Source organism: Somniosus microcephalus, unplaced genomic scaffold, assembly GCF_052327205.1.
Source record: "Somniosus microcephalus isolate GS21.2 unplaced genomic scaffold, FLI_Smic_1.0 scaffold265, whole genome shotgun sequence".
Lineage (NCBI taxonomy): Eukaryota > Metazoa > Chordata > Chondrichthyes > Squaliformes > Somniosidae > Somniosus > Somniosus microcephalus.
The window spans coordinates 286,182-358,270 of NW_028225452.1; the positions used below are offsets into that span (position 1 = coordinate 286,182).

General features: G+C 48.2%; 1 protein-coding gene across 1 annotated transcript; it reads right to left on the minus strand.

Annotated features, from left to right (window-relative positions):
• Positions 1-13,186: 13,186 nt before the first annotated feature.
• Positions 13,187-25,295, minus strand: LOC147081965 (uncharacterized). Its single transcript, XM_085980566.1, has 3 exons — positions 25,206-25,295; positions 21,869-21,940; positions 13,187-14,875 (listed from the first exon to the last, which is right to left on the minus strand). Exon 3 carries the CDS (start codon positions 14,594-14,596, stop codon positions 13,187-13,189), a length of 1,410 nt encoding a protein of 469 aa, XP_085836692.1. The 5' UTR covers positions 14,597-14,875; positions 21,869-21,940; positions 25,206-25,295.
• Between the last annotated feature and the right edge of the window lie 46,794 nt (positions 25,296-72,089).

The following is a 72,089-nucleotide window of genomic DNA, read 5'->3' on the forward strand; positions in this document are numbered from 1 at the left end:
GCCTTCTTAACCGCCTGCTGCACCTGCATGCTTACCTTCAGCGACTGGTGCACAAGGACACCCAGGTCTCGTTGCACTTCCCCTTCTCCCAATCTATTGCCATTCAGATAATAATCTGCCTTCCTGTTTTTGACACCAAAGTGGATAACCCTGCATTTATCCACGTTATATTGCATCTGCCATGCTTCTGCCCAATCACCCAACCTGTCCAAATCATACTGGAGTTTCTCGGCATCCTCCTCACAGCACACATGCCCACCTAGCTTTGTGTCGTCTGCAATCTTGGAGATATTACATCTAGTTCCCTCGTCCAGATCATTAATATACATTGTGAATAGCTGGGGTCCAAGGACCGATCCCTGTGGTACCCCACTAGTCACTGCCTGCCACTCGGAAAAAGACCCGTTTATTCCAACTCTTTGCTTTCTGTCTGCCAACCAGTTCTCTATCCAAGTCAATACCTTGCCCCCAATCCCATGTGCCTTAACTTTACACGCTAATCTCTTATGCGGGACCTTATCGAAAGCCTTTTGAAAGTCCAAATACACCACATCCACTGGTTCTCCCTTATCTATTTTACCAGTTACATCTGCCGGCTCAGATGGGATTCCAGCAGAAATCCTTAAAAAAGGTGGCCCTGAGCTCCTGACACAAATACATGCCTTCCTCCTAAAAATATGGCAGCAGGAAGAAATTCCACAAGAGCTCAGAGACGCTTTGATTGTTACTATCTTTAAAAAGGGGGAAAAGTCGGTGTGTGGTAACTACCGAGGTATCTCCCTTCTTTCTTCCACAGGAAAAGTGCTTGCCCGTGTCCTTGCTAACAGACTTTTGCCGTTATCTGAGGAGGTGCTTCCGGAGTCGCAGTGTGGTTTCCGACCATCCAGAGGAACAGCTGATATGATCTTCACAGCACGTCAATTACAGGAGAAATGCCGTGAACAAAAGCAACCACTGTTCATAGCTTTCATAGACTTAACTAAAGCTTTTGACACCGTCCACCGCCAGACTTTATGGCATATCTTGGCTAAGCTTGGTTGCCCCGACAAATTCATCTTAGTCCTGAGGCTGCTACATGACAACATGTCCGCAGCAGTTCTCAGCAGCAGCGGTTCTATTTCAGAGCCCTTTACAGTTGACACTGGAGTAAAACAGGGCTGCATCATTGCTCCAACGCTTTTTGCAGTGTTAATCTCAGTTATCCTCCATCTCATCGGCAATGATCTGCCCACCGGAATTCAAATCCTTTACTGTACTGATGGCCGAATTTTCAATCTCAACAGGCTTAAGGCCAAGAGCAAAGTCTCCATCACTACCATTATGGAGTTACAGTATGCAGATGATAACACCATCGCAGCTCTTTCTGAGCATGATCTACAAAACACCTTGAATGCTTTTTCCAGAGCCTACAAACTTCTGGGCCTCACCAGGAACATAAAGAAAACCCAGGTGCTCCACCAGCCATCACCTAATCAGCCTGCAACTCCTCCCTCTATAAAGATTGATAATAACACCCTTGAAAATGTCAACACCTTTCCATATCTTGGTAGCCATTTATCCTCCAAAGCTGACATTGATTCTGAAATCCATCACCGCCTGAGTTGTGCAAGTGCAGCCTTTTCTAAACTGAGGAGAGTCTTTGAAAATCAGGACCTCCAAGTCCAAACTAAAATTCTTGTATACAAAGCCATCATCCTTCCCACCCTTTTATATGGAGCTGAAACCTGGACTACGTACAGTCGACATCTCAAAGCCTTAGAGCAATACCACCAATGCTCTCTACGCAAAATCTTGAGGGTCAGCTGGGAAGGACAAGCGTACCAACTGGAGTATACTTGAAGAGGCCAATATCTACAGCATCACTACGATCATGCAGCATCAACTCCGTTGGATTGGACAATGAAAGCGGCCTGCAGCCCACCGAGGTCCCGCCCCCCTCCCTCCCTCCCATCCTCTGAATGTGAGATCCCGCTATTTAAAGGCCCCCATTTCTACCTCTTGCTTTATACTCCAGAAAGTCTCCCCTCTCTTTATATCGGTGTGTCTCCCTCCTGCTTTGGCAGGGAGAGACGGTTTGTGGGAATGGTGTTTGAGATATGGCAAGGATATCAGCTCTCCCTCCTTTGTGCTCTGAAACAAGTCTATTCCGTGTAACAGGAAGGGCATCAGAGGCAATAAGTGGAGGAATCTTCAGGGGGATCAAGTGCTGGGACCATCGGAGCATTAATTGGAGGGTGCATCATGGGCAATAGGCTCCCTCTGTATTATCCCATCAAACACTCCTAGGGCAGGTACAGCACGGGTTAGATACAGAGTAAAGCTCCCTCTACACTGTCCCATCAATCACTCCCAGGGCAGGTACAGCACGGTTTAGATACAGAGTAAAGCTCCCTCTCAAACACTCCTAGGGCAGGTACAGCACGGGTTAGATACAGAGTAAAGCTCCCTCTGCACTGTCCCATCAAACACCCCCAGGTCAGGTACAGCACGGGTTAGATACAGGGTAAATCTCCCTCTACACTGTCCCATCAAACACTCCCAGGGCAGGCACAGCACGGGTTAGATGCAGAGTAATGCTCCCTCTACACTGTCCCATCAAACACTCCCAGGGCAGGTACAGCATGGGTTAGATACAGAGTAAAGCTCCCTCTACACTGTCCCATCAAACACTCCCAGGGCAGGTACAGTACGTGTTAGATACAGAGTAAAGCTCCCTCTAAACTGTCCCATCAAACACTCCCAGGGCAGGTACAGCACATGTTAGATACAGAGTAAAGCTCCCTCTACACTGTCCCATCAAACACCCCCAGGGCAGGTACAACATGGGTTAGGTACAGAGTAATGCTCCCTCTACACTGTCCCATGAAACACTCCCAGGGCAGGTACAGCATGGGTTAGATACAGAGTAAAGTTCCCTCTACACTGTCCCATCAAACACTCCCAGGGCAGGTACAGCACGGATTAGGTACAGAATAAAGTTCCCTCTGCACTGTCCCCATCAAACCATCCCAGGGCAGGTACAGCGCAGGTTATATACAGAGTAAAGCTCCCTCTACACTGTCCCATCAAACACTGCCAGGGCAGGTAACGCGTGGGTTAGATACAGAGTAAAGCTCCCAATGCTGGGAACTCAACATCCAGGGGTATTCAATATTCAGGAAAGATAGGCAAAAAGGAAAGGGAGGTGAGGAAGAATTGCTGGTTAAAGAAGGGATTAACACAATTGTATGGAAGGATATTGGCTCTGATGATGTGGAATCTGTATGGGTAGAACTGAGAAATACCAAGTGGCAGATAACATTAGTGGGCGTGGTATATATTAAAAGGGAAATTAGAGAAGCGTGCAATAAGGGCACAGCAGTCATCATGGGTGACTTTAATCTACGTATAGATTGGACTAACCAAATTAGTAACAATACTGTGGAGGAGGAATTCCTGGGGTGCTTACAGGATGGTTTCCTGAATATGTTGAGGAACCAAACAGAGATCAGGTGATCTTAGACTGGGTATTATGTAATGAGAAAGGATTAATTAGCAATCTTGTTGTACGGGGCCCCTTGGGTCGGAGCGATCATAATACGATAGAATTCTTCATTAAGATGGAGAATGAAGTAGTTGACTCAGAGACTAGGGTCCTGAATTTAAATAAAGGAAACTATGAGGGTCTGAGGTGCGAGTTGAGTTGGGTAGGATTGATTGGAGAATGTCACTCAAAGGGTTGACGGTGGATAGGCAATGGCAAACATTCAAAGACCGCATGGATGAACTACAGAATTTGTTCATCCCAGTTTGGCATAAAAATAAAACAAAAAAGGTGACTCAACTGTGGCTACGAAGGGAATTTAGAGATAGCATAAGATCCAAGGAGAGCACATATAAATTGGCCAGAAAAAGCAGTAAACCTGAGGATTGGGAGCAGTTTAGGATTCAACAAAGGAGGACAAATGGATTAATTAAGAAAGGGAAAATAGAATATGAGAGTAAGCTTGCAGGGAACATAAAAACTGACTGTAAAAGCTTTGTGAAGAGAAAAAGATTGGTGAAGTCAAGCATAGGTCCCTTGCAGTCAGAATCAGGGGAATTTATAATGGGAAACAAAGAAATGGCAGACCAATTAAATACATAGTTTGGTTCTGTCTTCACAAAGTAGGACACAAATAACATCCCAGAGATGTCGGGGAACATAGAGTTTGATGAAAGGGAGAAACTGAAAGAAATCAGTATTTGTCGGGAAATGGTGTTAGGGAAATTGATGGGATTGAAGGCGGATAAATCCCCAGGGCCTGATAATCTACATCCTAGGGTACTTAAGGAAGTGGCCCTAGAAATAGTAGATGCATTGCTTATCATCTTCCAACATTTGATGGAATCTGGAACAGAACCCATGGATTGGAGGGTAGTTAATATTACCCCACTATTCAAAAAAGGTGGTAGAGAGAAAATGGGGAATTACAGACCGGTAAGCCTGACATCGGTACTGGGGAAAATGCTAGAGTCCATTATAAAAGATGTAATAGCAGAGCACTTGGAAAACAGTGACAGGATCGGACAAAGTTAACATGGATTTACAAAAGGTAAATCGTGCTTGACTAATCTACTGGAATTTTTTGAGGATGCAACTGATAAAATAGATAAGGGAGAACCAGTGGATGTGGTTTATTTGGACTTGCAGAAGGCTTTCGATAAGGTCCCGCATAAGAGATTAGCGTGTAAAGTTAAGGCACATGGGATTGGGGGCAAGGTATTGACTTTGATAGAAAACTGGTTGGCAGACAGAAAGCAAAGAGTTGGAATAAACGGGTCTTTTTCTGAATGGCAGGCAGTGACTAGTGGGGTACCGCAGGGATCGGTCCTTGGACCCCAACTATTCACAATATATATTAATGATCTAGACAAGGGAACTAGATGTAATATCTCCAAATTTGCAGACGACACAAAGCTGGGTGGGCGTGTGTGCTGTGAGGAGGATGCTGAGAAACTCCAGGATGATTTGGACAGGTTGGGTGATTGGGCAGAAGCATGGCAGATGCAATATAACGTGGATAAATGTGACCTTATCCACTTTGGTGGCAAAAACAGGAAGGCAGATTATTATCTGAATGGCAATAGTTGGGAGAAGGGGAAGTGCAACGAGACCTGGGTGTCCTTGTGCACCAGTCGCTGAAGGTAAGCATGCAGGTGCAGCAGGCGGTTAAGAAGCAAAATGGCATGTTGGCCTTTGTAGCGAAAGGGTTTGAGTACAGGAACAAGGATGTCTTGCTGCAGTTGTACAGGTCCTTGGTGAGACCACTCCTTGAGTATTGTGTGCAGTTTTGGTCGCCTTATCTGAAGAAGGATGTTCTTGCCATGGAAGGATTTCAGCGAAGATTCACCAGGTTGATACCTGGGATGGCAGAAATGATGCATGAGGAGTGATTGGGATTATTGGGCTTGTACTCACTGGAGTTTAGAAGAATGAGAGGGGATCTCATTGAAACTTATAAAATTCTGACAGGACTGGACAACTAGATGCAGGAACTATGTTTCCGATGGTCGGGGAGTCCAAAACCAGGGGTCACAGTCTAAAGATAAGGGGTAAGCCATTTAGACAGAGTTAAGGAGGAATTTCTTCACCCAGAGAGTGGTGAACCTGTGGAATTCTCTACCACAGAAGGCAGTAGAGGCCAATTCATTAAATATATTCAAGGAGTTGGATATATTTCTTAAGGCTAAAGGGATCAAGGGATATGGGGAGAAGGCAGGGACCGGGTACTGAATTTGGATGATCAGCCATGATCGCATTGAATGGCGGAACAGGCTCGAGGGGCCGAATGGCCTACTCCTGCTCCTATCTTCTGTGTTTCTATGTTTCTATAGTTGTTAAGATCTGGAACGCACCATCTGAAAGGATGCTGGAATCAAGTTCCACAGCAACTTTCAAACGGTAATTGTACATGTACTTGAAGAGGACTAATTAGCAGAATTCTGGGGATAAAGCTGGGTGTGGGACTAAACTGGACAGCTCTTTCAAAGAGCCGGCACAGACACGATGGGTCGAATCACCTCCTTCTGTGCTGTTAGATTCTATGATCAGTGTGAAGACGTTGGTGTCTCTTAAGGCTCTTCAAGCTTTTAAAGCTCTTCCCAGTCAGAACATTTCACAGATCTCTTGTCAGTGTGAACAAGCTGGTGTGCCAGCAGGTTGGAGGACCGAGTGAATCCCTTCCCACACACAGTGCAGGTGAACAGTCTCTCCCCAGTGTGAAATCGTTGGTGTCCATTCAGCTCCCGGGAGCTTTTAAAGCTTTTCCCACAGTCAGAACATTTAAAGGGTCTCTCGTCAGTGTGAACTCACTGATGTGCCAGCAGGTTGGAGGACCGAGCGAATCCCTTCCCACAGACAGAGCAGGTGAATGGTCTCTCCCCAGTGTGAGCTCGCTGGTGTCCCTTCAGCTCCCCAGAGCTTTTAAAGCTCATCCCACAGTGGGAACATTTAAATGGTCTCTTATCAGTGTGAGCAAGCTGGTGTCTCAGCAGGGTGGATGAACCAGTGAATCCCTTCCCACACATGGAGCAGGTGAACAGCCTCTCCCCAGTGTGAACTCTCTGGTGTATCTGGAGCTTGGATGAGTCTGCAAATCCCTTCCCACACACGGAGCAGGAGAACGGTTTCTCCCCAGTGTGAACTTGCTGGTGTGTATGGAGGCTGGATGACTGAGTGAATCCCTTCCCACATTCAGTACACGTGAACGGCCTCTCCCCAGTATGAACTCACTGGTGTATCTGGAGCTTGGATAACTCTGCGAATCCCTTCCCACACACGGAGCAGGTGAACGGCCTCTCCCCGATGTGAGTGCGCCGATGAGTTTCCAGCTTGGATGGATAATTGAATCTCTTCCCACAATCCCCACATTTCCACTGTTTTTCCGTGGTGCGGGTGTCCTTGTGTTTATCCAGAACACGTGTATGGTTTCTCCCCGCTGTGAATGGTGCGATGTTTTTTCAGGCTGTGTAACTGGTTAAACCTCTTTCCACAGTCAGTGCACTGGAACACTCTCACTCGGGTGTGTGTTTTCCAGTCACACGGATATTTGAAATCTTTTCCCACAGACAGAACAGACAAACATTTGTCCTTCCATATTCAAAGGTCAGTGATATTCAGGTCCTGATGAATGGAGTGACTCTGTCAGATCTTGATGTGATGTTTGGTTTGAGTTTCCCGTCTGTAAATCCTGCCCTTCTCACACCCTGTAAAAGGAGTTTACAAAAGCCATCACTGTGAATACAGGATAGAAATTCAGAACAGACAATTCTAGTTTCTGTGGAACATTCTTTCCTCTCGTTTCCCCAAAGCTGTAAATCCCCATCCCACACACTCTCCCTCCTCCCTGTGCTGAAATCCAAACCCATCGCACCATCTCCAACATTTCTTTCCTCCACTCCCAGTTTTCTCCCTCACTCTACTTTGGTTGGGTTCAGTTCTACACCCGCTGTGTGCAGAGCGAGAATAAAATCAATGAGTCAATGATTGTCTCTCCTGGTCACAGGGACCCTGAAGCCCCGCCCACTCCTTGTTCCTGTACCAAGATGGCCACGCATGCACCGTGCTGCCAGTGGAACCGGTCTGTCTTTCCTGCACCAAGATGGCGGCATGTAACCCGGGCCTGTCACCGGGAAAAAGCCTCACAACTGTCGTCCGGTGGAACAGAGACCAGGCCGCTGGATCTCATTTGGGCCTGAGGCCGTTCTCCAGCTTTATAAACCCTGCGGCGCGGACTACCCACAGTTTATTAATCTCCCGACCCCACTCCCGCCAACCAGCAGCTCCGCCCGGTGACCGTGCGGGGCTTTCTTTGTGAGGGACTCGTGACCCAGGCCCAGGGCCTGATTGACGGGAGCTTCCGACCAATAGGGAGCAAACGGGGCGGGGCTGGAGGAGCGAGCTGGCGGCGGGTCCTCCAACCAATCGGGGAGCCTGAGGGGCGGGACTTGCGCCGGCTGATTGTCTGATCCGCAGGGCAGCGAGTTTCTCCAGTCCCTTGTTCAGGGGAGGCTGTGGGCCTTTATTCCCCTCATTGGACACAAGGCTCTTTGGCTCACAACACACGGGCTCAGATTGCAATACAGACTTTTTAAATTCATGAATCAAAGGGACAGGGTCTCTCATTCTGCTGTGCGACAGTCCCTGGGACAGACTGTATCTCCCCCTCTCCTCCACACAGGGATTTGTGCTGGTTAAAGGGACCACAATTCTCCTTGTTCTGCGAGTTTGTAATTAACTTTATCCCCTATTAAAGACTCCAGGAGTTTACCAATAACTCCTCGAGTCTTGGTTATGATCTTCCAGAATTCCTTAGATTCTAGAATGGTCCCCGGGGATCGGAAGGTATCAAATGTAACCCCGCCATTCAAGAAAGGAGGGCGAGAGAAAACAAGGACCCCTGGGCCAGTTAGTCTGACATCAGTGGTATGTGCAAAAAGATTCACAAGAATGACACCAGAACTGAGAGGATATACCAATCAGGAAAGGCTGAACAGGCTGGGGGCTCATTTCTCTGGAAAAGAGAAGGCTGAAGGGTGACCAGATAGAAGTCATTAAGATTATGAAAGGGTTTGATAGGGTAGACGTGGAGAAAATGTTTCTACTTGTCGGGGGAGACCAGAACTCGCAGTCATAGATATCAGATATAAGAGAGAGAAATAGCACCAGAGTAAAGAAAAGTTCAGAAATAGGAGGAATCAGACGGGGCAATAGCAAGGCAGACTTAGATGGGTTTGGAGCGTATGTGTGTAAATGCACATAGCCTGGTAAATAAGGTTGGTGAGCTGCAGGCACAAGGTGCCACAGGGGACTATGATATAGGGGCAATAACAGAGACCAGACTCAAAGAAGGGGAGGATTGGGATCTTAATATTCCTCGCTACTAGGTATTCAGGAAAGATAGGAAAGGAAAAAGAGATGGGGTGGCAGTATTGATCAAATAAACTATTACAGCATTGGAGAGGGCTGATGTAGTCGAGGGAGCAAAGATTGGTTTGAATTCAGGAACAATAGAGGAGCTATTACACTACTGGGTGTTTACTGTAGGCCACCAAATAGTGGGAAGGAGATAGAGGAGCAGATTTGCAGGCAAATTACAGAAAGATGCAAGAACATAGAAACATAGAAGATAGGAGCAGGAGTAGGCCATTCGGCCCCTTGAGCCTGCTCCGCCATTCAATGCGATCATGGCTGATCATCCAATTTCAGTACCCTGTCCCTGCTTTCTCCCCATACCCCTTGATCCCTTTAGCCTTAAGAAATATATCCAACTCCTTCTTGAATATATTTAATGAATTGGCCTCTACTGCCTTCTGTGGTAGAGAATTCCACAGGTTCACCACTCTCTGGGTGAAGAAATTCCTCCTCATTTCAGTCCTAAATGGCCTACCCCTTATTCTTAGACTGTGACCCCTGTTTCTGGACTCCCCGACCATCAGGAACATCCTTCCTGCATCTAGTCTGTCCAGTCCTGTCAGAATTTTATAAGTTTCAATAAGATCCCCTCTCATTCTTACAAACTCCAGCGAGTATAAGCCCAATCGTCCCAATCTCTCCTCATACGTCATTCCTGCCATCCCAGGTGTCAGCCTGGTGAATCTTTGCTGAATTCATTCCATGGCTTGACTAATCTACTGGAATTTTTTGAGGATGTAACTGGTAAAATAGATAAGGGAGAACCAGTGGATGTGGTGTATTTGGACTTTCAGAAGGCTTTTGATATTGTCCCGCATAAGAGATTAGCGTGTAAAGTTAAGGCACGTGGGATTGGGGGCAAGGTATTAACTTGGATAGAGAACTGGTTGGCAGACAGAAAGCAAAAAGAGTTGGAATAAACGGGTCTTTTTCCGAGTGGCAGGCAGTGACTAGTGGGGTACTGCAGGGATCGGTCCTTGGACCCCAGCTATTCACAATATATATTAATGATCCAGACAAGGGAACTAGATGTAATATCTCCAAATTTGCAGACGACACAAAGCTGGGTGGGTGTGTGTGCTGTGAGGAGGATGCCGAGAAACTCCAGTATGATTTGGATAGGTTAGGTCATTGGGCAAAAGCACGGCAGATGCAATATAACGTGGATAACTGCGAGGTTATCCACTTTGGTGGCAAAAACAGGAAGACAGATTATTATCTGAATGGCAATAGATTGGGAGAAGGGGAAGTGCAACGAGACCTGGGCGTCCATGTGCACCAGTCGCTGAAAGTAAGCATGCAGGTGCAGCAGGCGATTTTAAGGAGGCAAATGGTATGTTGGCCTTCGTAGCGAGAGGGTTCGAGTACAGGAACAAGGATGTCTTGCTGCAGTTGTACAGGGCCTTGGTGAGACCACATCCTGAGTATTGTGTGCAGTTTTGATCACCTTATCTGAGGAAGGATGTTCTTGCCATGGAGGGAGTGCAGCGAAGATTCACCAGACTGATACCTGGGATGGCAGGAATGACGTATGGGGAGAGATTGGGTCGATTGGACTTGTACTCGCTGGAGTTTAGAAGAATGAGAGGGGATCTCATTGAAACTTATAAAATTCTAACAGGACTAGACAGACTCGATGCAGGAAGGATGTTCCCGATGGCCGGGGAGTCCAGAACCAGGGGTCACAGTCTAAGGATTAGGGGTAAGCCATTTAGGACGGAGATGAGGAGGAATTTCTTCACCCAGAGAGTGGTGAAACTGTGGAATTCTCTACTACAGAAGGCAGTGGAGGCCAATTCATTAAATATATTCAAGAAGGAGTTAGATATATTTTTTAAGGCTAAAGTGATCAAGGGATATGGGGGAAAGGCAGGGACGGGGTACTGAATTTGGATGATCAGCCATGATCTCATTAAATGGCAGAGCAGGCTCGAGGGGCCGAATGACCTACTCCTGCTCCTATTTTCTATATTTCTATTACTCTATTACCTCAATGCTAATGAATCGGGGGGAAACTCTCCACTGGCTGGAGTCAGACCGAGCACAAAGGAAGATGCTCTTGGTGGTTGGAGGTCAATCATCACAGCCCGAGGACATCGCTGCAGGAGTTCCTCAGGGCAGTGTCCTCGGCCCAACCCTCTTCAACTGCTTCATCAATGACCTTCCCTCCAACATAAGGTCAGAAGTAGGAATGTTCGCTGGTGACTGCACAGTATTCAGTTCCATTTGCAACTCCTCAGATAATGAAACCGTCCATGCCCGCATGCAACAAGACCTGGACGACATTCAGGCTTGGGCTGATAAGTGGCAGGTAACATTTGCACTACACAAGTGCCAGGCAATGACTATCTCCAACAAGCGAGCATCTAATCACCGCCCCTTGACATTCAATGGCATTCCCATCACCGAATCCCCCACCATCAACATCCTGGGGGTCACCATTGACCAGAAACTTAACTGGACCAGCCACATAAATACTGTGGTTACAAGAGCAGGTCACAGGCTAGGTATTCTGCGGCGAGTGTCTCACCTCCTGACTCCCCAAAGCCTTTCCACCCTCTACAAGGCACAAGTCAGGAGTGTGATGGAATACTCTCCACTTGTCTGGATGAGTGCAGCTCCAGCAACACTCAAGAAGCTTGACACCACCCAAGACAAAGCAGCCCGCTTGATTGGCATCCCATCCACCACCTTAAACATTCACTCCCTCCACCACCGGTGCACCGTGGCTGCAGTGTGTACCATCTACAAGATGGACAGCAGCAACTCGCCAAGGCTTCTTCGGCAGCACCTCCCAAACCGACAACCTCTTCTACCTGGAAGAACAAGGACAGCAAGCACATGGGAACACCTGATAGAATACATATATCCCTGAAGGCAGCAGGACAGGCAGAAAAGGTGGTTAAAAAGGCTTATGGGATACTTGCCTTCATTAGCCGAGGCATAGAATATAAGAGCAGGGAGGTGATGATGGAGCTGTACAAAACGCTAGTTAGGCCACAGCTGGAATACTGTGTGCAGTTCTGCTCGCCACACTATAGGAAGGATGTGATTGCATTGGAGAGGGTGCAGAGGAGATTCACCAGGATGTTACCTGGGCTGGAGCACTTCAGCTATGAAGAGAGACTGGACAGGCTGGGGTTGTTTTCCTGAGAGCAGAGAAGGCTGAGGGGGGACCTGATTGAGGTGTACAAAATTATGAGGGGCATAGATAGGGTAGATAGAAAGGAACTTTTCCCCTTAGTAGAGGGGTCAATAACCAAGGTAGGGGCAGGAGGTTTAGAGGGGATTTGAGGAAAAACTTTTCACCCAGAGGGTGGTTGGAATCTGGAACTCACTGCCTGAAAGGGTGGTAGAGGCAGGAACCGTCACAACATTCAAGAAGTATTTAGATGAGCACTTGAACCGCCATAGCATACAAGGCTACAGACAAAGTGCTGGAAAATGGGATTAGAATAGACAGGGCTTGATGGCCGGTGTAGACACGATGGGCCGAAGGGCCTCTTTCTGTGCTGTATAACTCTATGACTCTATGACCACCAACTCCAAGTCAAACACCATTCTAACTTGGAAGTATATTGCCATTCCTTCATCGTCGCTGGTCAAAGTCCTGGAACTCCCTCCCTGACAGCACTGTGGGAGTACCTTCACCACACGGACTGCAGCGGTTCAAGAAGGTGGCTCACCACCACCTTCTAAAGGGCAATTAGGGATGGGCAATAAATGCTGGCCTTCCCAGCGACGCCCACATCCCATGAACGAATTTTAAAAAAACTTCATCCCATAACACGCGTACAAGGGCTCAGTAATGTTTAATTCATCAGAAAAAGACAAAGTACAACAACATACTGGTCAGCTTAACAGAGTCTCATCATATTTATGAGGCCACAAACTTAAAATAGTCACTAATAAATCCAGTAATGAATTCAGGAGAAGTGTCTTTACCCAGAGAATGGTGAGAATGGGGAACTCGCTACCACAGGGAGTGGTTGAGGTGAACAGCACAGATGGATTTATGGGGAAGCCACACAAGGGAGAAAGGAATGGGAGGAGATGTTGATCGGGTTAATTGAAGTAGGGTGGGTGTGGGGCATAAACACTAGTATGGACCAGTTGGGCTGAATGGCCTGTTTCTGTGCTGTACATTCTATGTAACACCATCAACAATCAATCGAAGGGAATCATCAGCACAACAGATTGAAAGATTAAACAGCAGTCCAAGAATTTATAAAACATTCATCCATTCCATGTTCATGTCACCCCAGCTGTCTTCAGGGCCCTGTGCAACAGAACAGTGTGAACTCGCTGGTGTCTCTTCAGCTCCCCGGAGCTTTTAAAGCTCTTAGCACAGTCAGGACATTTAAATGGTCTCTCATCAGTGTGAACAAGCTGGTGTGTCAGCAGGTGGGATGACCGAGTGAATCCCTTCCCACACACGGAGCAGGTGAATGGCCTCTCCCCGGTGTGAACTCGCTGGTGTACCTTCAGATCCCCAGAGGTTTTAAAGCTCTTCCCACAGTCAGAACATCTAAATGGTCTCTCATCAGTGTGATATTGCTGGTGTGTCAGCAGGTTGGATGACCGAGTGAATCCCTTCCCACACACGGAGCAGGTGAACGCCCTCTCACTGAACGCCCTCTCACCAGTGTGAACTCGCTGGTGTTCCTTCAGATTCCCAGAGGTTTTAAAGCTCTTCCCACAGTCAGAACATTTAAATGGTCTCTCATCAGTGTGAACTCGTTGGTGTGTCAGGAGGTGGGATGACTGAGTGAATCTCTTCCCACACACGGAGCAGGTGAATGCCCGCTCACCAGTGTGAACTCGCTGGTGTTCCTTCAGAGTCCCAGAGGTTTTAAAGCTCTTCCCACAGTCAGAACATCTAAATGGTCTCTCATCAGTGTGAACTCGTTGGTGTGTCAGCAGGTTGGATGACCGAGTGAATCCCTTCCCACACACGGAGCAGGTGAATGGCCTCTCACCAGTGTGAACTCGCTGGTGTTCCTTCAGATTGCCAGAGGTTTTAAAGCTCTTCCCACAGTCACAGCATTTAAATGGTCTCTCATCGGTGTGAACCAACTGGTGTCCCTTCAGATCCCCAGAGGTTTTAAAGCTCTTCCCACAGTCAGAACATTTAAATGGTCTCTCATCAGTGTGATATTGCTGGTGTGTCAGCAGGTTGGATGACCGAGTGAATCCCTTCCCACACACGGAGCAGGTGAACGCCCTCTCACCAGTGTGAACTCGCTGATGTTGCTTCAGATCCCCAGAGGTTTTAAAGCTCTTCCCACAGGCAGAACATTTAAATAGTCTCTCACCAGTGTGAACTCGCTGGTGTGTCAGGAGGTGGGATGACGGAGTGAATCTCTTCCCACACACGGAGCAGGTGAACAGAATCTCTCCGGCTCTCTCCAGCTGGTGTCTCTTCAGATTCTGGGACGTTTTAAATCTCTTCCCACAGTCAGAACATTTAATGTGAACAAGCTGGTGTCTCAGGAGGGTGGCAGAATGAGAGAATCGCTTCAAAAGCACAGAGCAGGTCAACGGTCTCTCATTGGTGTGGACAAGCTGGTGTCTCAGCAGCACGGAGGGTGCAATTAATCCCTTCCCACACACGGAGCGGGTTAAAGGCCTCTCCCTAGTGTGATCTTGCTGGTGTATCATCGGAGCGGATGACTGAGTGAATCTCTTCTGGAACACGGGGCCAGTGAACGGGCTCTCCCCAGTGTGTAGCCACTGCTGTTGCTTCAGGTACTTGTATATTTTGAAGCTCTTCCCACACTCAGAACATTTAAAAGGTCTCTCATCAGTGTGAACTCGCTGGTGTGCCAGCAGATTGGAGGAGCGACTGAATCAGGTCCTGATGAATCGAGCGACTCTGTCTGTTCTTGACGTGATGTTTGGTCTGAGCTTCCTGTCTGTAAATGCTCCACTTCTAAAACCCTGTAAAAGGAGTGTAGAAAGGGGTAAGAGGGAGAATATTGCCTCCTGTCCCCCTTTCCCAGCCCAGGGGCAGTGAAGCTGATTTTCAGGCCCCAGCTGCTGCACAGGTTACATACGAACATACGAATTAGGAGCAGGAGTAGGCCACTCGGCCCCTCGAGCCTGCTCCGCCATTCAATAAGATCATGGCTGATCTGATTACTCCACATTCCCACCTACCCCCGATAACCTTTCACCCCCTTCCTTATCAAGAATCTATCTACCTCTGCCTTAAAAATATTCAAAGTCTCTGCTTCCACCGCCCTCTGAGGAAGAGAGTTCGAAATACTCACGACCGTCTGTAAGAAAAAATTTCTCATCTCTGTCTTAAATGGGCGACCCCTTATTTTTAAACAGTGACCCCTAGTTCTAGATTCTCCCACAAGAGGAAACATCCTCTCCACATCCACCCTGTCCAGACCCCTCAGGATCTTATATGTTTCAATCAGGTCACCTCTTACTCTTCTAAACTCCAGCGGATACAAGCCTAGCCTGTCCAACCTTTCCTCATAAGACAACCCGCCCATTCCAGGTATTAGTCTAGTAAACCTTCTCTGAACTGCTTGCAATGCATTTACATCCTTCCTTAAATAAGGAGGCCAATACTGTACACAGTACTCCAGATGTGGTCTCACCAATGCCCTGTAGAACTGAAGCATAACCTCCCTACTTTTGTATTCAGTTTCCCTCGCAATAAACAACAACATTCTATTAGCTTTCCTGATTACTTGTTGTACCTGAACACTAACCTTTTGCGATTCATGCATTAGGACACCCAGATCCCTCTGCATCTCAGAGATCTGCAATCTCTCACCATTTAGATAATATGCTTCTTTTTTATTCTTCCTGCCAAAATGGACAACTTCACATTTTCCCACATTATGCTCCATTTGCCAGATCTTTGCCCACTCACTTAACTGATCTATATCCCTTTGTAGCCTCATTATGTCCTCTTCACAATTTACTTTCCTACCTATCTTTGTGTCATCAGCTAATTTAGCAACCATGCCTTCGGTCCCTTCATCCAAGTCATTTATATAAATTGTAAAAAGCTGAGGTCCCAGCACTGATCCCTGTGGCACACCACTCGTTACATCTTGCCAACCAGAAAATGACCCATTTATGCCTACTCTCTGTTTCCTATTAGCTAGCCAATCTTCTATCCATGCCAACATGTTACTCCCTACACCATGAGCTTTTATTTTCCGCAATAACCTTTGATGTGGCACCTTATCAAATACCTTCTGGAAATCTAAGTACAGTACATCCACCAGTTCCCCTTTATCCACAGCACATGTTACTTCCTCAAAGAACTCCAATAAATTGGTTAAACATGATTTCCCTTTCACAAAACCATGTTGACTCTGCCTGATTACCTTGAACTTTTCCAAGTGCCCTGCTATAACGTCTTTAATAATAGCTTCTATCATCTTCCCTATGACAGATGTTAAGCTAACTGGCCTGTAGTTTCCTGCTTTCTGTCTCCCTCCCTTTGAATAAAGGAGTTACATTCACTATTTTCCAATCTAATGGAACCTTCCCCGAATCTAGGGAATTTTGGAAAATTAAAACCAACGCATCAACTATCTCACTTGCCACTTCTTTTAAGATCCTAGGATGAAGTCCATCAGGACCCAGGAACTTGTCAGCCCGCAGCTCCAACAATTTGCTCAGTACCACTTCCCTGGTGATTGTAATTTTCTTGAGTTCCTCCCTCCCTTCCATTTCCTGATTTACAGCTATTTCTGGGATGTTACTTGAATCCTCTATAGTGAAGACCGATGCAAAATACCTGTTCAATTCAACTGCCATCTCCTTATTTTCCATTATTAATTCCCCAGACTCACTTTCTATAGGACCAACGCTCACTTTGTTAACTCTTTTCTTTTTTAAATATCTATAGAAACTCTTACTGTCAGTGTTTATATTTCTAGCTAGCTTTCTCTGGTACGCTCATTTTTCTTTCCTTATTAATCTTTTAGTCATTCTTTGCTGTTTTTTATATTCTGTCCAATCTTCTGACCTGCCAGCCATCTTTGCACAATTATATGCTTTTTCTTTAAGTCTGATACTATCTTTAAATTTTTTAGTTAACCACGGATGGTGGGTCCTCCCCTTGGAATTTTTCTTTCTCGTTGGAATGTATCTATTCTGTGTATTCTGAAATATCCCCTTAAATGTCTGCCACTGCGACTCTATTGACCTATCCCTTAACCTAATTTGCCTGTTCACTTTAGCTAGCTCTGCTTTCATGCCCTCATAATTGCCCTTATTTAAGTTTAAAATACTAGTCTTGGACCCACTCGTCTCTCCCTCAAACTGAATGTAAAATTCAATCATATTATGATCGCTGCTACCTCGGGGTGCCTTCACTATGAAGTCATTAATTAATCCTATCTCACTGCACAACACCAGGTCTAGTATAGCCTGCTCTCTGGTTGGCTCCAGAACGTGCTGTTCTAAGAAACTATCCCAAAAAGATTCGATGCACTCCTCATCTAGGCTACCTTTGCCCATCTGATTTTTCCAGTCTATACGTAGATTAAAATCCCCCATGATTATTGCCATACCTTTCTGACAAGCTCCCATTAGTTCTTCCTTTATACTCCATCCTACCGTGTGGTTACTGTCAGGGGGCCTGTACACCACTCTCACAAGTGACTTCTTGCCTTTATCATTTCTCATCTTAACACGCAGGTGCAGCAAGCAATTAGGAAAGCAAATGGTACGTTAGTCTTTATTACAAAAGGATTGGAGTATAAGAGTAAAGTCTTACCGCAACTATATAGGGCCTTGGTGAGACCACACCTGGAGTATTGTGTACAGTCTTGGTCTCCTTACCTAAGGAAGGATATACTTGCCTTAGAGGGAGTGCAACAAAGGTTCACCAGACTGATTCCTGGGATGGGGGGATTGTCCTGTGAGGAGAGATTGAGGAGACTGGGCCTATATTCCCATGAATTTTGAAGAATGAGAGGTGATCTCATTGAAACATCTACAATTCTTACAGGGTTTGACAGGGTAGATGCTGGGAGACTGTTTCCCCTGGCTGGGGGGTCTAGAACCAGGGGTCACAGTCTCAGAATAAGTGGTCGGCCATTTAGGACTGAGATGAGGAGAAATTTCTTCACTCAGAGGGTGGTGAATCTTTGGAATTCTCTGCCCCAGAGGGCTGTGGAGGCTCAGTCATTGAGTATAATCAAGGCTGAGATCGATAGATCTTTGGGCTCATGGGGAATCAAGGGATTATGGGGATCGGGCAGGAAGGTGGAGATGAGGTAGAAGATCAGCCATGATCTTATTGAATGGCGGAGCAGGCTCGAAGGGCCGAATGGCCTGCTCCTGCTCCTATTTCTTATGTTCTTAAGAAAGCTGTTTGCTATAGCCTGCTGCCCCACGACAAATACACAGAGGATTTCAGTTACGTGGAGAGACTGGAGAAGCTGGGATTGTTCTCCTTGAAGCAGAGAAGGTGCAGCGGAGATTTAATAGAGGTGTTCAAAACATGAAGGGTTTTGATAGAGTAAATAGGAGCATGGGAACAGGAGGAGGCCATTCAGCCCCTCCAGCCTGTTCCGCCACTCAATGAGATCATGGCCGATCTGTGTCTTAACTCCACTCACCTGCCTTGGCTCCATATCCCTTTGCTCCCTTGTCGAGCAAAAATCTATCGCTCTCGGATTTAAAATGATTAATTGAGCTGGCATCGACTGCTTTCTGTGGGAGAGGGTTCCACACTTCTACCACCCTTTGTGTGAAGAAGTGTTTCCCAACTTCTCTCCTGAATGGCCTGGCTCTGATTTTAAGGTGATGTCCCCTTGTCCTCGACTGCCCCACCGGCGGAAAAAGTTTCTCTCTATCTACTCTACCAATTCCTTTCAAAATCCTAAAATCCTCAATCACTCCTTAACCTTCTAGATTCCAGGGAACACAAGCCTAGTTTATGTAATCTCTCCTCATAATCTAACCCTTGGAGCCCGGGTAACATTCTGGTCAATCTGTGCTGCACTCCTTCCAAGGTCAGTATATCCTTTCTGAGGTGCGGTGCCCAGAACTGTACACAGTTCTCCAGGGAGTTCCTGGGAGTTAATGTGCGTAGGTCCCTGAAGGTGGCGGGACATATTGAGAGAGTGGTTAACAAAGCATATGGGATCTTGGGCTTCATAAATAGAGGTATTGAGTACAAAAGTAGAGAAGTTATGCTGAACCTTTATAAAGCGCTGGTTAGGCCACAACTGGAGTATTGCGTCCAGTTCTGGTCACCACACTTTAGGAAGGATGTGAAGGCCCTTGAGAGGGTGCAGAGGAGATTTACCAGAATGGTTCTGGGGATGGGGGATCTTAGCTACAAGGACAGGTTGGAGAAGCTGGATTTGTTTTCATTAGAGTAAAGGAAGTTTAGGGGTGATTTGACAAGATTATGTCGGGTTTGGCTAGGCTAGACGGAGAAAGGCTGTGCCCATTAGTTGATGGTACAAGGACTAGGGGACACAGATTTAAGGTTTTGGGCACGAGATACGGGGGGGTGTGAGGAAAAACTTTTTACGCAGCGAGTGGTGATGACCTGGAACTCACTGCCGACGGAAGTGGTGGAAGCGGAGACACTCAATGTTTTCAAGGGGAGACTGGATAGGCACTTGAGGGAAATAAACTTGCAGGGCTATGGGGATAGAGCGGGGGAATGGGACTGACTGGATTGTATACAGAGAGCCGGCTCGGACTCGATGGGCCGAATGGCCTCCTTCTGTGCCGTTATGACTCTCTGGGGTCTAACCAGGGCTTTGTATAGCTGTAGCTTATAAGGAGAAACTGTTTCCAGTGGCAGGAGGGTCGGTAACCAGAGGACACAGATATAAGGTCATTGACAAAAGAACCAGAGGCGAGGTGAGGAGAATTTTATTGACGCAGCGAGTTGTTGTGATCTGGAATGCGCTGCCTGAAAGGGCGGTGGAAGCAGAGTCAATAATAACGTTCACTGGGGAATTGGATAAATACTTGAAGGGGAAACATTTTCAGGGCTATGGGGACAGAGCAGGGGAGTGGGACTAAATGGAGAGCTCGTTCAAAGAGCCGGCACAGGCACGATGGGCTGAATGGCCTCCTTCTGTGCTGTATGATTCTAGGAGCCACTCCTAGAGTGGAGTGGTGCCCGCAGGGATCGCTTGGCAGGAAATTGGGAGGAGGTGGTTCACACGCAGACAGCACCTGATTTCGAGACGCTGTCCTTTTAAAATTGGTCCTCCACAGGCAAGGAGGGACTCGGTCCCTTTAATGAAAATCACACTGGAAAGAAGTGTCCCTGTCCCTTTAAGAGCCCTACGCCCACCACTCCCGCCTTTTTCGTAAAGTCTTTGAAATTAATAATAAAAGTTCATGCAGAAAAAATGTGAGTGTGTGTCTGACTGTATTTTAGTGAGTATCTGTGTCTGTGTGTCTGTCTGACTGTATGTGTGTGTGTCTGTGTAGAATAGCATCATAGAATGATACAGCACAGAAGGAGGCCATTCAGCCCATCGTGCCTGTGCCGGCTCTTTGAAAGAGCGATCCAATTAATCCCACTCCCCCTGCTCTTTCCCCAAAGCCCTGTCAATGTTTTCCCTTCAAGTATTTATCTCAGTCTCTTTTGAATTATAATATCGAATCTGCTTCCACCGCCCTTTCAGGCAGTGCATTCCAGATCACAACAACTTGGTGTAAAAATCTGTTTCCTCATGTCACCTCTGGTTCTTTTGCCAATCGCCTTAAATCTGGTTTCTGTCCCTTCAGCCATTGGAAACGGTTTCTCCTTATTTACTCTCTCAAAATCCATCCTGATTTTGAACAACTCTATCAAATCTCCTCTTAATCTTCTTTGCTTAAGGAGAACAACCCCAGCTTCTCCCGTCTCTCCACGTAACTCAAGTCCCTCAGCCCTGGTCCCATTCTCGTAAATTTCTTCTGCACCCTCTCTTAGGCCTTGACATCCTTCCTAAAGTGTGGTGCCCAGTGGAAGCCTAGCCAGTGTTTTATAAAGGCTTAGCATAACCTGCTTGCTTTTGTACTCTATTCCTCTATTAATAAAGTCAAGGATCCTGTATGCTTTTTTAACAGCCTTCTCAACTTGTCCTGCCACCTTCTAAGATTTGTGTACATACACCCCGAGGCCTCTCTGTTCCTGCACCCTCTTTAAAACTGGACCATTTAGTTTATATTGCCTCTCCTCATTCTTCCTACCAAAATGAATCACTTCACACTTCTCTACATTAAATTTAATCTGCCACGTTTCTGCCCATTTCACCAGTCTGGCTACATCCTCCTGAAGTCTGTTACTATCCTCATTGTTTGCTACATTTCCGAGTTTCGTGTCATCTGTAAACTTTGAAATTTTGCCCTGGATCCCCAAGTCCAGGTCATTGATATATATCAAAAAAAGCAGTGGTCCGAATCAATGTTCACGTTAAGTTGCGCGGCCACGCAGCGGTCTGGAGGTCCCGCGCAGCCGGCTCACCGCCCTATAAATGGAATAAACGCGCATGCGTGGAAATTTGAATGGGCCGTGCAGCCCGTTAAAGGGGCCACGCACCTCAAAAAAAAGAGGGAACATTGGTCCTAATACCGACCCCTGGGGAACATCACTGTTTACCTCCCTCCAGTCTGAAAAGCAACCGTTCACCACTACTCTCTGCTTTCTGTCCCTTGGCAGAAAATTGGGAGGGGGCGAGAGCAAACAGCACCTGATTTCTCACCAAGCACTCACTGGAGCAGGGGATTAGCCCTACTTTAAATGTCAGTCTCTTACATATACATTATAAAAAGGGAGACGCAGTCCCTTTAATGAAAATCACAGTGTGCCTCTCCCTTTAAGAGAACCCCCACCACTCCCATATTTCTCAAAGTGCTTAAAATTAATAATTAAAAATGCTGGAAATTTATATTTTAAAAATTAATTCAGGGAGAAAAAGTATTTTTACTCACAAATATTTGCTCCAGAGGGTTTTTGTTTCTGCTATATCAATTTGAAAACATACTGTTTTTTAAATGTATCTTCTGCAAAACAAGATTAGTTTGAGCTGCAAAATGTGAAAGGAACATTAAAATTAAACTTTCCCAGGCTCACAGATTCTGAGCAGGCCCATTTACAAAAAGGCGGCGGGCCGATCCGTCCAATGAGCCGGTTCTAGGTCCCGCCTCCTCCTTCGCCGCGATTGGTTGGAGGACCAAAGCCCCTCGGTCGGTCCTTCAGGCTCCGCCTCCCCTCGCTCATTGGTGGAGCGCTCACGTTGGAGGAGCAAACACAGAAACATTGAAGATAGGAGCAGGAGTAGGCCATTCGGCCCCTCGAGCCTGCTCCGCAATTCAATGAGATCATGGCTGATCATCCAAATTCAGTACCCTGTCCCTGCCTGCTCCCCATATCCCTTGATCCTTTAGCCTTAAGAAATATATCCAACTCCTTCTTGAATATATTTAATGAACTGGCCTCCACCGCCCTCTGTGGTAGAGAATTCCACAGGTTCACCACTCTCTGGGTGAAGAAATTCCTCCTCATCTCAGTCCTAAATGGCTTACCCCTTATCCTTAGACTGTGACCCCTGGTTCTGGACTCCCCGGCCATCGGGAACATCCTTCCTGCATCTAGTCTGTCCAGGCCTGACAGAATTTTATAGGTTTTGATGAGATCCCCTCTCAATCTTCTAAACTCCAGTGAGTACAAGCCCAATCGACCCAATCTCTCCTCATACGTCATTCCTGCCATCTCAGGTATCAGCCTGGTGAATCTTCGCTGCACTCCCTCCATGGCAAGAACATCCTTCCTCAGATAAGGCGAACAAAACTGCACACAATACTCAAGGTGCGGTCTCACCAAGGCCCTGTACAACTGCAGCAAGACATCCTTGTTCCTGTACTCGAACCCTCTTGCTACGAAGGCCAACATACCATTTTGCCTTCTTAACCGCCTGCTGCACCTGCATGCTTACCTTCAGCAACTGGTGCACAAGAACACCCAGGTCTCTTTGCACCTCCCCTTCTCCCAATCTATTGCCATTCAAATAATAATCTGCCTTCCTGTTTTTGCCACCAAAGTCGATAACCTCACATTTATCCACATTATAGTGCATTTGCCATGTTTCTGCCCAATCACCCAACCTGTCCAAATCGTACTGGAGTTTCACGACATCCTCCTCACAGCATACCCTCCCACCCAGCTTTGTGTCGTCTGCAAATTTGGAGATACTACATCCAATTTCCTCGTCCAGATCATTAATATATATTGTGAACAGCTGGGGTCCTAGGACCGATCTTTGTGGTACCCCACTAGTCACTGCCTGCCACTCGGAAAACAACCCATTTATTCCAACTGTTTGCATTCTGTCTGCCAACCAGTTCTCTATCCAAGTCAATACCTTGTCAATAAAATTCTGCCAGGCCTGGACAGATTGATGCAGGAAGGATGTTTATGATGGCCGGGGAGTCCAGGACCAGGGGTCATAGTCTAAGGATAAGGGGTAAGCTATTTAGGACTGAAATGAGGAGGAATTTCTTCACCCAGAGAGTGGTGAACCTGTGGAATTCTCTGCCACAGAGGGCGGTGGAGGTCAGTTCATTAAATATATTCAAAAAAGAGTTGGATATATTTCTTAAGGCTAAAGGGATCAAGGGATATGGGGAGAAGGCAGGGACAGGGTACTGAATTTGGATGATCAGCCATGATCTCATTGAATGGCAGAGCAGTCTCGAAGGGCCGAATGGCCTAATCCTGCTCCTATCTTCTATGTTTCTATGTAGTACTGAGTATCGGACAGTGCAGTGCTCCCTCAGTACTGCCCCTGCGACAGTGCAGCGCTCCCTCAGTACTGCCCCTCCGACTGTGCAGCGCTCCCAGTACCACCCCTCCAACAGTGTGGCACTCCCTCAGTACTGTCTCTCCAACAGTGCGGCGTTCCCTCAGTACTGCCCCGCCTGCAGTGCAGTGCTCCCTCAGCACTGCCCCCCCAACAGTGCGGCGCTCCCTCAGCACTGCCCCTCCAACAGTGCGGCGCTCCCTCAGTGCTGCCCCTCCGACAGTGCGGCGCTCCCTCAGTACTGCCCCTCCGACAATGCGGCACTCCCACAGCATTGCTTCCCCCGACAGTGCGGCGCTCCCTCAGTACTGCCCCTCCGACAGTGCAGCGCTCCCTCAGTACAGCCCCTCCAACAGTGCAGCGCTCCATCAGGACTGCGCCTCCGACAGTGCAGCACTCCCTCAGCACCGCACTGGAGTGTCAGCCTCGCTTTATGTGCTCAAGTCCCTGGAGTGGGATTTGAACCCACAACCTTCTGACTCTGCTATCCACTGAGCCACAGCTGACTCCAGTCTTTTACACAGTTTCATCATAACTTCCTTGCTTTTGCACTCTACCCCTCTCCTAAAGCAGGGGAGTTATGATGAATTGTTAAACAGTTTTTTTTGCAGTGACCAAGGCTGTCTGTAGGAAACAATTTTGCATTTGAAAGCAGCTTGTATTGTGAAGCTTGTGCCCCTTTGCCAGGCCCGCTGCCTGCGGCCCCTCTCCCAGATTCCAGCCCCAGCTCTGTGCTGACTGAGCTGCTCTCACCTGGGGACAGCGCGTCACAATCGGCCCCAGCGCACCTGAGCTGGAGAGGAGGCCCCGCCCCCTTGCCGCGCCGCCATTGGTTGGAGGACCAGACCGCCCAGTTCAGTCCTCCCACCTCAGCCCTCGCCCTATTGGTCAGAGCTCCCGCCAGTCACAGGCCGGGCCGGCCTCCATCCACCTGAATGGCCTCTTCCTCTGATGACGTCACAAACGGGTCCCAGCCCACCAGCGCCGGGGTAAAAGGTCCCGCCCCCTTGCCGCGCCGCCATTGGTTGGAGGACCAGACCGCCCAGTTCAGTCCTCCCACCTCAGCCCTCGCCCTATTGGTCAGAGCTCCCGCCAGTCACAGGCCGGGCCGGCCTCCATCCACCTGAATGGCCTCTTCCTCTGATGACGTCACAAACGGGTCCCAGCCCACCAGCGCCGGGGTGAAAGGTCCCGCCCCCTTGCCGCGCCGCCATTGGTTGGAGGAGCAGGCCGCCCAGTTCAGTCCTCCCAGCTCAGCCCTCTTCCTATTGGTCAGCGCTCCCGTCAGTCAGAATCACATTCCTCCGTCTCACTCCGCCACCCCACGCGGCTCAATCCACTCCGTTCGGCGTCCGCGGAGGTCCCGCCCGACTCTCAGGTTTGGTTTTTCTCGTATTTTACTTTATAATTTCGCTCTCCGCTTCCCCCCCCCCGCAACCTCGATTTAAATCGATTCCCCAACACTTTACCCCGGCCGCTGAATCTGCCTCTTCCCGGGCCCGGCCTTCCGTCTTCTCCCCGGAGGCCCCACACAGGCGCACTGGTAGCCTCGTTTTGTGGTGGACCGAATGAGTATGCGCGGCCCTGCCTCTGCACATTTAAAGGGACACCCACCCCCTCCACATTTAAAGGGACACCCGCCCCCTCCACATTTAAGGGGACACCCACTCCCTCCACATTTAAAGGGACACCCACCCCCTGCACATTTAAAGGGACAACCACCCCCTGCACATTTAAAGGCACACCCACCCCTCCACATTTAAAGGGACACCCAACTCCTCCACATTTAAAGGGACACCCTCCCCCCCTCTCATGTCCTCTACTGTGGCGGAGGAATTCCTGGAGTGTTTACGGGGTGGATTCCTGGACCAATATGTCGAGGAACCAACCAGAGATCAGGCCATCTTAGACGGGTATTATGTAACGAGAAAGGATTAATTAGCAATCTTGTTCTACGAGGCCCCTTGGGTCGGAGTGATCATAATATGATCGAATTCTTCATTAAGATGGAGAATGAAGTTGTTGACTCAGACGTAAGAAGTCACACAACACCAGGTTATAGTCCAACAGCTTTATTTGAAATCACAAGCTTTCGGAGCGCTGCTCCTTCTTCAGGTGAAGTGGAGAAATGCATAAAGACACAGCTTATATAGTCAGAGAATCATGTCAGATGTTTACAGGTAACCTTTCCAACTGCCATTTGTCACACCTCGGCAGAGAGATAATCACAGCAGTCAAAGGTGTGAATGGTGTCCAAACAGGTCAGTCAGGGTTACATTACATCAAAGAACAATGAGGTGGGGTCACAAGGGGCCAAATATTGCAGATGCTGGGGTTGCAGGATGCAACCTGCAGATACAGGTTGACTCAGAGACTAGGGTCCTAAATTTAAATAAAGGAAACTACGATGGTCTGAGGAGCGAGTTGGGTAGGATTGATTGGGGAATGTCACTCAAAGGGTTGACGGTGGATAGGCAATGGCAAACATTCAAAGACCGCATGGATGAACTACAGAATTTGTTCATCCCAGTTTGGCATAAAAATAAAACAAAAAAGGTGACTCAACCGTGGCTAACAAGGGAAATTAGGGATAGCATAAGATCCAAGGAGAGGACATATAAATTGGCCAGAAAAAGCAGTAAACCTGAGGATTGGGAGCAGTTTAGGATTCAACAAAGGAGGACAAAGGGATTAATTAAGAAGGGGAAAATAGAATATGAGAGTAAGCTTTCAGGGAACATAAAAACTGACTGTAAAAGCTTTTATAGATATGTGAAGAGAAAAAGAACATAAGAAGTAGGAACAGGAGTAGGCCATACAGCCCCTCGGGCCTGCTCCGCCATTCAATAGGATCATGGCTGATCTGAACCTAGACTCACGTCCACTTCCCTGCCCGCTCCCCGTAACCCCTAATTCCCTTATCAGTTAGGAAACTGTCTATCTCCGTTTTAAATTTATTTAATGTCGCAGCTTCCACAGCTATCTGAGGTAGCAAATTCCATAGATGTACCACACTCTGAGTGAAGAAGTTTCTCCTCATCTCAGTTTTGAAACGGCAGCCCCTTATTCTAAGATTATGCCCCCTAGTTCCAGTCTCACCCATCAGTGGAAACATCCGGCCCGCATCCACCCGATCAAGCCCCCTCACAATCTTCTATGTTTCGATAAGATCGCCTCTCATTCTTCTGAATTCCAATGAGTAGAGGCCCAACCTACTCAACCTTTCCTCATAAGTCAACCCCCTCATCTCCAGAATCAACCGAGTGAACCTTCTCTGAACTGCCTCGAGAGCAAGTATATCTTTTCTTAAATATGGAAACTGAAGCAAGACTTCCCAGCTTTCATACTCCATCCCCCTTGCAATAAAAGCCAAGATTCCATTGGCCTTCCTGATCACCTGCTGTACCTGCATACTAACCTTCTGTGTTTCATGCACCAGGACCCCCAGATCCCTTTGCACTGTAGCACTTTGCAGTTTCTCTCCATTTAGATAATAACTTGCTCTTTGATTTTTTCTGCCAAAGTGCATAACCTCACACTTTCCAACATTATATTCCATCTGCCAAATTTCTGCCCACTCACTTAGCCTGTCTATGTCCTTTTGCAGGTTTTTTATGTCCTCCTCACTCACTGCTTTCCCTCCCATCTTTGTATCATCGGCAAACTTGGATATGTTGCACTCGGTCCCCTCCTCCAAATCGTTAATATAGATTGTAAAGAGTTGGGGTCCCAGCACTGACCCCTGCGGAACAGCACTAGTTACTGATTGCCAACCCGAGAATGAACCATTTATCCCAACTCTCTGTTTTCTGTTAGATAGCCAATCTTCCACCCATGCCAGTATATTACCCCCAATCCTGTGATTTTTTATCTTGTGCAGTAATCTTTTGTGTGGCACCTTGTCAAATGACTTTTGGAAGTCCAAATACACCACATCCACTGGTTCCCCTTTATCCACCCTGTTTGTTACATCCTCAAAGAATTCGAGCAAATTCGTCAAACATGACTTCCCCTTTATAAAACCATGCTGACTCTGTCAGATTAAATTATGCTTATCCAAATGTCCTGTTACTGCTTCCTTAATAATGGACTCCAACATTTTACCAACCACAGATGTTAGGCTAACTGGTCTATAGTTTCCAGCCTTTTGTCTACCTCCCTTTTTAAATAAGGGCGTTACATTAGCAGTTTTCCAATCTGCTGGGACCTTCTCTGAATCCAGGGAGTTTTGGAAAATTACCACCAATGCATCTGCAATCCCCACCGCTACCTCTCTCAAGACCCTGGGATATAAGCCATCAGGTCCAGGGGATTTATCCGCCTTAAGTCCCATTATCTTACCGAGTACCATCTCCTTAGTGATTTTAATCGTGTTTAACTCCTCCCCCCCTATAGCCCCCTGTTTGTCCAGTGTTGGGATATTTTTAGTGTCCTCTACTGTAAAGACTGATACAAAATATTTGTTCAGCGTTTTGCCATCTCCATGTTCCCCACTACTAATTTCCCGGTCTCATCCTCTAAGGGACCGACATTCACTTTAGCCACCCTTTTTCTTTTTATATAACTGTGGAAACTCTTGCTATCTGTTTTTATATTTGTTGTTAGTTTACTTTCATAATCTATCTTCCCTTTCTTAATTAATCTTTTAGTTATACTTTGCTGGCTTTTAAATGCTTCCCAATCTTCTATCCTCCCACTAGATTTGGCTACTTTATATGCCCTTGTTTTCAGTCGAATACTATCCTTTATTACTTTACTTAGCCACGGATGGCTGTCTTCTTTTAATCCCCTTTTTCCTCAGTGGAATATATTTTTCTTGAAAGTTGTGAAATATCTCCTTGAATGTACACCACTGCTCATGTACCGTCTTACACCTTAATCTATTTTCCCAGTCCACTTTAGTCAACTCTGCTCTCATACCTTCATAGTCTCCTTTATTTAAGCTTAGTACGCTGGTTTGAGATCCAACTCTCTCACCCTCCAACTGAATTTGGAATTCAACCATGTTATGGTCACTGATTCCAAGGGGATCCTTTACTAGGACATTTTTTTATTAATCGTGTCTCATTACACAGGACCAGATCTGAGATTGCCTGCCCCCTGGTTGGTTCAGTAACATACTGCTCAAGGAACCCATCCCGAATGCACTCTATGAACTCTTCCTCAAGGCTGCCCTGCCCAATTTGATTTATCTAGTCAATATGAAAGTTAAAATCTCCCATGATTACAGCTGTTCCCTTCTTACAAGCCCCAACTATTTCCTGATTTATACTCTGACCAATAGAGTTGCAACTGTTAGGAGGCCTATAGACTACGCCCACTAGTGACTTTTCCCCCTTATTATTCCTTATTTCCACCCAAACCATTTCACTATCCTGATCCTTTGACTGAATATCATTTCTCACTATTGCAGTGATTCCATCCTTTATTAACACAGCGACCCCACCTCCTTTTCCTTCCTGTCTGTCCTTTCTCATAGTCAAATACCCCTGGATGTTTAGTTCCCAGTCATAGTCACCCTGCAGCCATGTCTCCGTAGTGGCCACCAGATCATACCCATGTGTAGTTATTTGTACCATCAACTCGTCTATTTTGTTATGAATGCTGCGTGCATTCAGATAAAGAACTTTAAAATATGTTTTGCGACAATTTATTCCTGCTTTTACCCCCTTTACTACTTTACCTTTATCTTTATATATTCTGTTCCTTCCTGACACGCTCTGGTTTTTAATTCCCCCACTGCTACCTTGCTCTGTTGCCTTCTCCGCTGACATTTTTATTTTTCGCTCTCTTGAAACCTCCCCCCAACTAATTAGTTTAAAGCCCTCTCTACAGCCCTAGTTATTCGATTCGCCAGGATTCTAGTCCCAGCACTGGCCAAGTGAAGTCCGTCCCAACGGAACAGCTCTCTCCTGTCCCAGTACTGCTGCCAGTGTCCCAAGAAGCAAAACCCATTTCTCCCACACCAGTCTTTGAGCCACGCATTTTACTATCTGATTTTATTTACCCTAGCCAAATTTGCTCGTGAGGGCAGGTACAGCACAGGTTAGATACAGAGTTAAGCTTCCTGTACACTGTCCCATCAAACACCCCCACGGCAGGTACAGCACGGGTTAGATACAGAGTAATTCTCCCTCTGCACTTTCCCATCAAACACTCCCAGGGCAGATACAGCACGGGTTAGATACAGAGTAAAGCTCACTCTACACTATCCCATCAAACACTCCCAGGGCAGGTACAGCACGGGTTAGATACAGAGTAAAGCTCCCTCTACACTGTCCCATGAAACATTCCCAGGGCAGGTACAGCACGGGTTAGATACAGAGTAAAGCTCCCTCTACACTGTCCCATCAAACTCTCCCAGGGCAGGTACAGCACGGGTTAGATAAAGAGTAAAGCTACCTCTACACTGTCCCATCAATCACTCCCTGGGCAGGTACAGCACACGTTAGACACGGAGTAAAGCTCCCTCTACACTGTCCCATCAAACACTCCCAGGGCAGGTACAGCACACGTTAGACACGGAGTAAAGCTCCCTCTAAACTGTCCCATCAAACACTCCCAGGGCAGGTACAGCACGGGTTAGACACAGAGTAAAGCAAAGATTATTATTTGAATGGCAATAGATTGGGAGAAGGGGAAGTGGAAAGAGACCTGGGTGTTATTGTGCACCAGTCGCTGAAGGTAAGCATGCAGGTGCAGCAGGCGGTTAAGAAGGCAAATGGTATGTTGGCCTTCGTAGCAAGAGGGTTCGAATACAGGAACAAGGATGTCTTGCTACAGTTGTACAGGGCCTTGGTGAGACCACACCTTGAGTATTGTGTGCAGTTTTGGTCGCCTTACCTGAGGAAGGACGTTCTTGCCGTGGAGGGAGTGCAGCGAAGATTCACCAGGCTGATACCTGGGATGGCAGGAATGACGTATGAGGAGAGATTGTGTCGATTGAGCTTATACTCACTGGAGTTTAGAAGATTGAGAGGGGATCTCATCGAAACCTATAAAATTCTGTCAGGTCTGGACAGACTAGATGCAGGAAGAATGTTTCTGATGGCCGGGGAGTCCAGAACCAGGGGTCATAGTCTAAGGATAAGGGGTAAGCCATTTAGGACTGAAATAAGGAGGAATTTCTTCACCCAGAGAGTGGTGAACCTGTGGAATTCTCTGCCACAGAAGGCGGTGGAGGCCAGTTCATTAAATATATTCAAGAAAGAATTGGATATATTTCTTGAGGCTAAAGGGATCAAGGGATATGGGGAGAAGGCAGGGACAGGGTACTGAATTTGGATGATCAGCCATGATCTCATTAAATGGCGGAGCAGGCTCGAAGGGCCGAATGGCCTACTCCTGCTCCTATCTTCTATGTTTCTATGTTTCTCTACACTGTTCCATCAAACACTCCCAGGGCAGGTACAGCACGGGTTAGATACAGAGTATAGCTCCCTCTACACTGTTCCATCAAACACTCCCAGGGCAGGTACAGCACGGGTTAGATACAGAGTAAAGCTCCCTCTACACTGTCTCATCAAACACTCCCAGGGCAGGTACAGCACGGGTTAGATACAGAGTAAAGCTCCCTCTACACTGTCCCATCAAACACTCCCAGGGCAGGTACAGCACGGGTTAGATACAGAGTAAAGCTCCCTCTACACTGTCCCATCAAACACTCCCAGGGCAGGTACAGCACGGTTTAGATACAGAGTAAAGCTCCCTCTACACTATCCCATCAAACACTCCCAGGGCAGGTACAGCACGGGGTTAGATACAGAGTAAAGCTCCCTCTACACTGTCCCATCAAACACCCCCAGGGCAGGTACAGCACGGGGTTAGATACAGAGTAAAGCTCCCTCTACACTGTCCCATCAAACACCCCCAGGGCAGGTACAGCACGGGGTTAGATACAGAGTAAAGCTCCCTCTACACTGTCCCATCAAACACCCCCAGGGCAGGTACAGCACGGGGTTAGATACAGAGTAAAGCTCCCTCTACACTGTCCCATCAAACACCCCCAGGGCAGGTACAGCACGGGGTTAGATACAGAGTAAAGCTCCCTCTACACTGTCCCATCAAACACCCCCAGGGCAGGTACAGCACGGGTTAGATACAGAGTAAAGCTCCCTCTACACTGTTCCATCAAACACTCTCAGGGCAGGTACAGCACGGGTTAGATACAGAGTATAGCTCCCTCTACACTGTTCCATCAAACACTCCCAGGGCAGGTACAGCACAGGTTAGATACAGAGTGAAGCTCCCTCTACACTGTCCCATCAAACACTCCAAGGGCAGGTACAGCACGGGTTAGATACAGAGTAAAGCTCCCTCTACACTGTCCCATCAAACACTCACAGGGCAGGTACAGCATGGGTTAGATACAGAGTATAGCTCCCTCTACACTGTTCCATCAAACACTCCCAGGGCAGGTACAGCACGAGTTAGATACAGAGTGAAGCTCCCTCTACACTGTCTCATGAAACACTCCCGGGGCAGGTACAGCACGGGTTAGATACAGAGTACAGCTCTCTCTACACTATCCCATCAAACACTCCCAGGGCAGGTACAGTACGGGTTAGATTCAGAGTAAAGCTCCCTCTACACTGTCCCATTAAACACTCCCAGGGCAGGTACAGCACGGGTTAGATACAGAGTAAAGCTCCCTCTACAATGTCCCATCAAACACTCCCAGGGCAGGTATGGTAACGGTTAGATACAGAGTAAAGCTCCCTCTACACTGTCCCATCAAACACTCCCAGGGCAGGTACAGCACGGGATAGATACAGAGTAAAGCTCCCTCTACAATGTCCCATCAAACACTCCCAGGGCAGGTATAGTAACGGTTAGATACAGAGTAAAGCTCCCTCGACACTGTCCCATCAAACACTCCCAGGGCAGGTACAGCACGGGTTAGATACAGAGTAAAGCTCCCTCTACACTGTCCCATCAAACACTCCCAGGGCAGGTGCAGCACTGGTTAGATACAGAGTAAAGCTCCCTCTACACTGTCCCATCAAACACTCCCAGGGCAGGTGCAGCACAGGTTAGATACAGAGTAAAGCTCCCTCTGCACTGTCCCATCAAACACCCCCAGGGCAGGTACAGCACGGGTTAGATACAGAGTAAAGCTCCCTCTACACTGTTCCATCAAACACTCCCAGGGCAGGTACAGCACAGGTTAGATACAGAGTAAAGCTCCCTCTACACTGTCCCATCATAAGAACATAAGAAATAGGAGCAGTAGTAGGCCATACGGCCCCTCGGGCCTGCTCCGCCATTCAATAGGATCATGGCTGATCTGAATCTAGACTCACATCCACTTCCCTGCCCTCTCCCCGTAACCCCTAATTCCCTTATCTGCTAGGAAAATGTCTATCTCCATTTTAAATTTATTTAATGTTGCAGCTTCCACAGCTCTCTGGGGTAGCAAATTCCATAGATTTACTACCCTCTGAGTGAAGAAGCTTCTCCTCATCTCAGTTTTGAAAGGGCAGCCCCTTATTCTAAGATGCGAGTCATCAGAGACTGCTGTGAGTTTGGGTAAGTGTGAGAGTTCTTTAATTGTTATTTCTCTTTAAATCATTCTTGATAAGATTACTTAAGCAGTTTAAGTAAAGGGGAAAGTTAAATATTTGGGATTCTGTTGGTTTAAGAAGAGTAAAACAAGGTTACACTGCAGTAGGAGTAAATTGGAACAGCAGGCAGTGGAAACCAGTTTTCTAACCAATCAGCAGGGGTGACTCATTTGGCTGTAAACAAACAAACAGTATAAAAAGACCAGTCCTAGTGCGAGCAAGCACTGAGTGCGAGTCATCAGAGAGTGCTGTGAGTTTGGGTAAGTGTGAGTTTGGGTAAGTGGGGTGTTTGGTGCTCTTTTCAAACTTTAACTCTGGGTTGTAGTTAATAAGGCCTTTCTGGTGCAGAGTGACTGTTGGTAAACCATTTAACTGGTGTAATTAGAGGGATTGATTTAATTTAAATCCAATTAATTAAAGGGGATACTAGCATCTAAAATCGGGCAGAGGGTGTCCATAACTAACAATAAAAAATTTAATTGATTACATAGAATGGGGAAGGTGATGTGTTACTGTTGCGAGATGTGGGAGCCGGTGGACCCCATTGAGGCTCACGGTGATTACATCTGTGACAAGTGTCTGCTGCTACAGGAACTCCAGCTCCGTGTTGATGAGCTGGAGTCTGAGCTTCAGACACTGCGACACATCAGGGAGGGGGAGAAGTACCTGGACTCTGTGTATCAGGAGGTGGTCACACCTATGAAGTTAATTAATTCAGATGTAGCCCATGGTCAGGGACAGGACGGTGTGACTACGAGTGAGGCAGGTACGGGGATCCAGGAGGTAGAGCTGGAGGAGCCGCAGCCCTTGCTCTTGTCCAACAGGTTCGGGGTTCTTACTCCCTGTGGGGACAGGAGCAGGACTGCAGGGAGGATGAGCAACCTGGCCACAGCACCGTGGAACGGGGGGTCATTCAAGAGGGGGGAGTAAATAGAAATGTTGTAGTGGTAGGGGATAGTATTATTAGGGGGATAGATAGAGTTCTCTGCAGCCGAGAGCGAGAGTCCCGAAGGCTGTGTTGCCTACCTGGTGCCAGGGTTAAGGACATCTCCTCTGGGCTGGAAAGAAACTTGCAGTGGGAGGGGGTGGATCCAGTTGTCGTGGTCCATGTTGGTACAAATGACGTAGATAGGACTAGGAAGCCGGTTCTGTTAAAGGAGTATGAGCAGCTAGGGGTCAAATTAAAAAACAGAACCTCAAGGGTAATAATGGATTATTACCTGAGCCACGAGCGAATTTGGCTAGGACAAATAAAATTAGAGAGTTAAATGCGTGGCTCAAAGACTGGTGTGGGAGAAATGGGTTTTGCTTCCTGGGACACTGGCACCAGTACTGGGGCAGGAGGGAGCTGTTCCGTTGGGACGGGCTTCACTTGGCCAGTGCTGGGACTAGAGTCCTGGCGGACCATATAACTAGGGCTGTAGAGAGGGCTTTAAACTAACTAGTGGTAGGGAGGTTCCTAGAGAGCAAATAATAAAAATGACAACAGAGAAGGTCATAGACTTAGGTAGCAGTGGGGAAATTAAAAACCAGAGCGTGTCAGGAAGGGGCAGAAGGTATGGAGTAAAAGGTAAAGTAATAAAAAGGGCAAAAGCAGGAACTAAGTGTCACAAAACATATTTGAAAGTTCTCTATCTGAATGCACGTAGCATTCGTAGCGAAATAGACGAGTTAATGGTACAAATAACTACATATGGGTATGATCACAGAATCACAGAATCACAGAAACCCCACAGTGCAGATAGAGGCCATTTCGGCCCATCGAGCCTGCACCGACACATATCCCACCCGATCCCCGTAACCCCTACACCAACACATATCCCACCCTATCCTTGTAACGCCACGTATTTAATCCCCCTAACACTAAGGGTCAATTTATCATAGCCAATCAACCTAACCTGCACATCTTTGGACTGTGGGAGGAAACCGGAGCACCCGGAGTAAACCCACGCAAACACGGGGAGACTGTGCAAACTCCACACAGACAGTTGCCCGAGGCCGGATTCGAACCCGGGTCTCTGGCGCTGTGAGGCAACAGTGCTAACCACTATGCCACCGTGCTGCCCTTGTGGCCATTACAGAAACATGGCTGCAGGGTGACAATGCCTGGGAATTAAACATACCAGGTTATTTAACGATCAGGAAGGACAGGCAGGAAGGAAGGGGAGGTGGGGTGGCTATGTTAATAAAGGAAGGAATCACTGTAATACAGAGAAATGATATTGGGTCAAAAGATCAGGATAATGAAAGTTTGGGTGGAGGTAAGGAATAATAAGGGGAAAAAAACACTAGTGGGCGTAGTCTATAGGCCTCCGAACAGTTGCAACTCTGTTGGACGGAGTATCAATCAGGAAATAGTTGAGGCTTGTAATAAGGGAACATCTATAATTATGGGGGATTTTAACTATCATATTAATTGGACAAATCAAATTGGGCAGGGCTGCCTTGAGGATGAGTTCATTGAGTGTATTAGGGATGGGTTTCTTGAGCAGTATGTAACTGAACCGACCAGGGGGCAAGCAACCTTAGATCTGGTCCTGTGTAACGAGACAGGATTAATTAAAAATGTCCTAGTAAAGGATCCCCTTGGAACGAGTGACCATAACATGGTTGAATTCCATATTCAATTAGAGGGTGAGAAGGTTGGATCTCAAACAAGCGTGCTAAGCTTGAATAAAGGAGACTATGAAGGTATGAGAGCGGAATTGAGTAGAGTGGATTGGGAAAATAGATTAAAGGGTAAGACGATACATGATCAGTGGTGTACATTTAAGGAGTTATTTTACAACTTCAAAAAAATATATATTCCACTGAGAAGAAAAGGGTGTAAAAGAAAAGACAGCCATCTGTGGCTAAGTAAAGAAATTAAGGATAGTATTCGACTAAAAACAAGGGCATATAAGGTAGCCAAATCTAGTGGGAGGATAGAGGATTGGGAAAACTTTAAAAGACAGCAAAAAATAACAAAAATATTGATTAAGAAAGGGAAGATAGATTATGAAAGTAAATTAGCAAAAAATATAAAAACAGATAGTAAGAGTTTTTATAGATATATAAAAAGAAAAAGGGTTTTGGTCCCTTAGAGGATGAGACCGGGAAATTAATGGTGGGAAATATGGAGATGGCAAAAACACTGAATGAATATTTTGTATCAGTCTTTGCAGTAGAGGACACTAAGAATATCCCAACACTGGACAAACAGGGGGCTATAGGGGGGGGAGGAGCTAAACACGATCAAAATCACTAAGGAAGTGGTACTCGGTAAAATAATGGGACTCAAGGCGGATAAATCACCTGGACCTGATGGCTTACATCCAAGGGTCTTGAGGGAAGTGGCGGTAGGGATTGTGGATGCATTGGTAATAATTTTCCAAAACTCCCTGGACTCAGCAAAGGTCCCGGCAGACTGGAAAACTGCTAATGTAACACCCTTATTTAAAAAGGGCAGTAGACAGAAGGCTGGAAACTATAGACCGGTTAGCCTAACATCTGTGGTAGGTAAAATTTTGGAGTCCATTATTAAGGAGACAGTAACAGGACATTTGGATAATCATAATTTAATAGGACAAAGTCAGCATGGTTTTATGAAGGGGAAGTCATGTTTGACAAATTTGCTGGAGTTCTTTGAGGAAGTAACGTATAGGGTGGATAAAGGGGAACCAGTGGACGTAGTGTATTTAGACTTCCAAAAGGCATTTGACAAGGTGCCACACAAAAGATTATTGCTTGAGATAAAAAATCATGGGATTGGGGGTAATATTCTGGCATGGATAGAGGATTGGCTATCTAACAGAAGGCAGAGAGTGGGGATAAATGGTTCATTCTCAGACTGGCAATCCGTAACTAGTGGTGTTCCGCAGGGGTCAGTGCTGGGTCCCCAACTCTTTACAATCTATATTAACGATTTGGAGGAGGGGACCGAGTGTAACATATCAAAGTTTGCAGTTGATACTAAGATGGGAGGGAAAGTGGTGAGTGAGGAGGACATAAAAAACCTGCAAGGGGACATAGACAGGCTAAGTAAGTGGGCAGAGATTTGGCAGATGGAATACAATACTGGAAAGTGTGAGGTTATGCACTTTGGCAGGAAAAATCGTAGAGCAAGTTATTATCTTAATGGTGTTAGAACCGGGTTTTCCTGGTCCTCGTCTTGAGTTCCGTAGTACGAAGAATGATTTCAGGCTCGAGGGTTCGGAGAGTTAAAACAACATTTTATTACTTCCAACTGTTCGCAGTGGTCACACAGTATATTGAGGTCTTTTACAGTACATTCGTGTCCCGAGAGTCACACCGGGTTCGGCACGTGTTGCCAGCATTTACGTCCCCGGGAGGTGTCTGACTCTCTTAATGATCCACACGTCTTCTGGCTAAGAGCGAATACCGGCAGGGAAGCCCCTTTTATACAATGGGACAAGGGTCATTACATCACTTCCCTGGCAACAAGCGTTCTCCAATGGGGATCCCTTAAGCCCTTTCAGTTTGGCCATGATCTGGTCTTCAGTCTGGCGGGCAAGTCCTGACTTGTCTCACTGCTGCATATGCCTTCCTGAAGTAGCGGATCGTGATTGGGCACCGCACAATAGCTAGTCAATCATCTTCTAGCTAGCAGTTACGCCCTTTCAGTGACCTTTATTGCTCGTTAACACTTGGCCGCAGGCTGGGGCAGGTGTCTCTCTTTTCTGCTAGCTTTGCACTTTGCAAAGCTGGGGCTGCTCTTTAATTTAATCTAGACTTTCCTTGTGCAAAGCCATTTTTGTAAGCCAATTCATCGTCCATTTTATTCACATTTCCACATTCCTCCCTTTGATTCTTTGTACAATCTCCAAGAATCATTATATACAAGGTATCCTCCTGATAGTGCACTTTATCAAGACCATACCCCGTGGCTCCGTTTTGTTTGTGTTCTGGCCATGAACACAACCAAAAGGGTTTTAATTTCGAGTTTACAGATAACTGCGTAGGACCGAACAGGCTTCCTCTGGGGGTTTCCCCTCCTCTGCTGCGTCTACTTCTACCCTAATTCGGGAGAGGCAAGGGAGTATAGTAGCTCCTGCACAACTTATACAACATTTGATAATAGTTACAAAAATAATATAAGTGATATACCTATCAATTCGTCCAATAAAAGGCGACGAGTTAGGAACGTAACTAAAGGTTTTTATTGACTAAATAACAGAGCCCACCCTCGTGGGTGATCGGGTCCAACAAGGAGGAATACCAGCCAGTCGACTACCTTTATACCTGGGCAGGTAGGTGGAGCCATGGGCGGAGTCGGAGGTGGTCGGCCCAGGTATAACAGCGCGACAAGAGGCGACCTCGTATCGTGATACAACAGTGATAACGGTGATAACAATACAACAGTGATAACTATAGTGTAACGATAAAAGTGGTTTACCACATTCACCCCTTGTTTAGATTTGAGTCCGGCGGGGTGAAGTGTACTACCAGTTCTGGTATGTCAGTCTGTCCGGAGGCCTCGTAAGCCTCTCCGATCGTCGCAGCGGCGGTGCTGCATTATCCGGTGTTAGTGCTGGTGTCTGCGTGGTCGGCGAAGGCTCGTGGGGTTCCGGCATGCCGTCTACCTGGGCTGGAATTGGGGGGGTGGTGGGGGGGGTAAAGGTGGTGTCTCCGGAGTGCCCGAGGGTGCGAGGTCTCGTAAGGAGACAGTGTCCTCCCGCCCGTCTGGGTAAGCCACGTAGGCGTACTGGGGGTTGGCGTGCAGGAGGTTCACCCTCTCGACCAGGGGGTCTGTTTTATGGGCCCTCACGTGCTTTCGCAGCAAGACGGGCCCCGGAGAGGTCAGCCAGGTTGGTAGAGTGGTTCCCGTAGTCGACTTCCTGGGGAAAACAAACATTCGTTCATGGGGGGTGGCGTTAACGGCAGTGCAAAGTAGTGACCGGATGGAGTGCAGCGCTGTCGGGAGGACTTCCTGCCAGCGGGAGGTTGGGAGGCCCTTAGACTTTAAGGCTAAGAGGACGGCCTTCCATACCGTCGCATTCTCTCTTTCCACCTGGCCGTTCCCTCGGGGGTTGTAGCTGGTGGTCCTACTTGCTGCAATACCTCTCGCTAGTAGGAACTGACGGAGTTCCTCGCTCATGAAACAGGAGCCCCGGTCACTATGTATATAGTTTGGGAACCCGAACAAGGCGAAGAGGTCGTTCAGGCATTTAATGACCGTGGTACTGGTCATGTCTGGGCAGGGGAAGGCAAAGGGGAAACGGGAGTACTCATCAACAATGTTGAGGAAGTACACATTACGGTCAGGGGACGGGAGGGGCCCCTTAAAGTCGATGCTCAGGCGCTCGAAGGGGCGGGTGGCCTTGATCAGGCTTGCTCTGTCCGGCCTAAAGAAGTGCGGTTTGCACTCGGCGCAGGTCTGGCAGTTCCTGGTTATGGTCCTGACCTCCTCGATGGAGTAGGGCAGGTTGCGGGCCTTAATGAAGTGGTAAAGTCTGGTGACCCCGGGGTGGCAGAGGTCGTTGTGGAGGGTCTGAAGTCTATCACTTTGCGCGCTGGCGCATGCAATTCGTGACAGAGCATCGGGGGGTTCGTTCAGCTTACCTGGCCGGTACAAGATATCATAATCGTAGGTGGAGAGCTCGATTCTCCACCTCAAGATCTTGTCATTCTTGATTTTGCCCCTCAGCTTGTTATTAAACATAAAAGCGACCGAACGTTGGTCGGTAAGGAGGGTAAATCGTTTGCCTGCCAGGTAGTGCCTCCAGCGTCGTATCGCCTCCACAATCGCCTGGGCCTCCTTCTCGACCGACGAGTGTCGGATCTCAGGGCCCTGTAGGGTCCTTGAGAAGAAGGCCACCGGTCTCCCCTCCTGGTTAAGGGTGGCGGCTAGGGCGAAGTCGGATGCATCGCTCTCGACTTGGAAGGGGATGGACTCATCCACTGCGTGCATAGTGGCCTTGGCAATGTCTCCCTTAATGAGGGAGAAGGCTGCGCACGCTTCCTCCGTAAGGGGGAAGGATGTGGACTTCATGAGGGGTCTGGCTTTGTCCGCATAATTGGGCACCCATTGGGCATAGTAGGCGAAGAGCCCCAGGGTTCTCTTAAGTGCCTTAGGGCAGTGGGGGAGGGGTAGCTCCATGAGGGGGCGCATTCTTTCGGGGTCGGGGCCGATGAGTCCGTTCTCTACTACACAGCCAAGGATGGCAAGGCGCGAGGTGTTAAACACACATTTCTCCTTATTGTAGGTGAGGTTCAGCCGTTGGGCTGTACGGAGGAATTTCTCCAGATTCACGTCGTGGTCCTGCCGGTCGCGGCCGCAGATGGTGACGTTATCTAGGTAGGGGAATGTGGCCTGCAGTCCGTTCTGGTCAACCATCCGGTCCATCTCCCTTTGGAAGACCGAGACCCCGTTGGTGACACCGAAGGGGACCCTAAGGAAGTGGTATAGGCGCCCATTCGCCTCGAAGGCGGTGTACTGGCGGTCCTCGGGGTGGATAGGGAGTTGGTGGTAGGCCGACTTAAGGTCGATGGTCGAGAATACGCGGTATTGTGCAATCTGATTGACCATGTCAGATATGCGGGGAAGGGGGTATGCGTCCAGCTGGGTGTATCTGTTTATGGTCTGGCTGTAGTCGATGACCAGGCGATTTTTATCGCCGGTCTTAACGACCACGACCTGGGCACGCCAGGGGCTGTTGCTCCCCTCGATGATGCCCTCCTTCAGGAGACGCTGCACCTCAGAGCTAATGAAAGCTCTGTCCCCAGCGCTGTACCGCCTGCTCTTGGTAGCGACGGGTTTGCAGTCGGGGGTGAGGTTAGCGAACAGGGAAGGTGGCGGCACCTTGAGGGTGGATAGGCTGCAGGTGTTACGCGGTGGGCGGTTTAACCTTCGCTGGTTGTCGACTGTGAGTGGGGGGAGGGGTCCACCGTATGCTAGGGTTACACTTTGGAGGTGGGATTGGAAGTCCAGCCCTAGTAGGACGGCAGCGCAGAGCTGGGGGAGGACGAGGAGTTTAAAGTTTTTATACTCTGTACCCTTAACCGACAAGGTCACAGCACAGTAGCTGCTAATGTCCGTGGCGTGGGACCTCGATGCCATCGAGATTCGGTTGCGCGTTGGCAGGACAGGGAGGGAGTAGTGGCTCACCGTGTCTGGGTGGATGAAGCTCTCCGTGCTTCCGCTGTCGAACAGGCAGGTCGTGGCGTGGCCGTTTACTTTGATGTCCATCATCGACTTGGACAGGTGGTGTGGGCGGGCTTGATCCAGAGTGACGGAGGCTAGCGTGTAGGTAAGCGAGTCGTTGTCGTCTGCGGGCGAGGCGGTCGTCGGGTCCGGGGGCCCGGTGGCAGTCGGGCGTGGTGGGTAAAATGGCGTCTCCCACGAGGTAGGACAAAATGGCGGAGAAGATGGCTGCCCCCATAACTCACATGAGGCACTATTGGGGTCGGTTGCCTTGATCAAAGATGGCCGCCCCCATGACTCACGTGTGGGGATACTGGCCTCAGTTGCCGTGAAAGAAGATGGCCGCCCCCACAGTTCGCATGAGGCACTGCTGGCCTCTGAAGATCCGCTCCTGCAGGCCTTAGAGAAGTGGCCTTTCTTCCTGCAGGTTGTGCAGGTAGAGTTCCTGGCTGGGCAGCGCGACCTCGGGTGCTTCTCCTGGCCGCAAAAGAAGCAGCCGGCGGCCCGATCGCGGGTGCCCGATGTCGGAGCCGGTACCGGGGGTGGCGGGCCCAGTTGGGTCCGGGATGCCGACGCTGAGGTAGATCCCGGGGGCGGCGCTGCGAAGGGTATTGCGGTAGGGGTCGGGCCCGAGTCCCAGGGTCGCGAGCAGTACCTGGAAAACGCCTCCTGGTCCTGATGGGCCACCTCCAGGGAGAGAGCGAGGGCTTCAGCTTTGTCCAGGTCGAGGTCTTTAGCTTCAAGCAGTCTTTGCCGTGAGTAGTCGGACCGTAGGCCTTTCACAAAGGCATCGCGGATATTATCTTCCATATTTTCAACAGCCGTCACCGCTTTAAAGTCACAGTTCCTGCCGAGCGCTCTTAGCGCCCGTAAAAATTCAGCTACAGACTCTCCTGGCTGTTGCGGGCGGGATCTTAGGAGGTGCCTGGTGTACATGTAATTTACCGGGCTGCGGTACTGCTGTTTCAGTAGGTTGATAGCGGCCTCGTACGTAGTCGTGTCCTGGATGAGTGCGTATACTCTCGGGCTCGCTTGGGCGTTCAGAAGTCTTAGTTTGGATCTCTGCGGGGCGCCGGATTCTTCCAGGTAGGATTCGAAGCAGTCCAGCCAGTGTTTGAAGTTGAGGGCTGCGTTTGCTGCCTGTGGGTTTAGATCCAGGTACGGTGGTTTGAGGGCTTGCAGCCAAGCCGGCTGGTGTGGCTGTGCTTCTGGGAGGGCTTCTGGCTGGCCAGTAGTAGACATCTTTAAAATTTAGTCAATAAAATTGATATACCTATCAATTCGTCCAATAAAAGGCGACGAGTTAGGAACGTAACTAAAGGTTTTTATTGACTAAATAACAGAGCCCACCCTCGTGGGTGATCGGGTCCAACAAGGAGGAATACCAGCCAGTCGACTACCTTTATACCTGGGCAGGTAGGTGGAGCCATGGGCGGAGTCGGAGGTGGTCAGCCCAGGTATAACAGCGCGACAAGAGGCGACCTCGTATCGTGATACAACAGTGAGAACAGTGATAACAATACAACAGTGATAACTATAGTGTAACGATAAAAGTGGTTTACCACAATAAGTTATTCTCTATACCTCCTACCCATGTTAGAAAAAGGGTAAAGGAGATGGCTAGCAATATGCTGATGGGAATCATGGTACACAATAAGTCCAATTTATTCTTCTGTTGGGGCTCCTGTCGTATCTCTTTTTACGTGTGTCGCGTGTATCCAAGCCTTCTTTCCTTGTACTTTCACGGCTACTCCTGTGGTCAACAGGATGACATACGGACCTTCCCACTTGTCTTCCAGGGGGGCTGGCTTTATTTTCTTTACCCAAACTTGTAGCCCGGGGACTAAGCTGTGTCCTCCCCGTGGGGGTTCTTGCCACGCTGCGCTGACCTGTTGGGAAGCAAAACTGACAGCATCTGTTAGATCTTTACAATACTTTAGTACTGTGTCACTTAGAAGATGAATGTCAGCCCTACGTAGATCTATTGTTCCGGGTAGCGACATTGGTCTACCGGTAACGACCTCATAGGGACTGAGTCCAGTGCTCCTATTCGGGGTGGCTCGAATACTACATAGGACGAGGGGTAGGGCCTGAGGCCATGGCACTCCTTCAGAGTGGTACTTAGTGAGCCGTTGTTTAATTGTCCTGTTTGCTCTTTCCACTTGTCCCGATGATTGGGGGTGGTATGGGCAATGCAATGACCATTGTATTTGTAGTAGTCTGCAAAGTTCTTTAATTATTTCCCCCGTAAAATGTGTGCCTTGGTCTGAGTCAATACATAAGGGCACGCCCCATCTAGGAATGTAATCTTTACACAAGACTTTCGTGGTTGCAGCAGCGGTGGCGCTTCGAACTGGGGTGGCTTCAATCCATCGTGAAAAGCGATGGACTATCACCAATACATCTGTATATCCCTGACATTTTGGCAAGGAAATATAGTCGACCTGTAAATGTTGGAAGGGCCCTGCCGGAGCAGGTGCTTTTAACATTGGTACTTCAATTTTTTGTCCAGGATTTACTTTCTGGCATGTCACACATTGCTCCACTATTCTTTGAGCTTGAGTTCGAAACCCTTTTGCCCACCAATTTCTCTGGAATCTGGCTGTCATTTGCTGTGCGGCTATGTGTCCACATGAGTGTATTTGTTGGGCCAAAAACGGCATCAGTTCCTTTGGGCATCCTACTGCTCCCGTTTTAAGATGTTACCATATGCCATCTTTATTGGGTTGCAACCCATTTTCTAACCATGTCCATTGTTCCTCCTTTGGGGTCTCTCTTTGCATTAGTAGGATGTCCCCTTGGTCGTTGTTTGTCGTGATATATCGCACCTGAGGTGTTGGGGGGGTAATGGTACGGGCGGCGTATTTTGCTGCTTCGTCTGCCCTAGCGTTGCCCCTAGCTTCAGGGGTATCTTCTTTGTTATGGCCCTTACATTTTAGTATGGCCACTTCTTCGGGTAACTGGATGGCATCCATTAATGCTGTTACCTCTCTTCCATTTTTTATGGGTGTACCTGCAGCTGTTAGAAAACCTCTGTTTCCATAGTTGTCCAAAGTCATGAGCGATGCCAAAGGCATATCTAGAATAGGTATATATATTGGCCGTCTTGTCTCGAGCATAGAGACAGGCTTGGGTGAGGGCGACTAGTTCTGCCTGTTGTGCTGAGGCCCCTCCTCCCATACTTCCTGCTCGTACTACTGCGAATTCTGTTGTGACCGCCCACCCTGCCAATCGAGTTCCTTTTTCCACAAAGGATGACCCATCCGTGTAAAGGACCATTTCGGGATTGTGTAAGGGTAGTTCCTGCATCTCAGCCCTCTGCTGCATGGCGTCTAACAGGTTTACACAGTCGTGATCACTTTCTAGTTCTCCGGGGTTTGTCAGGGGCATCATGCTTGCTGGATTGCCTGGCCCGGATTTAGTAATGGTCAAATTATCTGTTTCCATAATCGTGGTCCATCGGGTCCATCGAGAGGCGATCACTTGAGCTACCTTATTCATTCCTAACTTGGCATTGGCGGTGTGCGGGCATTGGACCACCAGCTTTTGTGTTAAAACTACCGGGGCTGTAACTTCTATTGCTAGGCAGGTTGCTTGCATAGCTCTCAGACAGCTACCCCATCCTTGGGCCACCAAATCCAACTGGGTACTATAGTATCCTATGGGCCTGTGTCTATCTCCGTGGGCCTGGGTTAGTACTGCTGTCATATAGCCGTCCTTTTCGTGTACATAGAGGCGGAATGGCATCCGCGCATCGGGAATGGCCAAAGCCGGTGCGCTACATAGAGCGCGCTTCAGTTCTTTGAACGTCCGCATTTGCTCTGGGTTTAATGCGATCTGATCCCTGGAACCCGGATTGTCCTTTAGCAGTTTGGTCAAAGGCTGCGCTTTTTGGCTGTATGATTCTATCCAGAGGCGGCTGAAGTTACACAGGCCTAGAAATGATCTCAGGGCTTTTACAGTTTGTGGGCATGCGGCCATTTGAATTGCCTTTTTTCTATCCTCTGTCAGTCCCCTATTTCCCTTGGATATCTGTTGTCCTAGGTATGTGACTGTGGTTCTATTAATCTGTGCTTTATCCCACGTTGCTTTGTGTCCTGCCCACTCTAGGTGCCCTAGGATTATCAGAAGATCTTTTTGGTGTTGCTCTTTTGTTTTTGAGGCTATAAGGATATCATCTACATATTGGATCACCGTAGATTCCAGAGAGGGCAGTGCTCGTAGGTCCTTCTGTATCGCTCGGTGGTACACCGTGGGACTACTGTGGAAGCCCTGTGGCATCCTTGTCCAGGTGTACTGTTGTTGGTTTACCGTAAAGGCGAACCATGGCTGCACCTCTTTGGCTAAGGGTACGGGCCAAAAGCCATTGGCCATATCTATTACTGAGAATATTTCTTCCTCAGATCCCAAGGAGTTAAAGATAACTGATGGGTCCGCCACCAATTGGGTCTTTTGTTCTATGCACTCGTTGGCCTTTCGATAATCAATGGTCAGTCGCCATTGTCCATTGGATTTTTCCACTGGCCATGCGGGACTGTTGGAGGCAGAGTGTGTCTTAATTAACACCCCTCGTTTTTCTAATTGTTCGATTATAGGCAAAATGCCGGCGATGGCGGCGGGGCTTATAGGGTACTGTTTTGTGGAAGGTGGCGGCTTCCCTGTGAACGTTACGGGGTCCATTCGTAGGGTTCCGCACTCATATTTATCTCGCGCCCAGATAGGATGGTCCTTCAGGCCCCACTCGTCCTTACTATTCTCTTTCACAGCTCTTATCCTGCGGGGGCTGTTTTGGATCATCCAGCCTATGTCTCCATTCCCAGTGAAGTGTAGGCTAAAGTCTAGCTTTGTCAATATGTCCAAGCCTATGATGGGGGCGATGACGGGCCCAATCCATATATGTTCCCTTGTTTCATAGGGGCCGAAACACAAGGTCATTTTGTGGGTTCTATGTAAGATGATGTCTTCTCCGCTGGCCCCTAAGGCTTTCTTAGTTTTTCCATCTAATGGGCAGTCTTGGGCATATTGTGTGGGGAGGACCGTCAATTCTGCTCCTGTATCCAATAGGCAGTCGACTTCCAGTGGGGGTGAGTTATCTGTTTTTCCCACCAACAAAGTCATATAGAGGCCGTCCCTGGCTTGGGTGATTAAAGCTCTCAGTTGCCAAGGTATCTCTACCTTCGGGGGTTCGTTGGTGGGGTCTATTGGTTTTTTGAATGCTGTCGGGCCATGCTGTCGAAGGTTTCCCTTCCGGTGGAGTTTGAGTTCCGGTACATTTCTACCATCGCCATCTCTCCAGGGCTAAGGGTCGGTGGGGAGGGGGTAATTGCCTGGGTGTCATCCAGGCCGGCGGCGCCCAGGGTCTGCCACGGATTTGTGCCGGGTTGATTATCTGGGACTGCCTGTCCTTGCCATTGTCCTCCCCCACCTCTTCCTCCGTTATTGCTTCTTCCTCTACCCCTGTTGCCCACTCGGCATGTTCTAGCCCAGTGTCCTTCTTTCCCACATTTGTGGCAAGTGCCTGGTTTCTTATCTGGGTTTTCCCAGGGGGGTGCAGAGTTTACTCGCTCCGGGGGTTTAGCTCCATGACTCGGAGCTTGGCACAGTGTTCTCTATCCTGGGTTACGGCTTGTTGGGTCAGGTCCGCAAAAGAAACTGCGTTTGTTTTCCAGTTTGCCATTGTTAATTTTACCAATTTTGCCAGGTCAGGTCTCAAACCATTCATAAAGGTGTTTTTCAATGGTTCATGGGTGCAGGCATCCACCTCTGCTTCGGTATTCTGTCCCATGCCAGAGTACTCTAACCACTGGTTGGCGAAACGACCGGCGAAGTCATTGGGGTCTTCTTTTTCTTTTTGGACACAGGAGGCTATTTTGGACCAGTCTGGATTGGTCAGGCCCCTTTCCTGTAGCCAATTTCTAATGGCCGTCCACCCTTCTGTCCTATCGGCTTCTGATTCTATCAGAGCTAGGTCAGGGGGGACTATTAGGACTGGTGGTGCTGGAGGTTGTACGGCAGGGGGTTGGGCTCCGGCAGCTGGAGGTGGGTTGGCTGCTTGATGCGCCGCTAAGGCCACTTGGTGTGCTTGTCTGGCTGCGTTAAGTAGGGCATTTGCTCATCTGGTGACGGCCATATTTACTATTGCCGTCAGGGCGGCCGACTCTCTTGCGCTAACTACTACTGCTATAACCTGGCATCCATCAAATGGGTGCAGGTTATAGATTGTCCTTTTTCGTTCCAAGAACTGCCAGGCTTTTACTCAGCTTTTCTTTGGGTGCGGCATATCAGTTGCCCATTGATCTATATCTTTTGGGTTGGCCGGGTAATAGGTATAAATTCGGAGATTTCGGCCGCCTACTTTGTGTTTTTGTAACCTGATGGGGGCAAGGCGTGGGGGTGGTTTCTCGGTTGTATCTTCTTCGTCTGATGAGTCCGTAAGAGGAGTATTTATTTTAGCAATATGGGCTTCGTTTGATCGGGGTTGGGGCGTGGGCTGTTCATATGCCGGAGGGGCTGTAGGGGGTGCTGCAGGATAGGTAGGATACAAGGGCGTCGGAGTAATCGTCACCACTCCGGGATTTTCCCTATGTATTTCCCTTTCCTCCTTGGTTTTTGCCTTCCACTTTTCTGCTCTTTCGTTTGCTTTTTCAAGGCATTTTTGGTGTTTCTCTAACTCGGTTCTGTATTTTGTTATCTGTTCATGGAGAGCTGTTTTTTGTTCTTTTTCTTTGGCCTCTGCCGCCTTCCGAGTTATTTCCCCTCTCTGCCTACACTGTTTCAAGGTGGCCAATACCCAGCCCGTTTTTCTTTTCCCTCCTTTCATACGGGTGGTCTTGCCCCATGCTCTTTTTATATCATCAAGGGACCATTGTCCTTTTGAGGCACCAAATTTTTGTTCGATATTATATTCATGTTCACAGAATCACAGAAACCCCACAGTGCAGATAGAGGCCATTTCGGCCCATCGAGCCTGCACCGACACATATCCCACCCGATCCCCGTAACCACTACACCAACACATATCCCACCCTATCCCCGTAACCCCACGTATTTAATCCCCCTAACACTAAGGGTCAATTTATCATAGCCAATCAACCTAACCCGCACATCTTTGGACTGTGGGAGGAAACCGGAGCACCCGGAGGAAACCCACGCAAACACGGGGAGAATGTGCAAACTCCACACAGACAGTCACCCGAGGCCGGATTCGAACCCGGGTCCCTGGCGCTGTGAGGCAACAGTGCTAACCACTATGCCACTGTGCTGATATGTGTGGGACATCGAATGTACTTTCTATATACTGTTTGAGTTGGATTACTATTTCTTCTAACGTGGTCTCAGGAGGGGCTCTGCCTCCTTTTTCCGTCATTGGTTTTCTACTTGGTTCCGTCATGTTGCCACAGGTCGTAGACTTAACGAATAAGTTTAAAATAGACTAGAGTCACCCCGGACTCTGCTGCGTGCTAGCTAGCAATGGGACCTGTGGTCCATTAACCGCCAGCCAGAGGGTACGCTACCCGGTTGGTTCATTCAATAAAGATCGCAGAGACAGGGTGCAAAAAGGGCACAATAAATTCCAGTGCTTACCTTTTTCCCCTTTCTTGATGTCTTGCGATCCTGCCGATTACGCCAAGTTGTAAGAACCGGGTTTTTCTGGTCCTCTTCTTGAGTTCCGTAGTACGAAGAATTCCAGGCTCGAGGGTTCGGAGAGTTAAAACAACATCATTTTATTCATTACTGTCCGGAGTGGTCATACAGCATATCGACAGTACATTCGTGTCCCGAGGGTCACACCGGGTTAGACACGTGGTGCCAGCATTTATGTCCCCGGGAGATGTCTGACCCTCTTGATGTTCCACACGCCTTCTGGCTAAGAGAGAGAGAATACCGGTGGGGAAGCCCCTATTATACCGTGGGACAAGGGTCACTACATCACTTTCCTGGCAACAAGTGTTTTGTTACATCACTTCCCTGGCAACACGCGTTCTCCAATGGGAATCACTCAAGCCCTTTCGGTTTGACCATGACCTGGTCTTCAGTCTGGCAAGCAGGTCCTGACTTGTCTCACTGCTGTGGGCACCGAACAATGGCTAGTCAATCATTCTCTAGTCAGCAGTTAGGCCCTTTCAGTGGCCCTGATCTGGTCGTTAGCACTTCGTTAACACTTGGCCTCAGGCTGAGGCAGATTCTCTGTTCTGCTAGCTTTTGCACTTTGCACAGCTGGGGCTGCTTTTTAATCTAATCTAGGCTTTCCTTGTGTGAAGCCATTTTTGTAAGCCAATTCATTGCCCATTTTATTCACGTTTCCACAGTGTCAAGCTTCTTGAGTGTTGTTGGAGCTGCACTCATCCAGGCAAGTGGAGAGTATTCCATCACACTCCTGACTTGTGCCTTGTAAATGGTAGAAATGCTTTGGGGAGTCAGGAGGTGAGACACTTGCCACAGGATACCCAGCCTCTGACCTTTGGAATTCTCTTCCCCAGAGAGCTGTGGAGGCTGGGTCATTGAGTGTGTTTAAGGTGGAGATAGACAGATTTTTGAACGATAAGGGAGTCGAGGGTTATGGGGAGCAGGCAGGGAAGTGGAGTTGAGGCCAAGATCACATCAGCCATGATCTTATTGAATGGCGGAGCAGGCTCGAGGGGCCAAATGACCGACTCCTGCTCCTACATCTTATGTTCTTGTGTCTCTCATCAGATCCGGCCGCCACGCTGAGTTGTGGCTGACCCCGCGCATGCGCCCCATGGCCCCACCCTCCCCTGCTCCACAGGCGCCCGGCCCGCACCGTGCATGCTCAGCACACACCCTGGGCCCCTGTCAATCATCCTCCCCCGTGCCTGCCTGCTGGGCCCCTGAGCTCCAGGCTGCTGCACGGGGCTTTCTTTGTAAAGTCGGTGTTGGTGAAGAGCCGCAATCAGTGAGGGAAAGTGAGTTTTGCAAGCGGGCGGAGTGAACAGCAGCACACCGCAGCACGTGATCGCAGGGCCTGTGACTGACGGGAGCTCTGACCAATAGGAAGAGCACGGGCAGAGCCGACTGGTGGCGGGTCCTCCAACCAATGGCAGTGCGGCAAGGGGGCGGGACCTCCTCTCCAGCTCAGGTGCGCTGGGGCCGATTGTGACGCGCTGTCCCCAGGTGAGAGCAGCTCAGTCAGCACAGAGCTGGGGCTGGAATCTGGGAGAGGGGCCGCAGGCAGCGGGCCTGGCAAAGGGACAGTCACTGATTGAATAATAAACAGGGGTAAGGGGACACTAACCTAACATCATATATATACTAATGAATACTTTACATCTGTTTTCACAAAAGAGAGGGACGATGCAGACATCGCAATCAGGGAGGAGGACTGTGAAATATTAGATGAAATAAACATAGTGTAAGAGGAAGTATTAAGGGGTTTAGCATCTTGGAAAGTCGATAAATCCCCAGGCCCGGATGAAATGTATCCCAGACTGTTAAGAGAAGTAAGAGAGGAAATAGCAGAGGCTCTGACCATCATTTTCCAATCCTCTCTGGCTACAGGGGTGGTGCCGGAGGACTGGAGGACTGCTAACGTGGTACCGTTGTTTAAAAAGGGAGAAAGGGATAGACTGAGTAATTACAGGCCAGTCAGCCTAACCTCGGTGGTGGGAAAATTATTGGGAAAAATTCTGAGGGACAGGATAAATCTTCATTTAGAAAGATGCAGATTAATCAGGGACAGACAGCATAGATTTGTTAAGGGAAGGTCGTGTCTGACTAACCTGATTGCATTTTTGAGGAGGTAAGAAGGAGGGTCGATGAGGGTAGTGTGTTTGATGTAGTCTATATGGATTTTAGCAAGGCTTTTGATAAGGTCCCACATGGCAGACTGGTCACGACAGTAAAAGCCCATGGGATCCAAGGCAAAGGGACAAGTTGGATCCAAAATTGGCTCAGAGGCAGGAAACAAAGGGTAAAGGTCGAAGGGTGTTTGTGACTGGAAGGCTGTTTCCAGTGGGGTTCCGCAGGGCTCAGTACTGGGCCCTTTGCTTTTTGTGGTATAAATCAATGATTTGGACTCGATGTAGGAAGTATGATTAAGAAGTTTGCAGATGATGCAAAAGTTGGCCGTGTGGTTGATAATGAAGAAGAAAGCTGCAGACTGCAGGAAGAAATCAATGGACTGGTCAGGTGGGCAGAACAGTGGCAAATGGAATTCAATCTGGAGAACTGTGAGGTGATGCATTTGGGGAGGGCTAACAAGGCAAGAGAATAGACTATAAATGGTAGGACACTGAGAAGTGCAGAGGATCAGAGGGACCTTGGAGTGCCTGTCCACAGATCCCTGAAGGTAGCAGGACAGGTAGACAAGGTGGTTAAGAAGGCGCACGGGATACTTGCCTTTATTAGCCGAGGCATAGAATATAAGAGCAGGGAGGTTATGCTTGAACTGTATAAAACACTAGTTAGGCCGCAGCTAGAACACTGCGTGCAGTTCTGGTCACCACATTACAGGAAGGATGTCATTGCACTAGAGGGGGTGCAGAGGAGATTTACGAGGATGTTGCCTGGGCTGGGGAATTTTAGCTATGAGGAAAGATTGGATAGGCTGGGGTTGTTTTCTTTGGAACAGAGGAGGCTGAGGGGAGACCTAAATGAGGTGTATAAAATGATGTGGGGCCTAGATAGAGTGGATAGGAAGGACGTATTTCCCTTAGCAGAGAGGTCAATAACCAGAGGGCATAGATTTAAAGTAATTGGTCAGAAGTTTAGAGGGGAATTGAGGAGAAATTCTTTCACCCAGAGGGTGGTGGGGGTCTGGAACTCACTGCCTGAAAGGGTGGTAGAGGCAGAGACCCTCATCACATTTAAAAAGTACTTGGATATGCACTTGAAGTGCCGTAACCTACAAGGCTACGGACCAAGTGCTGGAAAGTGGGATTAGGGAGGATAGCTCTTTGTCGGCCGGCACGGACAAGATGGGCCGAATGGCCTCCTTCTGTGCTGTAAATTTCTATGATTCTATGATTCATTGATCATCCCATTCCCAAGCTGACTCTGTGTTAACACCTCAGACGGGCCGTCCCACGTGGAGTGAATCCCTCAACCTGTTCTCCCGGTTACAGAACCAGTTTGTCTCTCTCAGGAATGCACAAGGCTCTGTTGTCTGGGCACCAACTCACTAGTGACCTCACATGTTGCAACAAGTCTGCTGCCTGAGCAGTTTGCAGTGTTATCAGGTCTGTGGGTCTCTTAGCAACCACCTCCCTTATCTAGGCAAAGGGCTCATCTCCTGACTTTGGGTGTTATCATTCCAAACTTCAGCATTCTCTGTCTTTTAGCTTCAATCTGTCTGTGTCCACCCAGTGACAACACTGAGCTCCTCCCTCCAACCACTGACACTCGCCCTCTTGCTGAGAAAGAAAGACTTGCATTTATATAGCGCCTTTCACAACCTCAGGATGTCCCAGAGCGCTTTACAGCCAATGAACAACTTCTGAAGTGTAGTCACTGTTGTAATGTAGGAAACGCAGCAGCCAATTGGTGCACAGCAAGCTCCCACAAACAGCAATGTGACAATGACCAGATAATCTATTTCAGTGATGTTGATTGAGGGATAAATATTGCCCCAGGACACCGGGGAGAACTCCCCTGCTCTTCTTCAATGTAGCGCCATGGGACCTTTTACATCCACCTGAAAGAGCAGACGGGGGCCTCGGTTTAACATCTCATCCGAAAGATGGCACCTCTGACAGTGCAGCACTCTCTCAGTACTGGAGTGTCAGCCTAGATTTTTATGCTCAAGTCTCTGGACTGGGACTTGAACCCACGACCTTCTGACTCAGAGGTGAGAGTGCTGCCCACTGAGCTAAAGTGCCTGGAGCTAAGCCAGCTGGGATACTTGACATAGGATTACATCGGATATACGGCACAGAAACAGGCCATTCGGCCCAACCAGTCCATGCCGGTGTTTATGCTCCACTCGAGCCTCCTCCCGTCTTTCCTCATCTAAATCTATCAGCATAACCCTCGATTCCCTTCTCCCTCATATGCTTGTCTAGCCTCCCCTTAAATGCATCGATACTATTCGCTTCAACCACTCCCTGTGGCAGCGAGTTCCACATTCTCACCACTCTCTGGGTAAAGAAGTTTCTTCTGAATTCCCTATTGGATTTCTTGGTGACTATCTTATATTGAGGCCTCTAGTTACGCTCTTCCCCACAAGTGGAAACATTCTCTCTGTATCCACTCTATCAACATTTTTCATAATTTTAAAGACCTCTATTAGGTCACCCCTCAGCCTTCTGTTTTCAAGAGAAAAGAGACCCAGCCTGTTCATCCTTTCCTGATATGTATACCCTCGCATTTCTGGTATCATCCTTGTAAATCTTCTCTGCACCCTCTCCAGTGCCTCTATATCCTTTTTATAATATGGCGACCACAACTGTACGCAGTACTCTAAGTGTGGTCTAACCAAGGTTCGATACAGGTTTAGCATAACTTCACTACTTTTCAATTCTATCCCTCTAGAAATAACCCCTAGTGCTTGGTTTGCTTTTTTTATGGCCTTGCTAACCTGTGTCGCAACTTTTAGTAATTTGTGTATTTGTACTCCGAGATCCCTTTGTTCCTCTACCCCACCTAGACTCGCACCCTCCCAGTGATAAGTGACCTCCCCATTCTTCCTACCAAAATGTAATACCTCACATTTATCCGCTTAGCCTTGGTCAGTCTGCAAAAACTCTGAAATGTTTAATAATGAAATCAGGGGGTCAAAAAGCTCAGGTGAGGCAGTTTAAAAAGACAGTCCCTGACCAGAGATTGCTGGATGCTGACACTCGGTGCACATGAGGACAGAATGTCCCATTCCCCAGGCATGGACATCCAGCGCCTCGATCACAGCAACAATTCACAAAACAACGGCAATATAACTTGGAGCAGAGACGGTTAAGTGGAGCTGTGATCGAGGTGCTCAAAATTAGGAGGGGTTTTGATCGAGCAACAATGAGAAGCTGTTGTCACTGGCAGGAGGGTCGGTAACGAGAGGACACAGATTTCAGATCATTGGCAAAAGAATCTAGAGAGGAAATGAGGAGACTTTTTTTACCCAGCGAATTGTGATGATCTGGAATGCACTGCCTGAATGGGAGGTGGAAGCAGATTCAATAGTAACTTTCAAAAGGGAATTGGATATATACTAAAAGCAGAAATTTGCAGGGCTGTGGGGAAAGAGCAGGGCAGTGGGACTAATTGCATCGCTCTTTCAGAGAGCCAGCACCAGCACGATGGGCCGAAAGGCATCCTACTGTGCTCTATGATTCTATAATATCAGCTTCTCTCTGCACACTAGTACTGAGAGAACAGAGAATAATCTTTAAATCCAGCCCAGTTATTGGGAGCTCATAACATTAACAAGCCCCAGTTGCCTGAATGGTTCAGTCCTGGATGTGATTAAAGGCATCGGAAACAGTGGAATCGACCCACCGCCGTCACACTGTGGACACTCTGGTGTGTCAGCGGGTGGGATACACCAGGGAATCCCTTTCCACACACTGAGGTTGACTCTAATGAGCGGGAGTCCCAGGGTTTCGGATACCAGATAATCAAGCTCACAAGGACGCAAATTGTCGCTCCAGGTTTTATTAAGAGCGTTGCATAACACAGATCGGGTGATAATTCCCTCAATCTGGAGAATAGAAGTACAGTGGATTCGCGCGTGATCTTCTCGAGTCTGTTCCAACTGACAACGGCTTAAGTGGCCTGTTCTTATACACAAGCTTGGTTACCGCTCAGGAAATGGGATTGTTTGGACCCGTCTGTTGATCGCCTCCTGAACTCCTGCTAACTCAGGGAATTTAGACCATCTGTGACCAGACTATAACCACAAGCCCGTCTGGTTATCACACCTATACGGTCCGTGAGGTTATTATCAGATTTACACCCAGACGTTGTGCCTTCACTTGTCTGGCACTTCATCCCATAACACGGGTACAGGGGCTCAGTAATGTTTCATTCATCAGAAAAAAGTACAACAACATACTGGTCAGCTTAACAGAATCTCATCATATTTATGTGGCCATTATTATAAAAGTAACTAATAAATCCAGCAGTGAATTCAGGAGAAACTTCTTTACCCAGCGAGTGCTAGAATGGGGAACTCGTTACCACAGGGAGTAGTTGAGGTGAACAGCACAGATGGATTTATGAGGAAGCTACATGAGGGAGAAAGGAATGGGAGGATGTGTTGATCGGGTTAATTGAAGTAGGGTGGGTGTGGGGCATAAACACTGGCATGGACCAGTTGGGCCGAATGGCCTGTTTCTGTGCTGTACATTGTATGGAACACCATGAACAGTCAATCGAAGGGAATCATCAGCACAACAGTCTTAAAGATTAAACAGCAGTACAAGAATTTCAAAACATTCATCCATTCCATGTTCATGTCACCCCAGCTGTCTACAGGGCCCTGCTCTACAGAACAATGTGAGCTCGCTGGTGTCTCTTCAGGTTCCCGGAGCTTTTAAAGCTGTTACCACAGTCATAACAGTGAAAAGGTCTCTCATCAGTGTGCACTTGCTGGTGATCGAGCAGAGTCGAGGACAGAGCGAATCCCTTCCCACACACGGAGCAGGTGAACGGTCTCTCCCCAGTGTGAGCTCGATGGTGTCTCTTCAGGTTCGCGGAGCTTTTAAAGCTCTTCCCACAGACAGAACATGTAAATGGTCTCTCATCAGTGTGAACTCGCTGGTGTTCGATCAGAGTCGAGGACTGTGTGAATCCCTTCCTACAAACGGAACAGGTGAACGGCTTCTTCCCAGTGTGAAATCGCTGGTGTCTCTTCAGCTCCCCGGAGCTTTTAAAGCTCTTCCCACAACAGAACATGTAAATGGTCTCTCATCAGTTTGAACTCGCTGGTGTACCTTCAGATCCCCAGAGGTTTTAAAGCTCTTCCCACAGTCCGAACATTTAAATGGTCTCTCATCAGTGTGAACTTGCTGGTGTCTCACCAAGTGGGATGACAGAGTGAATCCCATCCCACACACGGAGCAGGTGAATGGTCTCTCCCCAGTGTGAACTCGCTGGTGTCTCACGAGGTGGGATGGCCGAGTGAATCCCTTCCCACACTCGGAGCAGGTGAACGGTCTCTTTCCTGCTCTCTCCAGCTGGTGTCCCTTCAGCTCCTGGGACATTTGAAAGCTTTTCCCACAGTCGGAATGTTTCACCGGCCTCTCCCCAGTGTGAACTTGCTGGTGTGCCAGCAGATTCGAGGACCGAGTGAATCTCTTCCCACACACAGAGCAGGTGAACAGAATCTCTCCTGCTCTCTCCAGCTGGTGTCTCTTCAGATCCTGGGACCTTTTAAATCTCTTCCCACAGTCAGAACATTTAATTGGTCTCTCATCACTGTGAACAAGCTGGTGTCTCAGGAGGGTGGAAGAATGAGAGAATCGCTTCAAAAACACGGAGCAGGTCAATGGTCTCACATCGGTGTGGACAAGATGGTGTCTCTTCAGCACGGAGGGTGCAATTAATCCCTTCCCACACACGGAGCGGGTTAAAGGTCTCTCCCTAGTGTGAACTTGCTGGTGTATCATTGGAGCGGATGGCTGAGTGAATCCCTTCCCACACACGGGGCCCGGGTTTCCCCCAGTGTGTGGCCACTGGTGTTGCTTCAGGTATTTGTAGATTTTGAAGCTCTTCCAGAACTGGTCTCTCCCCAGTGTGAGCTCACGGGTGTGCCAGCAGATTGGAGGAGTGACTGAATCAGGTCCTGAGGAATCACGTAACTCTGTTCGATCTTGACGTGATGTTTGGTTTGAGCTTCCTGTCTGTAAATGCTCCACTTCTAAAACCCTGTAAAAGGAGTGTAGAAAGGGTAAGGGGGGGAAGCAGGGTTAGAAACATAGAAATATAGAGACATAGAAGATAGGAGCAGGAGTAGGCCATCCGGCTCCCTGAGCCTGCTCCACCATTCAATGCAATCATGGCTGATCATCCAATTTCAGTACCCGGTCCCTGCTTTCTCCCCATACCCCTTGATCCCTTTAGCCTTAAGAAATATATCCAACTCCTTCTTGAATATATTTAATGAATTGGCCTCTACTGCCTTCTGTGGTAGAGAATTCCACAGGTTCTCTTCTCTCTGGGTGAAGAAATTCCTCCTAATTTCTGTCCTAAATGGCCTACCCCTCATCCTTAGACTGTGACCCCTGGTTCTGGACTCCCTGACCATTGGGAACATCCATCGCGTCCGCGCCGGCCATCAAGCCCTGTCTATTCTAATCCCAATCCCATTTTCCAGCACTGGGTCCGTAGCCTTGTATGCTATGGTGTTTCAAGTGCTCATCTAAATGCTTCTTGAATGTTGTGAGGGTTCCTGCCTCTACCACCCTTTCAGGCAGTGAGTTCCAGATTCCAACCACCCTCTGGGTGAAAAAGTTTTTCCTCAAATCCCCTCTAAACCTCCTGCCCCTTACCTTGAATCTATGCCCCCTTGTTATTGACCCCTCTACTAAGGGGAAAAGTTCCTTTCTATCTACCCTATCTATGCCCCTCATAATTTTGTACACCTCAATCAGGTCCCCCCTCAGCCTTCTCTGCTCCAAGGAAAACAACCCCAGCCTGTCCAGTCTTTCTTCATAGCTGAGGCGCTCCAGCCCAGGTAACATTCTGGTAAATCTCCTCTGCACCCTCTCCAAAGCAATCACATCCTTCCTATAGTGTGGCGACCAGAACTGCACACAGTACTCCAGCTGTGGCCTTACCAGCGTTTTGTACAGCTCCATCATAACCTCCCTGCTCTTATATTCTATGCCTCAGCTAATGAAGGCAAGTATCCCATATGCCTTTTTAACCACCTTATCCACCTGTTCTGCTGCTGTCAGGGATCTATGTACATGCACACCAAGGTCCCTCTGATCCTCTGTCTTTCCTAGGGTCTTACCATTCATTGTGTATTCCCTTGTCTTGTTAGTCCCTCCAAAATGCATCACCTCACACTTTTCAGGGTTAAATTCCATTTGCCACTGTTCCGCCCATCTGACCAGCCCATCTGACCAACCCATCTATATCGTCCTGTAGCCTTAGGCTTCCCTCCTCGCTATTTACCACCCCACCAATTTTCGTGTCATCTGCGAACTTACTGATCATACCTTTTACATTCACATCCAAGTCATTAATGTAGACCACAAACAGCAAGGGACCCAGCACCGATCCCTGAGGTACCCCACTGGACACAGGCTTCCAGTCACAAAAACAACCTTCCACCATCACCCTCTGCCTTCTGCCTCTAAGCCAGCTTTGGATCCAATGTGCCAAGGCACCCTGGATCCCATAGTCTGTAATCCATCAAATCCTCAAAGTGAAATTGTTTTCTGTTCTACTTTTCAAGGAGTATTTTTAGGAGCTGCCCAAAATGTTAAAATTCGAGATGTTAAAAGCCATCTTCCCCGTCGGGCAATTGAACTCCGGTCTCCCACGTGACAGGCGGGGACACTCACCACTATACTAATGCAGAACTGACACGTGCAAAATCTGTCAGAGCAACAGTCGAGCTGTGAACAGAACTGGACAGACTGAGAAAAAGGAGAGAGGGACAGACAGAGAGATTGAGAGCGGAAGACAGAGAGAGAGGCAAAAGTAGGCTTTGGACAAATGTGTGACAGAGAGAGAATGACACACAGTGAGACAGAGAGTGAGGTGGAGACTGAGAGGTATAGATACATTTCACAATTCCAACTCCTTGTTAGTTGAGAGCGACAGAGAGAGAGAGAAAAATGCAGATTCAGCAGATGCCAAAATACCATCTTAAGAATTACATATAAATATGAAATCATTCTTTCCATATCTATAAACATCTCATTGATTGTTTGATGGAGATTCAGCAGATGACAAGTGAGTGTCACTGAGCAGGATGAAAGGAAATGGGTCTTCAATTAATGAGCTACCAGGAGTGGGGTTCCCACCCACGTGGGTATAAACCCATTGGATGTTAAGTCCAACACCTGAACCACTCGGCCATCCTGGGGCTGGTATTTCTCAGTGTAGTGTATGTAACCGTTCTACCTTTAAGAGAACTATTTAAGGGTTGCACTACTTTATCTTGGCTGCTGTATACTGTAATACCGGTGGTGACCACACCGGTATATAAGTGCTGTGTAATGATTTATTGGGCAGTTCCGCCCTGACCTTCGACTAGTAAAGACCTGTTAAAAGTTACTCTTGTGGTCTGTGTAGTAATTCTCAATATAACACACAGACTTAACAGTGGCGACGAGTACGATCTTACCCTGTGGCAGAGATACATCCAAGGCAGTTTAACGGGTGTCGAGAGGAGGCATCCGCCCTCATCATTCTGCTGAGAGAAGACTCGGGTCTGCAGAGCAAAGGAAGAATTCTGACACGAAGCCTTCCATCAACAACAGGCAGTGATCATCCCTTCTATCACGGTGGTGGGTAAGCCGATCTGTGAAGTAGGGGAGGAAAAAAAAAAAACGGAGGGTATAAGGGCGGAGAACTCGACCACGGCCGGGGAAAAGAGCCGGACAGAAGTCGGGGCCAGAGGCGCTGAGACTGGGGCAGCGGAAGGCACGGGAGCCGCGGTGAATACAAACGCAGCCGGTGTGAAAGACCGGGCTGCAAGCGGGCTGGGGAGATGCAACAGTGTCGAGAGAGAGCTCGACCACGACCGGTGAAAAAGGCCGGGCAGCTACCGAGGCCGCGAGGCGCAGCGACCGGGTCAGCGTAAGGCGCGGGAGAATTTTTTTTTTTTTAAACGCGGAGAACTCAGCCACAGCCGGGGGGAAAGGACCAGACTGCAAGAGGGGCTGGGAGGCACGATTCGAGACACGGGAGAAAATTTAAAAAAACGCGGAGAACTCAGCCGCAGCCGGGGGGTAAAGGGCCGGACTGCAAGAGGGGCTGGGAGGCACGATTCGAGAACCGCTGGGGAGGGCGAATGCAGCAATACGGCAATCGCCATTACAGCCAGCGGGGGAGAAAGGCAAACGTGGGAAGCCGCCATTTTCGTAGGCGGGGGAAGAAGACAAGCGCGGGAAACCGCCATTTTGAAAAACAAAAAAAAATAAAAGGAAAATTTCTTTTTGTTTCTCAAGAAGATTGCGAGGATGCCTAAGCGTGGTAACATCAACGATTTCGATCCCGATGTTGAAGATTGGGCCACGTATGTAGAACGCATAGAGATATATTGTAAGGCAAATAAAATATCAGATGAAGATAAAGCACTAACCTTACTAAACTCAATGGGTGCAAAGACATACGGGCTATTGAAGCATCTTCTATCACCAGCTAAACCGGCGGATCAGACTTTCGCTAAAATTGTTGCTGTTCTGAAAAATCATTTGAACCCCACACCGCTGATGTTAGCAGAACGATTTAAATTTTATGCGAGAACGCAACTGAAAGAGGAAAGCAACGCGGAGTATTTTATTGAACTGCGTAAGCTAGCGAAATACTGTCAGTTTGGGGAAAGTCTGACAGAGGCACTGAGAGACAAATTCGTGTGTGGATTGTCGAAAGAAGGAACACAAAAGCGGCTGCTTGAAGAGAATGATCTTACACTTGATAAGGCTGTCACTATTGCAGCATCGCACGAAGCCGCAGCGAGAGGCACTGCAGAAATGCAGCTGAAGGCAGCGGTACTCAGCGTAGATCAAATGGCTTTGGGTACAACGAAATGTTATCGTTGTGGAAAGACAACACACGATCAGAACCAATGCTGGTTTAAAAACCAGGAATGTAGAAAATGTGGCAAGCTTGGTCACATAGCTAAAGTATGCCGGTCAGGAAAGAAGACCAGCAACAAAAAGTCACCGCAGGAAAAGTGCAGAAAGGTACATAAGGTGGCTGAGAAGAGTTCGGATTCAGACTCCAACAGCAAGGAACTGGGTAGTCTGAGAATTCACAATGTGAGTAAGGAAGCTGACCGACAAACTATCTGGGTCACACTGCAGATAGCAGGCGTCCAAGTGAAGATGGAATTGGACACCGGATCGGCGTTGACGGTCATGAATAAGCAAGATTACAAAAGGTTATTCAAACATATTCCCCTACGGGATACAAAGATAGTATTGCAGACATACACGGGGCAAAGAGTATACCCCATCGGAAAGATAAAAGTCAAGGTGGTACACAAGGGCAAAGAACACCAAGGAATGGACATATATGTACTACCTGAGGGAGGTCCACCACTTCTGGGACGGGAGTGGATCAGGAAAATAAATATGGACTGGCACTCCCTAAACGCAATAACGGTAGATTCCGGGAAAAAAGATGTCAAACCTGAACGATTGTCCAGAATATTGGATGAGGCTAAAGAGGTGTTCCAACAGGGACTGGGAACACAGAGGAATTAAGGCAAAAATCAAGATTGCAGAACATGCAACCCCAAAATTTTTCAAAGCCAGACCGGTACCTTACGCGATACGACCTGCTGTGGAAGCTGAGCTGGAAGGGCTAGAACGTTCAGGAGTACTGTCTAAGGTGGACTGGAGTGAGTGGGCCACGCCCATTGTTCCCGTCATGAAGCGTTCTCCGAGTAACCACTCGGAGCAGCGGGAGCAGCGAGGAGGAGCCGGGTACAAATACCGGAGAGAGGCAAGGCCCGAGACCACTCGGAGCAGCGGGAGCAGCGAGGAGGAGCCGGGTACAAATACCGGAGAGAGGCGAGGCCCGAGACCACTCGGAGCAGCGAGGAGGAGCCGGGTACAAATACCGGAGAGAGGCGAGGCCCGAGACCACTCGGAGCAGCGAGGAGGAGCCGGGTACAAATACCGGAGAGAGGCGAGGCCCGAGACCACTCGGAGCAGCGAGGAGGAGCCGGGTACAAATACCAGAGAGAGGCGAGGCCCGAGACCACTCGGAGCAGCGAGGAGGAGCCGGGTACAAATACCGGAGAGAGGCGAGGCCCGAGACCACTCGGAGCAGCGAGAAGGAGCCGGGTACAAATACCGGAGAGAGGCGAGGCCCGAGACCACTCGGAGCAGCGAGGAGGAGCCGGGTACAAATACCGGAGAGAGGCGAGACCCGAGACCACTCGGAGCAGCGAGGAGGAGCCGGGTACAAATACCGGAGAGAGGCGAGGCCCGAGACCACTCGGAGCAGCGAGGAGGAGCGAGGAGGAGCCGGGTACAAATACCAGAGAGAGGCGAGGCCCGAGACCACTCGGAGCAGCGAGGAGGAGCGAGGAGGAGCCGGGTACAAATACCAGAGAGAGGCGAGGCATACCAAATCAACAGCAGAGGAGAGAGGTAAAAAGTAATCAGTGTGTGACGTCATCAGGGAGCAGGTAAGTGATTGGTTGGTGAGTATTTCTCTTTTTTAAACTTTAACTCGGTAGTTTATAGTTACTAGGGTCTTTTCTGGTGTAGCAGGTACTGTTGGTAGACTATACAAGCGCCTTAGAGATATCTTTAATTGGTGATAGTAAATTAATTTAAATTAATTAAAGGGTAAGTCATGCCAGGAGAGCCCAGCCCCGTGATGTGCTCCTCCTGCTCCATGTGGGAACTCAGGGACACTGCCCCTGGTGACTACGTGTGCAGGAAATGCATCCATCTGCAGCTACTAGCAGACCGCATTGAGGAGCTGGAGCTGCGGGTGGATGGGTTGTGGAGCATTCACGATGCTGAGAAGTTCGTGGATAGCATGTTTAGTGAGTTGGTCACACCACAGGGAAGGGCTGCACAGGAAGAAAGGAAAGGGGTGACCATCAGGCGGAGCAATAGAAGTAGGCAGGTAGTGCAGAAAACCCCTGTGACCATTCCCCTCTCAAACAGGTATACCGCTTTGGATACTGTTGGGGGGGATGACTCACCAGGGGAAGGCAGCAGCAGCCAGCTTCCTGGCACTGGGGGTGCTCCTGCTGCCCAGGAAGGGAGGAAAAAGAGTGGGAGAGCAATAGTGGTAGGGGATTCTATAGTAAGGGGAACAGATAGGCGTTTCTGTGGCTGTAGACGTGAATCCAGGATGGTTTGTTGCCTCCCTGGTGCCAGGGTCAAGGATGTCACTGAGCGGCTGCAGGGCATTCTGGAGGGGGAGGGTGAACAGCCAGAGGCCGTGGTCCACATTGGTACCAACGACATAGGTAAAAAGAGGGATGAGGTCCTGCAGCAAGAATTTAGGGAGCTAGGGGCAAGATTAAAGAGCAGGACCTCAAAGGTTGTAATCTCTGGATTACTCCCGGTGCCACGTGCTAGTGAGTATAGGAATGGGAGGATAGAACAGATGAATGCGTGGCTAAAGGGATGGTGCAGGAGGGAGGGCTTTAGTTTCCTGGATCACTGGGTCTGCTTCTGGGACAGGTGGGACTTGTACAAGGCGGACGGTTTACACCTGAACCAGAGGGGAACCAATATCCTTGCGGGGAGGTTTGCTAGCACTGCTGGGGGGGGGGGGGGTTTAAACTAACTCGGCAGGGGGATGGGATACAGAGTGGAGCTATAGTAGGGGGTGATGTACAGCCAAATACTGAGGAAAAAACAAGTCAGCAGGGAAGGCAGAGCAAAGATGTGAAGGCAAAAGGGAATATGGCAGGGCTGGAAGGCATTTATTTTAATGCAAGGAGTCTTGCAAATAAGGTGGATGAACTGAAGTTGTTGTTGAACACATGGGAGTACGATATTGTTGCTATCACGGAGACATGGTTGAGGGAGGGTCAGGACTGGCAGCTGAATATTCCGGGGTATAGGATCTTCAGGCGAGACAGAGGGGGGTGTAAAAGGGGAGGGGGTGTTGCAATATTAATTAAGGAGTCAATTACTGCTGTAAGGAGGGATGACATATTAGCGGGTTCCTCTAATGAGGCCATATGGGTAGAACTTAAAAACAAAAAGGGGTCAAGCACTTTGCTGAGAGTGTACTATAGGCCCCCAAACAGTCAGGGGAGATAGAGGAACAGATATGTAGGCAAATCTCAGAAAAGTGTGAAAATAATAGGGTAATAATAGTGGGGGATTTCAACTTCCCCAATATAAATTGGGATAGTCAGAGTGTGAAAGGCTTAGAGGGTGCAGAATTCTTAAAGTGCATCCAGGAGAGCCTTTTGAGCCAACATGTAGAAAGTCCTACAAGGGAGGGGGCGGTACTGGACCTAATTCTCGGGAATGTAGCCGGGCAGGTGGTGGAAGTGTCTGTAGGAGAGCATTTTGGCGATAGTGACCATAATTCGGTGAGATTTAAGGTGGTCATGGAAAAAGACAAAGATGGCCCGGAAATAAGGGTTCTAAATTGGGGGAAGGCCGATTTTAATAAGATAAGGCAGGATCTGGCCAAAGTGGACTGGGAGCAGCTACTTATAGGAAAATCCACATCAAAACAGTGGGAGGCTTTCAGAAGGGAAATAGAGAGAGTACAACACCAACATGTTCCTGTAAAGGTCAAGGGTGGGACCAACAAGCAAAGGGAACCTTGGATGACAAGGGATATACAAAAATGCATTAGGAAAAAAAGGGGGGCTTTTGGCAGTTACAAAAGACAAAAGATGGAGGAAGCCCTAGAGGAGTATAAAAGGTGCAGGGGCATACTTAAAAAGGAAATTAGGAGGGCGAGGAGGGGCCATGAAATAACACTGGCGAGCAAAATAAAGGAAAATCCTAAGATGTTTTATAAGTATATTAAGGGCAAGAGGATAACGAGGGAAAGGGTAGGGCCCATTAGGGATCAAAGTGGCAAGCTGTGTGTAGAGCCAGATGAAGTAGGTGGGGTTTTAAATGAATTTTTTGCCTCTGTGTTCACTATGGAGAAAGACGATGTAGACATAGAAGTCGGGCAAGGGGACTGTGACATACTTGAACATATTAGCATCGAAAGGGGGGAGGTACTAACGGTTTTAGCAGGCCAAAAAGTGGATAAATCCCCAGGCCCGGATGAGATGTATCCCAGGCTGTTGTGTGAGGCAAAGGAGGAGATTGCAGGGGCTCTGACATAAGTTTTCAGAACCTCTCTGGCCACAGGGGATGTACCAGAGGACTGGAGAACAGCTAACGTAGTACCATTATTCAAGAAGGGTAGCAGGGATAAACCAGGGAATTACAGGCCTGTGAGCCTAACATCTGTGGTAGGGAAATTATTGGAAAAAATTCTGAGGGACAAAATTAGTCTCCACTTGGAGAGGCAAGGATTAATCGGGGATAGTCAGCATGGCTTTGTCAAGGGTAAATCATGCCTGACCAATCTGATTGAATTTTTCGAGGGGGTGACTAGGTGTGTGGATGAGGGAAATGCTGTGGATGTGGTTTACATGGACTTCAGTAAAGCTTTTGACAAAGTCCCGCATAGGAGACTGGTCAAGAAGGTAAGAGCCCATGGGATCCAGGGGGCCTTGGCGCGTTGGATCCTAAACTGGCTGAGTGGCAGGAGGCAGAGGGTGATGGTCGAAGGTTGCTTTTGTGACTGGAAGCCTGTGTCCAGTGGGGTACCTCAGGGATCGGTGCTGGGTCCCTTGCTGTTTGTGATCTACATTAATGATTTGGATGAGAATGTAAAGGGTATGATTAGTAAGTTCGCGGATGACACAAAAATTGGTGGGGTGGTAAATTGCGAGGAGGAAAGCCTCAGGCTACAGGATGATATTAACGGGTTGGTTAGATGGGCGGAAAAGTGGCAAATGGAATTTAACCCTGAAAAGTGTGAGGTGATGCATTTTGGACGGACAAATAAGGCAAGGGAGTACACAATGAGTGATAGGACCCTAGGAAGTACAGAGGGTCAGAGGGACCTTGGTGTACATGTACATAGATCCCTGAAGGCAGCGGAACAGGTAGATAAGGTGGTTAAAAAGGCATATGGGATACTTGCCTTCATTAGCAGAGGCATAGAATATAAGAGCAGAGATGTTATGATGGAGCTGCACAAAACGCTGGTGAGGCCACAGCTGGAGTACTGTGTGCAGTTCTGGTCGCCTCACTATAGGAAGGATGTGATTGCTTTGGAGAGGGTGCAGAGAAGATTCACCAGGATGTTACCTGGGATGGAGCGCCTCAGCTATGAAGAAAGACTAAACAGGCTGGGGTTGTTTTCCTTGGAGCAAAGGAGGCTGAGGGGGGACCTGATTGAGGTATACAAAATGATGAGGGGCATAGATAGGGTAGATAAAGAGGAACTTTTCCCCTTAGTAGGGGGGTCAATAACAAGGGGGCATAGATTCAGGGTAAGGGGCAGGAGATTTAGAGGGGATTTGAGGAGGAACTTTTTCACCCAGAGGGTGGTTGGAAGCTGGAACTCACTGCCTGAAAGGGTGGTAGAGGCAGGAACCCTCACAACATTCAAGAAGCATTTGGATGGGCACTTGAAATGCCATTGCATACAAGGCTATGGACCAAATGCTGGAAAATGGGATTAGACTGGACAGGGATTGATGGACGGCGCAGACACGATGGGCCGAAGGGCCTCTTTCTGCGCTGTAAAACTCTATGACTCTATAACAAGCCAGGGGAACCGGGGAAGGTCCGCATCTGTGGAGACTTCAAGATCACAGTTAATCCGGTGCTTCACACGGTGCAATATCCGCTTCCACGGATTGAGGATATCTTTGCTTCATTGTCTGGCGGGAAATGCTTCACCAAGATAGACCTGGCGCAAGCGTACTTACAGATGGAAGTTGAGGAAGAGTCGCGCCAGTATCTCACAATCAACACGCACAGAGGCTTGTATCGATATAATAGACTGGTTTTTGGAGTGGCTTCGGCTCCAGCAATTTGGCAGAGGGCCATGGAGCAGGTATTACAGGGAATTCCAAGCACTCAATGTTACTTGGACGATATCCTGATTACAGGAGATGACGATGAGGAACATCTTGCAAATTTGAAACTGGTGCTCACCAGGTTGAAGGAATATGGCCTTCGAGTTAATCGCCAGAAATGTGAGTTCTTTCAGAAACGGATCTCGTACTGTGGTCATGTCATTGACCAGGAGGGGCTGCACAAGTCACCGGACAAGATCGAAGCTGTTGTGAAGGCTCCCGCTCCGGAAAATGTATCCCAGTTGAGGTCGTTCCTAGGGTTGATTAACTATTACCATAAGTTTCTGCCAAATCTATCCACGGTGCTGCACCCGCTGAATGCTCTTTTGCAGAAAGAAGTACCATGGAAGTGGAGCGAGGACTGTAAGAAGGCCTTCTGCAAAAGCAAGGCATTGATCACCTCAGAGGAAGTGTTGGCTCACTTCAACCCAACGCTACCTATTCGTTTAGCTTGTGATGCTTCTCCTTGTGGTATTGGAGCAGTACTCTCACACAAGTTGCCAAATGGCTCGGAAAGACCAGTCGCATTTGCATCCAGATCATTGACCTCCGCTGAGCGCAACTATGCTCAGATAGATCGGGAAGTTCTCAGCCTGGTGTGGGGAGTAAAGAAGTTTAATCATTACCTGCAGGGCCAGAAGTTTACACTGCTGACAGACCACCAGCCGTTGGTATCCATATTCAACCCTAAAAAGGGCGTTTCCAATATGACAGCGCAAAGGCTACAGAGGTGGTCCCTTTTCCTAGGGGCACACCAATATGACATAGAATACAAAGGATCAAAACAGCATGGGAATGCTGATGGTTTATCGTGCCTACCGTTGCCAACGGTAGAAGAGGCGCCTACAGTGGACCCAGTGGAGATGTTCCACTCAACCATAGTGGAATGTCTACCAGTAACAAATTCTACGATTGAAAAGGAAACAAGAAATGACCCGACTCTCTCACGAGTCTACGATTTAACGGTGAAGGGATGGCCAGCACATGGCGAACCACTGTTGCCAGCATTCTCGCAAAGAAGAGAACAGCTGTCAGTGTGCCGAGGAACTTTGATGTGTGGATCCAGAGTGGTGATTCCACCCAAACTCCAGCATAAAGTGCTAAAGGAGCTTCACGAGGGGCATCTGGGTGGAGTGAAAATGAAGAACCTAGCCAGAGCGTTTGTGTGGTGGCCAGGTATTGATGGAGACATCGAAGAAATGACCAAGAGCTGTCTAGGATGCCAGAAGGTCCAAAACGCCCCACCACAAGCTCCTCTACATCCATGGGAGTGGCCCTCATCTCCATGGCAAAGGGTACATATCGACTTTGCTGGTGCATTTATGGACTCAATGTTCTTAATCGCGGTGGATGCACACTCCAAGTGGCCGGAGGTAATAAAGATGTCCTCCACCACCACGGAAAAAACCATCACAGTATTAAGGACCATATTTGCAAGGAATGGGCTGCCGGAACAGATCTGTTCTGATAATGGACCGCAATTTGTGTCCGAAGAATTCAAGAAGTTCTTAAAAAACAATGGGGTTAAGCACTACACGTCCGCCCCATACCATCCCGCCACCAATGGATTAGCTGAAAGGTTTGTCCAGACCTTCAAGAAGGCCATAAAGGCCATGGGTAAGGAAGACATAAATCTACAACATAAGGTAGATAACTTCTTGTTTGCGTACAGGAATGCAACGCATGTGGTTACAAACCAAACTCCCGCCATGATGTTTTTCAATAGAAGACTAAGATGCCGGCTGGATTTGATCAAGCCAAACATCAGAAGGGACGTAGAGAACCGGCAATTTCAAGGCATGAATGAAAGGCCAACTAGAACCTTCCAGATAGGTCAACAAGTTTTGGCCCGGGACTACCGTACCGAGAAATGGCAGCCTGGAACTATTTGCACACGACTAGGACCGCTGATGTATACCGTGGACATTGGTGAAAGCATAATAAGGCGCCATGTTGACCAGATCATAGAGTCATCCGAAAAGGGACAACCTACTCCACAACTCTATACGCCTAATGATGAAGCAGTGATACCCATAGGATCTACCTCCGATCCGGTGATACTGGAATCAGATGAACCCGACACTGGCATTCAAGCCAAATCGACCTTGCCAAAAGAACCTACTACATCACCGAAAACTACTACACCACCGGGGCATTATCCGGACCGAGTCAGGAAGCCTCCAGAGAGACTGAATCTGTGAACTGTTTTTACATGAAGTTGTGTATATATGTTATGATGTTATGTTTAATGGGGAATATATACTGTTAAGCTAAAAAGGGAGGATTGTAGTGTATGTAACCGTTCTACCTTTAAGAGAACTATTTAAGGGTTGCACTACTTTATCTTGGCTGCTGTATACTGTAATACCGGTGGTGACCACACCGGTATATAAGTGCTGTGTAATGATTTATTGGGCAGTTCCGCCCTGACCTTCGACTAGTAAAGACCTGTTAAATTTTACTCTTGTGGTCTGTGTAGTAATTCTCAATATAACACACAGACTTAACACTCAGAAACTGTCTCTTTGAGATTCTGGGATTAAAGCCCCACCCTGCCACAGAGTTGAGCAGAGCAGAGATTTCTCAGTGACAGGACAGGTTAACAAAGCAGATGGGATCCTGGGCTTTATCAATAGAGGCACAGAGTACACAGGCCAGGAAGTTATGCTACGCCTGTATAAAAATGAGTTCGGCCCCAGCTGGAGTATTGTGACCAATTCTAGGTCGCTACACTTTAGGAAGGACATGAAGTCTTTGGAGAGGGTGCAGAGATATTTACTAGAATGGTTCCAGGGCTGAGTAATTACAGTTACGTGGAGAGATTGGAGAAGCTGGGATTGTTCTCCTTAGAGCAGAGAAGGTTAAGGGGAGATTGACCAGAGTGGTACCAGGGATGAGGGACTTCAGTAACGTGGAGACTGGAGAAGCTGGGATTGTTCTCCTTACAGCAGAGAAGGTTAAGGGGAGATTGACCAGAGTGGTACCAGGGATGAGGGACTTCAGTAACGTGGAGAGACTGGAGAAGCTGGGGTTGTTCTACTTGGAGCAGAGAAGGTTATGGGGAGATTGACCAGAATGATACCGGGGATGAGGGACGTCAGTTATGCGGAGAGACTGGAGAAGCTGGGGTTGTTCTCCTTTGAGCAGAGAAGGTGAAGAGGAGATTTAATGGTGGTGTTCAAAATCAAGAAGTGTTTCAATAGAGTAAATAAAGAGAAACTGTTTCCACTGGCTGGAGCATTGATAACAAGAGGACACAGATTTAAGCTGATTGGCAAAGAGACGGGCAGGAAACAAAATACTGATAAAAGTTAACCCGCAGTTTCCCACTTTCCCAAAATTAATTTCACTGATATTACAGCGATTTTCAGCTCTCCCTTCTCTGGCTCACTCGGGCCTTTGCGTCCGATCCCACCCTTCAAAAAACCTACGCTTGACACCTCTGTCCTTGCAAACCATCGCCCCATCTCCAACCTCCTTTTCCTCTCCAGTTCTTGAAAGTGTTGTCGCCTCTCAAAACAGCAACCATCCTTCAATGAACTCCAAATTTGAACCTCTCCAACCTGGTTTCCACCTCTGCCCCAGCAGTGACACGGCCCTCAACAAAAGTCACGAATTACATCCTCCGTGGCTGTAACCGGTGGACTATCTCTCTTCATCCTTCTCGACCTGTCTGCGAGCTTCACCACGGTTGATCACACCATCCTCCTCCAACGCCTCTCCTCCATTGTTCAGCTCAGTGGGACTTGTTGGTGTGATTACAGGATAGTCGCTGAGCCAGACCCCCGAAACAAGCTCGTGGAACAGGAAACATTGAGACGTCTGATTGATACACTTTATTTCACAAATCAATGACATAACCCATTACACGCAGTGACCATGAGACTGGTACAAAAAGATATAGGCTCTTCACCAGGCCTGATCTCGTCCTGGTGAAGAGGTGGAAAAAACAAGTTTATATAAGTAATTACTTTCAATACAGGAGAGAGAAAAAGATTGCATTTATATAGTGCCTTTCATGACCACCGGCTTTAGAAACATAGAAGATAGGAGCAGGAGTAGGCCATTCGGTCCCTCGAGCCTGCTCCGCTATTTAATGACATCATGGCTGATCATCCAAATTCAGTACCCTGTTCCTGCCTTCTCCCCATATCCCTTGATCCCTTTAGCCTTAAGAAATATATCTAACTCCTTCTTGAATATATTTAATGAATTGGCCTCCACTGCCTTCTGTGGTAGAGAATTCCACAGGTTCACCACTCTCTGGGTGAAGAAATTCCTCCTTATCTCAGTCCTAAATGGCTTACCCCTTATCCTAAGACTGTGACCCCTGGTTCTGGACTCCCCGGCCATCAGGAACATCCTTCCTGCACCTAGTCTGTCTAGTCCTGTTAGAATTTTATACGATTCAATGAGATCCCCTCTCATTCTTCTAAACTCCAGCGAGTACAAGCCCAATCGACCCAATCTCTCCACATACGTCATTCCTGCCATCTCAGGTATCAGTCTGGTGAATCTTCGCTGCACTCCCTCCATGGCAAGAACATCCTTCCTCAGATAAGGCGACCAAAACTGCACACAATACTCAAGGTGTGGTCTCACCAAGGCCCTGTAGAACTGCAGCAAGACATCCTTGTTCTTGTACTTGAACCCTCTCGCTACGAAGGCCAACATACCATTTGCCTTCTTAACCGCCTGCTGCACCTGCATGCTTACCTTCAGCGACTGGTGCACAAGGACACCCAGGTCTCGTTGCACTTTCCCTTCTCCCAATCTATTGCCGTTCAGATAATAATCTGCCTTCCTGTTTTTGCCACCAAAGTGGATAACCTCGCATTTATCCACATTATCCTGCATCTGCCATGCTTCTGCCCTATCACCCAACCTGTCCAAATCATACTGTAGTTTCTCAGCATCCTCCTCACAGCACACA

Excerpts from the sequence above, each read along its gene's own strand:
- LOC147081965 (XM_085980566.1), bottom strand. The coding sequence starts at position 14,596 with ATGATACACCAGCAAGATCACACTAGGGAGAGGCCTTTAACCCGCTCC.